General features: G+C 48.8%; 1 protein-coding gene across 1 annotated transcript; it reads right to left on the reverse strand.

Moving 5' to 3' along the window:
• Nucleotides 1-16185: 16185 nt before the first annotated feature.
• On the reverse strand, nt 16186-54655 carry LOC131501617 (leucine carboxyl methyltransferase 1-like). The gene is given in 11 exon segments (XM_058711915.1): nt 16186-16323; nt 17376-17465; nt 17467-17481; nt 21255-21375; nt 24875-24977; nt 28541-28602; nt 30640-30716; nt 35665-35786; nt 38187-38278; nt 54002-54059; nt 54298-54655. Coding segments are annotated over 11 exon segments (1236 nt in total).
• Nucleotides 54656-71738: the final 17083 nt, after the last annotated feature.

Consider the following 71738-nt stretch of genomic DNA (forward strand, 5'->3'; position numbering starts at 1 on the left):
CCCCCCCCAAAAATCATCCACACACACAAATTGGCAGAGAATTTCGCGGACTCCACAGACCTCTTCAAGCCCGTGGCCAAGAACCCCGGGCTAGCTCCTGGAGAGATGTGTAGTCACGGCTCCCACGCTAGAAACACATCTGTGGAGAAGCGCCGTTTACAGGTGTCTACCTCCCGTGTAGGTGGGTGGTGTTCCGCTGTTCTCCAGAACACACACTTGACGTCTGTGAGAGCCTTGCCCAGAAAAGCTGAGATGGGCAGCTGTCTCACCTCTCCGTGATGAGATCTGGCGATCCCATGAAATTCCTTTCCCTGAATAATCTGCTTCTTCTGATAGTCAGTCCGTTCCATAATGTTTTCAAAGCTTTTAGGTGAGGGCTTAAGAAAACGAAGACTCCTGTGGGGCAGCTGGAGTCTAGTAAAGAGTAACTGGACTTGAGTCCGTGTGGTCCCCCAGCTCTCTGTCTGACCTTGGCCGCCCGAGCCTCCCGGCTGCGCTCCCACGCTGGTGAGACGGGGCTCCTGCTACCACCTGGGAACCGGCCCTGGGAGATTTAAGAAGGCGCCATGAGGTAAGGAGGCGTCAGAAGACAGGGAGGAAACAGTACGAAACAACAGGTTAGCACTGGAAAAAGCAGGCGGGTTAGATTTTACCTCACCATTAGGGGCCAAAGTCGATTCCAAACGGATGAAGAGTTTCAAGTGAAAACCCAGAACCACAGAATGGAGGAAAAGATGGAAAGTTCTTCATGCTCTGGCATAAAAGTACAGAGAATGAACAATAAAAGATAACCACGCAAATAAAACCACCATTGTGAACTTAAGCACACAAGAATTAAACTTCTGTCTGCCTATCTCATAATTAAAATTATGGCCAATGACTAGTTGGAAACAGGAGCAGCCACCACGGAGCATTAATATCTTCAATGTGTAAAGCTGTGTTATCGATCAGTTGAAAGAAGTGCACGACAGGGGCACCCGGGTGGCTCAGTTGGTCGAGCGTCTGACTCTTGATTTCACCTCAGGTCATGATCCCAAGGTCATGGGATCAAGTCCCATGTTGGGCCCCACACTGAGCATGGAACCTGCTTGTGATTCTCTCTCTCTCTCTCTCTCTCTCTCTCTCTCTCTCTCTCTCTCTCTCTCTCTCCCCCCTCCCCCCTCTCTCTCTCTTCCTCCCTCCCTCCCTCCCTCAGTCCCTCCCTCCCTCCTGCTCTCTATCTCTTTCCCTCTGCCCCTCTCCTACACTAACCTTTCTCTCGCTCTCTCGCAAAAAAGCACACTATAGTGAGCAAATACCATGAACAGAATGCTCACAGATGAAATACAGATGACCAGTAAGTATATAAGACTCATTTCAAAATTATAACTAACCGAAGAAACCCAAAGCTCTGAGACTGCATTTTTCACTTACTAAACTGGCACAGCTCAAAATGATGATATGTTGCTGTCTTGGGAGAACTGACAAAGGCCGTCACACAGCCATACACAGGTGGGAATGTAAACTGGCATTCCTTTCCAGAAAGAAATCTGCCTTGGCGTTTTAAGAACCACTTCTAAAATTGGAACCCAAATCGTCCACCTCATCCTCCAGTCTCTTGTCTTTCTGGATTCTTTTCCTGAACAGTCCCCTTCTGTGCTTTGCTGGGTCTCTTTCCTTCTCTGACCTCAGTCAGTCACAGAGGGTGTCTTTCACATCCTTTCCAGCCGTCTGTCCAGCCGGCCTCTTTCCTTCACCTGTTGCGCAGAGCCACAGCCAGGCTCGTTCATCTGGGGCTTCTTCGCGCCTGCGTGTTGTATGTTTGTAATAGCTCTCTGTCGCCTCCCCTCCTTATCCACTGCTTTTGGGCGGCGGGGGGGTGGGGTGGGGTGCTCCTTATTCTCACTTGGATCTCCCATTCTCCCTCCGGTCTCTTCATTCTCAAGTCCTCAGTTTCCCTGCGCACCGGTGTGTCTTCCCTCCCCAGCCCTCCACGCACCTTCCACACTGTTGCCAGAAAGATCCTTCCAAAGAAAATGATTGTAACACTGCTAGCTTACGTGTGTTTGGGTGCTTACCATCTGCCAGGCCTTTTCCCAAGTGCTAGTTTTGTGTTGACTCATTTAATACCAAAATCAGTGTTGTATTATCCCCTTTTACAGGTGAGAAAACAGAGGCCCAGAGAGCTTCAGTTAAGTTGTCCCAGGTCACAGACCAGCAAGTCTATCTGCAGAGTCTACACTCTCAGCCACTTACATCATCACAACAAAAACCACATTTTGAGCTTTCTAGGAATTAGCTCGTTGCGTATATCATCTCTTTTAATCCACTCAGTTCTGGAAGTTGGAAATTCTTAATATCTCCACTTTTCTGACGAGGAAACAGGGGCACAGAGACATGAAGTAACCCGTTCATACTCACACGGCTTTTAGGTGGTGGACGGGGCTTTGACCCGCAGCAGATGTGCTCTGGGCTGTCAGTCTTAGCCACCTCACCCGCCCACAAGGGGCCAGCACCTTCTGAACTCACACTTTCATGAGTATTTTTCTGTTCTTCTGGGTTGTGGGTGGCAAAGGAGGTATACTTGTGTGGGATGTTCATGCTGCTAAGAGTGTGATGAGAAAAGACCAGCGCCTGATCAAGTGATATCCAGATGGAATGGAACGCTTTGCCCAGTAATGCTATTGAATTTCCTGTGCCAGTTGAACATGCTTCATTCTGTTTTCCCTCCTGCCTTTGTAGGCGTTGATCGTATAATTGGGGATTTTTCATAAATCCTTAGGAGCACAACTACCATAGTAATATGTTATAGCACAACAGCTTGTCTCCACCAGTAGGTTCCTGAAATTATCCAGGGTAGGAAAATTCTCTCGTGAACTTAAGACATTATCGGAGACATTTTCGTTTCAGGTGACCGGGTAAATACGTGTGTATTTCTTCTCTCTCATTACAGTCCACTGAAACGTTAGGTATTAAAAAAAAAAAAAATCTGGGAATTAGAAAAGATGGTACTAAAAGCCATTCAGAAAAAGTCCCAGATGACTGATTAAGAAGCAGCTCTGGGGCTGTTTTATTTGTTTGCTCATTGTCCAAGGCAGGACAATAGGATGTAAGAAAATCCTCAGAAAGGCTAGTACATCCATTAAAAAAAAAAAACAAAAAAAAAAACAAGCTACTGAGAAAAAGGTACAGAGTTTTTGGCAATTAAAAAATCTGTCACCAGTTCATAAAAAGTCTTAGGACACTAAGGAAAGAAACGGTCTTTGGAAAAGCAGTGAAGCAAGTTTCTGTGTTCTTTGATTTCTCAGGATATAGGACTCCCCCAAAAGTACATCGTCAGGAATAGCACTCATAAAACAGGCCATTACACAGTCAGAGGAGCGTCCCTCCTCTTCCTGCAAGCCTCCCGTCCTATTAATGTGACGAAGTCACGTTGACGTTCACACGAAAAGACTGCTGTCTTTTAGCCTTCCTGGCAGCCCTAAAGATTTTTTTTTTTTTTAATCCCAGTGGTTCTTAACCGGAAGCAGTTTTGCCGTTCTCCTCACCCCCTGATCTGGCAGTGTCTCCAGATGGTTTTGCTTGTCCCTGCTGGGGAGAGGGGGACATGTTGCCACTGGCTTTTAAGCGTGTAAGGGCCGGGGATGCTGTTAACATTCTACAGTGTTCTGGACAGCCCACAGGAAGGAATTATTTAGACCAAAATGTCAAAAGTGCCAAGGCTGGGAAATAGTGAACCGTAAATTGCCAAGCCTACTTGCAACCAGAACTTTTCCTTAATCTCCCAAGATGTCAGAGACCTAAGAAATTAAAGCTGCAAGCTGAAAGTTGGCAGTCTTCTCTTTATGCTAAACTATCCTCATACTTTACTAGAAAGTAGATAAATCTCTAACAAACACTTCTTATGCCTGATGTGCCCGCAGAGTGAAGCTTAAGGCGTGACATCAAGAATAACATTTAGCCTGGGGGAAAAAAAATATCCGTAGTTGGACGGTTTGGTACATCTTTCCGTCGTCACTGTCAGTCTGTCTGGTTCTCTTTCCCAGGGTGCCCGGGTGCAGTCTCACAGCCCTCCTTTGACCGGGACTGCAGACAGCCGTGACGAGTCAGTGCTGGCATCATCCTTCCCTAAGAGCTGTCCCCACCCAGACTGGTCCGGTATAGATGGCAGATGCCTAGATTCTTTCCTTCTCCGCCTCCCTCTCCCTCCCCTCCGCACAACCGTGCCGTGGTGAGGTCTTCAGGAGATGAGATCTCTTTAACCTTTGTCTCTTTGATAAATGTCATTATTTTAGGGTTGCCTGGCTGGCTCAGTTGGCAGAGCACACGACTCTTGATCTTGGGGTCGTGAGTTCGAGCCCCACATCGGGTGTAGAGATTACTTACAAAAACGTTACTAGTTTTGTCTTCATCTTTGAAATATTGGCATTTGGTGTGCAATTGCAGGTTGACTGGTTTGTTTCTTTTTTTCTTCCTTTAGCACTTTAAAATGCCACTCTATTGTCCCTTGGTCCTAGTGTTTCTGATGATGAGTCAGCCGTCATTCCTCGTCATTCCTGTGTCGCTCCCCTCCACGTTAAGTGCCTCTTTTTTTTTTTTTTTTTTTTTTTCTGTCTGCCTTCAAGATTTTCTCTTTCTCTTTCTCAACACTTCAACCTTGATCCTTTTAGGTGTGTTGTTCTCTGTGTTTATCCTGCTTGGAGTTCTTGGAGTTCTGAATAAGTGGATTGGTATTGTTCATTAAATTTGGATACTTCCCAGCCATTGTGTATTGAGTAGTTCTCTGCCCCACTGTTGTTGGATATTGTTCCAATTTTCTTCCTCTCTGTATTTTCATGTGGATCATTTTTAAAAATTTTTTTCATGTTTTTATTTTCGAGAGAGAGCATGAGTGGGGAAGCGGCAGAGAGAGACAGAGACAGAGACAGAGACAGAGAGACAGAGGGAAACACAGAATCCAAAGCGGGCTTCAGGCTCCGAGCTGTCAGCACAGAGCCCGATGCGGGGCTCAAAGCCACAAACTGTGAGATCATGACCTGAGCCAAAGTCAGACACTTAACTGGCTTGAGACGCCCGGGTGCCCCTCGTTTGGATAATTTCTTTCAACTTCCAAACCTCCGATGAAACCCCTCATCTACTCATTCATTCGGTCCGCCTTTTTCACTAGATGCTTTAAGGTACTTACTGTAATTAAGTTCCTGCAAAATAATTCCAACATCTCGGCCGTCTTTGGATCTAGTTCCGTTGACTGTGTGTCCTGAGAACGCCTAGTTTCTATTTTTCTCCTGTGGTGAGTTTTGACAGGATGCCAGCCACGTGTAGACACTGAGAGTGCCACACCTCTGGTGTCAGGCTGGTCGCGCAGGCACTCAGCTCTGCTGGTCTGTTGTTGCAGGAGTCTGGGCTTTGCTGCGGCTCTGGGCGCATTCAGTTCGCCACAGGCTTCCGCTTATTTGAGGGTCGGATGAAAATGTCTCCTTTGGCAGCTCTTGTTTATCTCAGTCGTCCCGCCTTACCCCCAAACTGAGTAGGACCTGTGTGCTGCCTCAGGAGAGCTAGAACTCTCCTCAGCTCTCGTGCCCTCCCTACGGTAGTGGACCAGTGCCCGATACTCATTTTGAGGTGCAGAGGCCGGCAGGGACCGCTCCTCCTCTCGGTCGTTCCCAGCGCTCTTCAGCAGGCTCTGCCTGTCTGAGCCTCGGATGGTCCCAGGGTCGGGGGTGTCGTCAGCTGTCCCTTGCCCTCCTTCAGTGGTGGGCGGCCATGACCTCCCGCTCCCCCTCAGACTCCAGCAGGCCCCACACACCCAAGCCTTAAGAGGGGTTCCGGGGCCCGGGGTTCTCCCACCCCCGTCATCGCCTTGGGTGTGTTCTTCCCGCGCTCTCTTTCCCACCTCCGTCCTCACTGCCTTCACGTACCCTTCCTCAGCACCCAAGCTTCTAAATCCAGCTCACGGAGTAGGTCTCAAGAGCCATCACCAGTTTCAGAAAACCTTCCTGCTCTCTCAGGCCTGCATCAGATGCCCTCCCATCACTTCTAACCTTTGGTAAGTTATCATCATCTCTGCGTCTAGGTTTCTCATCTCCAGAATGGGTATGGTGATAGCATCGATGGCTTAGTTATCTTGAGGATTCAGTGAATCCACACACGCAAAGCACTCGGAACACAGAGGCGAAGAGAGGGATCTCGGGAGCAAAACTGCCCAGACTCAGCGCCCTCTCGTGAAACCTGGAGCAGGTCACATCACTTTTCAGTGCCTCCGTTTCCTCCTACCTAACGTGGAGGTAACGATACTTACCCCCTGGATGTTACCGCCAATGTCAAGGGGATTAACTCTTACGAAGCACCTGGACCAGTGCCAAGCACATAGTATGAGCTCAGTAAACGTTAGTTAGCTGTGATGGTGGTGACGACAGCCCCCTCCTCTCGGAGGCCCTGTGCCTCACTCACTGCGCTGGAGCATGATCACTTACTTTCCTTGACAGCCCTTGCGCCCAGTCAGCGCAGGGGCCGTGACTCTTACTCGTCGGCGCAGGGGCCGTGACTCTTACTCGCGATGGCTCATGGAAGGGACTCCAACAGATATTTGCTCAGTGACTCACTGAGTGAAAAGGTTAGTGGCAAAGTATGCATGACACCCTCTGGGGTCGAATGCAGCGATGGGCCGTACTGTTCCACTCAGGGACCATTTCATCATTCTGAATATCCTTTGGAGGAAAAGCCTCTTTTTAAGGGTAAAAAGAAAAATTCGCGTTCTGTATTGAGTCATCAATAGCGTCCTTTCCTCCATCAAGCCACGGTGTTGGAACACTCTTTTCTTTGACCTTTAAAAAAGGGCAAGTGAAGATTTATGGTGTCGTCCACCCAGAATCTCGCCGTCATCCAGCAAAAGAGCCTCACCCCGGTTTTCCAGGTGAGCATTTTTTCCCTTCATTTTCTGCACCATGCTGATCATGGAACTTTCTGGGCTACATCTGCAATGTGTTCTCCTCCTAGACACTTAGAGGATCCACAGTTACTGCAAAGTCTCTGCCTTGCATGCCTTGAAAAATATGTAGCATTTATTGTTGTTTATAGAGATACGACCGTACATTTGCAAAGCACAGCTTCGAAGGTTTCAAATATTCTCTTTTCTGACAAATATTCTGTTTTGTTGCAATCTCTTAAAAGTTGCATGAGATGGTTGATGCAAACGTAAATAAAGTGAGGTACAGGAATGTCACGAGTTGTATTTTTAGAGCATAAGGTTAGTTTGTGGTGGAGCTGGGACCAGAATCTGGCGTGAAAACAAATGAGGAGAGAGTCCGCTTTGGTCAGGGACCTTAAAACTGCTCTTCCTGAGGGTCCAAAGGCTTCGGTTCCCATGTCATTTATTTAACGGGTGGCTGCCCCAGTTTCCACACCCGTGAGATAGGGATAAAAATTGCCCCATAAGGGTACGTGTAAGAGAATAAAATGAAATAATTATGCAAAAGTGCTTTCATAACAGAGAGGAATGTACGAATGCAAGCTTAATCTAGTATTGGAAAGCTGGTTGATTACCTGAGTTATGGTCATGAATTCTAGTTTCTATTCTGATTTATTTCCTGATCAGAGAGACCTCCACATTTTATAGGTTTTTCTTGAACTTTTTAAAGCGTTTTTCAAGCTGATGGTTTATAGTCAGTGAGTCAGTCCTACCATTTCTTTTAAAATAGCAGCATGGCATCGGCCCAGATCGGACTGGGAGGGCTTCCTGCCTGTGTTCTTGTTCACTCCCTGAATAACTGCAGAGACCCTCAAATGCTCTCCTACCTTTGGCCTGTCCTCCAGTGTCAGAATGTTCATTCTGAAACTCAAATCTGATGCCACTCCAGGACAGAGAAACCATCAATGGCTCCCTGTTGCCCCTTAGTTCCTGGTTCTTTTCAGCCAGGGCCCCCTCTCCTCTTCTTCTGTGCCCTAGTATAGGACGCTTTGCGCATTCCGTCTCCCATACTGTTGGGGTCTGCTTACGCTGCTTCCCTGTAAAGCCTTTCCTGGCCACACAATCCATTCTGCTTCTCTCTCTGCTCCCAGAAACTCGGCACAAAGTTGGTTCTTTACATTTCTGTTTTTCCTTTTAGCTCCCAAGGGTGGGGACTGCGGCTCATTTCTCTCCTTTTAGCCTTCCCAGTTCTTGACATTTAGAGAGGGCTCCACGAATACCGGCTGAATGAATGAAGATCTACACATCTCCTAGCAAGGTCATCCTAAGATGGTTTCTGTCCAGAGAGTTCTTTGGCCCTCTGGGAAGGCACACCTGAGAACCACCAGGGCTGGCGTTTTTATAGCCTCATTCCCAGCGGTGTCAGGCACAGAGGACTGAGACGTTGATCCTTTGATGAAGGGTTTTTGCTAACTCACCACATACTAGGTCTCTGAGTTTCTGTGCGTTACGTGCCTGTGATTCTCTTTGGGGGCCTCCAGCCCACGCAGTGTGACCACCCTGGTTGGTAGGCAGCCAGAGAGTAAATACTTTGAGCTCCACAGGCCGTCTGGTCTCGGTCGCAGTAACGCCACCCTGCCGTTGTGGTGTGAAAGCAGCCATAGATGATGCATAAACGTATCAGCCTGGATGTGCTCCAATCACACTTGATTTGTGCACACCGAAACTTGAATTTCCTATCATTCTTGCGCATCGTATGTATGTTCCTCTTTTGAGTTTCTTTCCCCCACCCCCTGACCATTTTAAAGTAAAAACCATTAGCTTGCCATACAAAATAGGCAGTGAGCTAGATTGGATCTGTAGGCCCCAGTTTGCTGACCCCTGGTAATATGGGTAGTTTACTTGCTGTATTTTTTTCATTAAAAAAACAACATTAGCTTTGGAAGGCACTATCATGTTTTAATTTTAGTCGCTGTGGATTTTACTGTGGAAGGCAATTCTACACACACGTCTGCTTTTCTGCCTACTGCCATTGAATTTTTTTCTTGCTACCTCTATTGAAATCTAGAAAGACCTTTTTTTCAAACCATTCTCTATTGTTGGGACAGCCGTTTGCTTTTTCATTAACGCATTCAGTGTGTATTTACGAAGCACCCACAATGGTGTGGCAGGCAGGTGGCAAGCTGGGTGCTCCGGGGAAGGGGGCAGTGATGGCCGAGATAGCCTTGGTCTCTGCCCCCGTGGATCTCTCTGGCTCACAGGGAAGAGGTCAGTCATGCACAGTGCTTGGCAGATCACAGCATGCATTGAAGGTGTGGACTTGAGCATTCATTGCCATGGTCCCGTAATACGTGCGTTATGCAGGTGGACGCGGCCCACGTGCGGTAGTCTGTATCCTGGGAAACAAGGTGGTGTTTCACATTAGTGGCGTTGGGCATTTGAGTCTACTGATGGCAGAAACTTCTCCAGAAATCAGTCCACAATTAGAGTTGGAAATTGTCACGCCAGTTGGAGATTTTCCTTTGACCCTGTGTCCTAGTGTAAGCGTCTGTGTCTTTCCGGGTAAGTTGAACTGCTTCAGGTTGGGGGCGTTTCCATTTTCTTCTGGCCCAGTAAGAGTGAGACTCCCGTTAGGCACGACTGAAAGGCTGGCCATTACCACAACCAGTCAAGGGAACAGGGGAAGACAGCAAAGCCTGCACAGCCCTGCCGCTTCTGGTTTTGGGGATTACAAGGGAAAAAGTTAATGATTTACCAAAAAGTCATAAATTTAAAAATTCTGCCATATGTAAGTAAGCCTTGTTGGAATGACTAGTGAGATTGCACAGTGGCTTGCATAGGAAAAAACAAACCCCAGAGTAAAATGGTGAGCCGGAAGTGCTTTCCTGCTTTGTATTGTTTTCCCAGTTACAGACAGGAAACATTCAAGTGTGTTTTCAAGCACAGAACATTGGACACAAAGAAGGCTCTGACGAAGCAGAAAAAAGACCCGTATACAAAAAGTTTAGGTCTGTGGAGTAAAATGTCTGATTGAAAACAATCTGATTTAGCAAGTATTATTTTTAATCGTTGGCTTGCGTTGTCTCTAGGTGCCTTGGTAAGCTTAACATATTGCTCTCCCTCTTTGCTTTATTAACGAATTTTTAAAATCTGATCAAAAATGACATCTCAGGGGCGCCGGGGTGGCTCAGTCGGTTGAGTGTCCAACTCTTGATTTCGGCTCAGGTCATGATATCGCGGTTCAGATTGTGAGATTGAGCCCTGCATCAGATTCTGTGCACTGATCTCGAGGAGCCTGCTTGGGATTCTCCCTCTCTCTCTGCCCCTCCCCTATTCACACTCTCCCTGGCTCTCTCAAAATAAATAAGTAAACTTAAAAAAAAATCACATCTCCGTAAAAACCAAGTTTCTGTGGCTGATACACTCTTTGAATGGGCACCGTGGCCAGTATTCTGAGTAATTGCTAGACTTTCCCTGGGTAAAAATTCTACTGGCACATTCTCTGGTAAAGATGAACACTCCCAAACAGTTCAGCATAGAAAGGGCTGAGCCTTGGACCAGACACAATGATGAGAAAGATCGAGTCATTTGGAGCACATATTGGGGGAGGTAGGGACCATGGTGGTTCCCTAAAATTAAGGTGGGGATAGCATAGACCAATGGGGGTATCTGTGTGAAGGAGCCACCCCAATTTGTATGTTACATTCCAGACTCATGATTCGTCACGAAAAGTAATCTTCCCAGATAGCCTGTATTCATGGTTTAGACGACTTAATATTATTAAAACCTCCATACTACCCAAAGCTGTCTACAGTTTCAGTACAGTTCCCATCAAAATTCTAATGGCATTCTTCACAGAAAAAAGAGAAATAATTGTAAAATCCACATGGAACCACAAACGACTGAAACAGCAAAAGCAATCCTGAGCTAGAAGAACAAGGCTGGAGAAGAACAAGAACACTTCCCAATTTCAAACTCCTTGATCCTTGAACAACGTGGGTTTGAATTGCATGGGTCCTCTTACATGCAGATTTTTTACAGTACTATACTGTAGATGTATTTTCTCTTCCATACAATTTGCTTAGTAACATTTTCTTTCTTGGGGTGCCTGGCTGGCTCAGTCGGTTAAGCGTCCAACTTCAACTCAGGTCATGGTCTCGCACTTCGTGAGTTCGAGCCCTGCATTGGGCTCTGTGCTAACAGCTCAGAGTCTGAAGCCTGGTTTGGATTCTGTCTCCCTCTGTCTGTCCCTCACCTGCACACACACACACACACACACACTCTCTCTCTCTCTCTCTCTCTCAAAAGTAAATATTAAAAAATTTTAAAAAGTAATTACATTTTCTAACTTTCTTTATTGTAAGAATACATTAAATAATGCACATAACATATAATACATGTTAGCCAACTATTTATGTTCTCATGACGTTTCTGGTCAACAGTAGCTACTAGTAGTTAAATTTTCAGGGAGTTAAAAGTTACGTGCCAATTTTTCACTGCACAGGGTCAACACCCCTAACTCCTATGTTGGTCAAGGGTTGGCTGTATATTACAAAGCAGTAGTCATCAAAATAGGATGGTATTGGGGCGCCTGGGTGGCGCAGTCGGTTAAGCGTCCGACTTCAGCCAGGTCACGATCTCGCGGTCCGTGAGTTCGAGCCCCGTGTCAGGCTCTGGGCTGATGGCTCAGAGCCTGGAGCCTGTTTCCGATTCTGTGTCTCCCTCTCTCTCTGCCCCTCCCCCGTTCATGCTCTGTCTCTCTCTGTCCCAAAAATAAATTGAAAAAAAATTAAAAAAAAAAAAATAGGATGGTATTGGCATAAAAAAGATACATGAATGGAACAGACTAGAAAGCCCAGAAATAAACCTGATTAAGAAGAGATATTGGATCTCTTTCTAAAATTAATTTTATCAATGTTATATGTGGCTGAGTGTCCATAAAGGCAGGAAACATAGTGTCAACTTATTTTCAAGCTGTATGTTAACATTTTCGCATAATATGTTCCATATAGATTTCAGTCTCCAGATACCTTTTTAGGTAAAGTACCTCTAAATTGAAAGCAAAGGGTCTGGTTGGTAAAATGAAAACAAGGATAAGAAATACATTGATTTGCTTTGTAATCAAATGACTTGATTACAGGGGTGTCAAATGACTCAACTTAAATCGCTGTTTGAACCAGAAGTCCCACTATGGCACCTCGATTGCCATCATTCTGGGTATTACGTACAGCAACAGTGCTGCCCCTTTGGACTGCAGAGGAGTCCTCGGAAAGTACCGTGATCCGGCAACTGAGGCTCGAGCAACTCAGGATGTTCCTCTGCCGGTTGATGGCCGCCAGGTCGGCTTTCTGGAAAGGTCTACATAGTTAATGATAATTGGAAAGCATGAGTGGGAGAAAGCTGTGAAAATACTTTGTTTCTTTTTAAAGTAAAGATGAGATGCCTGAAGGAAGGAGTACTCAGTTGTTAACTATTTGTGTGTGTAGTATTGAATCACGTTCCTGGATTTGTGACAGACTTGTTTCCATAAGGCTGTGAAGCTCAGAAATGATCATTTTAGGAACTGAAGGTTCAGCTTCTCTACAGCGGTCTTTTTTTATTTTTATTTTTTAATTTATTTTAAGTAGGCTCCATGCCCAATGCGGGGCTCAAACTCATGACCCCCAGATCTAGAGTTGCACATTCTACCAACTGAGCCAGCGAGGCGCCTCTAGAGCAGTCTTTTCTCCAAGGGTGGCCTGTGGGTCTCGGCCATGGAATTCTGGGAGGAAAGGGCCTCTTAAAGAAGCAGGATCTTGTTCCAGACCTGCTTTTGAACAGAGGTGAGGCCTGGAAACTGGCATTTTAAATCAGCACACTCCCCACCCTCAGTGATTCTATCCATGCCCAGGTCTGGGAGCCACTGGTCTTGAGGCTTTGTTCTTGTTTGGGGTTGCTATTCTTTGCAGACTTTTGTTTGCTGGTTTTTTTCTTTGGTTTTGCTCCAGGAGCCCTCTGATGTCAACATTGGTGGAATTTCTCCCCATGTTATCATTCATTTCTGCCTGTTTTATTTTTTATATTTTTATTTTAGAGAGAGCGTGCATACACAAGCTGGGAACGGGGGGAGACAGGAGCCGAGGGAGACGGAGAGAACCCCAAGCAGGCGCCACCCTCCACACGGAGCCCGACGTGGGGTTTGATCCCACGACCCTGGATCATGACCTGAGCTGAAGTCAAGAGTTGAACGCTCGACCGACCGAGCCACCCAGGCGTCCGTCCCTAGCTGTTTTGTTTTAAACTCTGGGATAGTCATTATTACATTTCACGAGTTCCTTTGCATTTCTGGATTTCTGACTCTGAGCTTTTCATTTTTTCCCACAGAGCTGAGAAAACAGAAGTCCTCGGTGAAGATCTGTTACAGGTAACAAAATAAAATCTTCTTAAAGTGCTTTGCTTAAAGAGGAAAACAAAACAAAGCCTCATCGGCGAGAACTGAAGCAGATCTGTGTACGTACGTCTGTATGTATGATCTGAGATATGATGAGACTGATCGGCATGGTCCCGAGCAGGAAAGAAAAGCAGTTGGGTTGCACGGTGATAACGAGGGGATCTGGAACTTCGGTGTCATGTTGTGAAGTTCAAATGGGGCTGTCCTGCTTTCAAGTGCCAGGTGTCGGGGTGGGGTGTGGGAGGCGCTGGCTGGCCTGGCCGGTCCACTGGCACTGCAGCCTGGTCACAGGTCCCGGGCAGGCTGCGGGCCTTCGCTCGCTGCTATGACAGTGTCCTTGATGGGACAGGCCCTGCCGGCAACAGCCTAGAGTTTCCACTTCTTGCCTCTCATGCTATCATCCTCCACTTCTGGGCTGAGTTGGCTCCTGAAGGACTTAGAGTCTCAGTGACGGTGACCAGACCTGTCAGAACCACCCTGAGGCCCTGAGGTGGCCTGTTACCAGCCTGGACATTTCTGCCCTGCAGAAGGGATATTTCCTGCAGGGACCTCGGCCGGGGCCACTGCACTTCGTCTCTCACAGGCTTCCCTAACTTTGGGGCTGGGGGTTTCTTCCAGAAGGCCTGGGACCCTTTGTACACATCCCTTCACTCGGCCTCAACCCCGTTCCGTCTCCGCCCACCCCAGAGCACGCCGGGAAAGACAGAACCCTTCTGCACTGAGGTTTCTCTTAAGCCTCCTTGCTTGTGTCCTTGCTTTTCACCTGAGCCCCTGAAGACCAGCAATCTGCTCCCGGGTGACTTTCTGTCTCTTCCCACAGAGAGGAGCCGGCATAGCTTAGAAAACTGGTGCCATGCCAGCCCATGTCAGAATATCCTTCTAAATTACGACAGCCACCTGCAGGTAGAAGATTCTAAGAGCCCGTTTTTGTTGTTGTTGTTGTTGTTGTCGTTTTTTAAGGACCAGAAGTTTTTATTACGAGTAGGAGGGTTTGTTTTTTTTAAGAATTATTAGATAATCATATTCTTTTTTTTTCATTTTTCTTTTTAATGTTTATTTTATTTTTGAGAGAGAGAGAGAGAGAGAGAGAATGTGAGCAGGGCAGGGGCAGAGAGAGAGGGAGACACAGAATCTGAAGCAGGCTCCAGGCTCTGAGCTGTCAGCACACAGCCCAATATGGGGCTTGAACTCCTGAACCGTGAATTCATGAGCTGAGCCAAAATTGGACACTTAACCGACTGAGCCACCCAGGAGCCCTGACAATCTTATTCTTAGTAATATTTCCTCATTGGCTTTTATCGTATATTTCAGCTTCACTTTCAGACTTTCAGAAATGTTGCTTGGGCTCGATAACCTTTAACTAGACTAGGTTTCACATCAGTGTTCTCTGTCCCACATCCCACGTTAGTAATAAATATGCACAACCTCCTTGAACCCTAGAAGCCCCAAGCCTTGCAGGCAGTTTGAGGACTGCAGAATTCCCACAGGTGGCAACTGTCTGCTCCTGTCCCTTTCTTAGAACATCCACGGGGGCCTCAAGAGTTTGCCAGTTTCAAGGAACTCCTTGTTTCAACATGAAGATGCTTACACCCCCCCCCCCCCCCCCCCCCGTCAGCACAGAGCCTGAAGCAGGGCTCAAACTCATGGACCGCAAGATCGTGACCTGAGCCGAAGTCAGATGCTTAACTGACAGAGCCACCCAGGCGCCCTCCTTTTTTTTTTAAGTAGGCCCCACACCCAATGTGGGGCTTGAACTCACGACCCTGAGATCAAGAGTCAGCTGCATGCTCTACCGACTGAGCCAGCCAGGTGCCCCCCCCCACCCCGCATTTAAAATGTACACCCTTCCACTCAGCAGTTCTGCCTTTAAGAGTTTACCCTATATGTACAAAGATGTACGTTCCAGAATATTGACTGCAGCCTCACAGCTGCATCACAGCTGTAACCGAGGAGAGCTGGGTTCAAGAGGTTATGGCGCACTCACACAACTGGAGGATATGCAGCTATCTGAAAGAATGCGATGGGTCTGTGTGCACCGACCTGGCACAGTCTCTAAGGCTCACCGTGGAATTCGAAAAGCAAACTGTAGAGTAAATAACGTGCAGAGTACGCTACTATCTACGTCAAGAGCAAGTGGGGGACATACGTGCTTCCACACGCGTAGCTCACTTCTGGAAGAACGGGCAAGGGCACTTGCGTCTTGAGAGAAGGTGGTAGACTCGTGGTGAGGGGAGCAGGATGGAAGGGTTGGTCTTCGTACTCTACACTGTCTTCTTCTGTTTTGTTATCATGTGTTTGTATGATTTTTTTCAAAAGAGCATTTAAATATAAGCTTTAAAATATATACACAAAGAGGCGCCTGGGTGGCTCGGTCGGTTAAGCGTCCGGCTCTTGATTTTGGCTCAGGTCACGACCTCACGGTTCATGGGTTCAAGGCCCTCACCTCGGACTCTGCACCGGCATCATAGAGCCGGCTTGGGATTCTCTCTCTCCCTCTCTCGCTGCCCCTTCCCCACTCGCGCTCTCTCTCTTAAAATAATAAGTTCAAAGAAAAAATCTGCAAGCAGACTTTTCCCCCTCAGAAGCCCTTGGGCAATGTCATCTCCCTCCTCCAAAACACAGGGATTGTGCAGAATTGCCAGCGCACAGGGTGCTCTGGGAGTGCGACAGGTGTGACTGCTCGTTTTGACCAAAATAACCCGCTTTGGCACAAACCCTATCTCCGTTAGTGGCTAATGAGTTCCTCTCAAGGTGCTATGGTTTAGCCTGTATTAGCAGATTAACATGGTTCAAAATATATCTAGTGAGTGTTGGAGGTTTGAGGTTTCTTTTGTGTTTGTGTTTACATTAAAAACAGTTATGCCTTTAATCAATCAGAATTGTTCGCCGTGAAACTAACTCTCGCCAATCCGTACCTGCTCGCTTCATCTTGAGGCAGTCTGCTGTACGCTTCCAGCACGTCGACGGCTGATGCTGTTTCCCACCCATTCGACAGGAGCTGTTCTTTCTAGAATGTGCAGCGGAGAGAAAAGGCAAGGTACGAGGCACTGTTGTACAAATCCAAGGCACTCTTGGAGCACATGAGAACTTGTCTCAGATGACTCCTTTTTCAAAAGCCCGTCCCAGCCCCCATCTTTCTTCTTTTTCTTTTCCAATTTTCTACACCGAACATGCATTGTTATCATGGGAGAGAAGTCACTAATGTATATTTAAAGAGAAATAAAGGAAGGAACTTCTCCGTGAGCAAGAGTGTTTGAATGCGTTCGAGGGGTAATGTGACATATCTCACCTATTTAATAGGGGCAGGGGTGGGTGGTGTCTCTTCAGCAAAAGAAAAAGAAAAAACCAAACAAACTAAAAAACAATAAATAAAAGATATTTAAAGTCTCTATTACAGATTCTAAGAAATGGAAGGGACGTGTCAAGTACAAAGTTTGGACCACGTTTGGATCCTGTTTCAAACACACCACCTATAGAATTTTTTTCTGTTTTTTTTTTAAACAACTGGGGAAATCCAAACACGGACTGTGGAGTAGGTGCTATGGAGGAGTTTCGGCTGCTGTGTGAGGTACAATAATGATGTTACCATTATCCCAGGGTGGGGGAAGAAAATGCTTACTGGTAGGAGATTCACATGGAAGTATTTATGGGGGTAATGCTATACTCTCTGGATGTGCCTTAAAATATTCCAATGACAACACTGACAAAAAATGGGGATAAATAAAACAATATTGAAAAATGTGAATCACCAAAGTTGGCTGATGGGACATGGGTTTTCGTCCTACTGTTCCCTCTATGTTCATGTTGTTTGAAAATATGCATACTGAAAAACTGGAATAATAGGGTATGGGAAATGGGAATGTGTATTTTCCAAACCAAGATGGCGGCCCAGGTCTTGGACTTCTTTAGCGTGACGAACCAGCGGCCCACGTGGAACCCCAGCTGCCTGTTCAGGTGGGCACTCGACAGGGCTTCTCACATTCTCTGATCTGAGAAGGGAGTGTGCCCTTCCCTGGGGGGTTAAGGGTACCAAAGGATGTCCCCGCCCTGCTCTCCGACCTGTGACTCTAACGGCTTGCAGGTCTCCACTCCCGCCAGGTCACACTGTCGCCTCCGCAGGTTTTCGATCACGGTCTGTCCGAACCGGTCGGTCGTCCATGTTCACCTGGGAAGGGAAAGAGGAGGCTGGGCAATGCCAGAAGGGCTTCTCGAATACGCAAAATCAGACAACAGTATTCTGTTTCTGAGCCGTCAAGGCTGATGTTTGCTAATACCCAGTGCAGTCAACGGAGTCGGGGGCGGGCACGGCACGCAGGGCTGACGAGAGCGTCGTCTGCTGCCGCCCCCTGCGGGGCAACCGGGCGGTGTGCGCTCGGCCTGGGAGCCGGTCAGACCACTGACCGGCTGCTCCACAGGTAGACTCCCACGTGCACGCCAGCTGCAAGAGGGTTTACTCCGCAGCATGATGTGTAACGGGACCTGTGACGGAAGGACTCACATGCCCATCCGCTGGGGTTAAAGCAGTTGTGGCATGGTCGTTTAATGAAATATCACATTGCCATGAAAACAGCAAAAGGACATCCAAGTAGATGTAGGTACAGATGTAGACACACAGACACAGATACAGATGTGGAATAATGTCAGATAACAGACACTCGAAAAGTACAGTACAGAGGGATGTGCATAACATGCTCCTGTCTGCCCTAGGGGAAAAAAAAATCTCTAGCTACATTTATATATGCGCAGAATAATTCTGGAATCTGGCAGTGTTGCTTCCCAGGTTGGAGGACTCACTAAGGTCCGGGGTAGAAGAGAGACTCACCTTTCCCTGCATACCCTTTTGTACTATTGGATTTTTTTTGAAGTTTTGCATGTAGTGTTACTTATCTAATGAGAAACCATTTAAAACCCCCTTCTTACAATGTCTATTCATTTTTGAGAGAGACAGAGCATGAACGAGGGGAGGGGCAGAGAGAGAGGGAACCCCAGAATCCGAAGCAGGCTCCAGGCTCCGAGCTGTGAGCCCAGAGCTCGACGTGGGGCTCAAACTCATGAGCCGTGAGATCATGACCTGAGCCAAAACCAGATGCTTAGCTGACTGAGCCACCCATGTGCCCCCCATTTACCACTTCAAAAAAACCATTAACGTATCTATACGCACAAATGTCACAAAACATACATAATACACCGCGGACTGTTATTACTTTGTCCCAAAACGTCAACAGTTTACTATACGAAATGATTCCCAGAGCTCCTGTGACAACGGTGGCAGGCAAGAAGGAGCATCACTCTCTGTCGGTGGACGTGTGAGGCTTACGTGGCATGAATGGTCACACTGGGTGCCTGTGAGCACGTGCTCCGTCGTCTTCCTGCCTGGGTCTGAATCCTGGCCTGAAACTTACCAGCCGTGAGGCCGTGCGGCCGTGGGCAGCAAGCTGTCCAATCCCTCTGTGCTTGGGTCCCCTCACCGGCCACACCCGCCACACCCTGGTTACGTGACAAGTAGGTTAATACAGGTCACACTCACGGAAGGTGCCTGCTATATAGCAAGCAACTTCTACAAGTTCGCTACCCTTATTCTACCAGTACTGAAATTTGCATCACTCAGGGCGCCTCGGTCGGTAAGCGACCGACTCTTGATTTTTGGCTCAGGTCACGATCTCACAGTTTGTGGGTTTGAGCCCCGCACTGGGCTCTGTGCTCACAGCATGGAACCTGCTTGGGATTCTGTCTGTCTCTCTACCCCTCCCCTGCTCGCTCGCTCTCTAAAAAATAAACAAATATTTAAAAAACAGGTTTTTTCATCATTCATGTGGTTTTTGTCATTTTAAAATACTGATTAGGAAATCATGGAAGGCATGTGAGCAGTTAGTACACCTGAGGAGGCTGATGGTTTGCATTTGTTAGGAAATTGCAGAATTCAGTGAAAACGGACACATCCCCAGGCTTGCTCCCAAGTGACTGGGTCCATGGTCAAGATTCACTTCATCCACCATTGCTATATGATGTTGAATAAGAGAACGCACGAATGAAACGAGGCGAACAGAGCAGGGTGAACACCCACAATGTGTGAAAACAAAGCAGAATTCAGGGGCACCTACGTGGCCCAGTCGGTTAAGCGGCCGACTTCGGCTCAGGTCACGATCTCACAGTTCGTGAGTTTGAGCCCCGCGTCGGGGTCTGTGCTGACGGTTCAGAGCCTGGAGCCTGTTTCAGATCCTGTGTCTCCCTCTCTCTCTATCCCTGCCCTGCTCGCGCGCTCTCTCTCTCTCTCTCTCAAAAATAAACAAACGCTAAAAAAATAAAATAAATTAAAAAAAGCAAGCAAGCAGAATTCATTTTCCCCAGTCCTGATATCCTGCAAGCAAAGACAGATTCCCAAGACTTACAGAAGCCAGATGAGGCCAGCTACCATTAGGTCCACTCACCAGGACTGAAGACTGAGTCTGAGGAATGCCCCCAGTTACACAGAGGGAAGGAACAAAACTCAACCGAGAACCACCTCTACGGGAATGTGGCCTGGAGCATGAAGGGGTGAGAAAGTCAACCAAGGTAAGGTCTAGCCGTAGATCTGTCCATAATTATGTGACACGGGGCAAAGCCTTTATTGCTCTCATCCGTAATGGAATTTAAAAATAAAATGAGATGAAAAAAATAAAATCAATAAAGTTAAAATGAAATAAGCAATAAAATTAGCGCCATGTATTCAGTCACGTGCCCCCCGCTACACATCATCTCATGAACTCCCATAATAGTCCAGAGAAGTTATCCCTTTATAAACAAAGCCCTGGCGGGGGCACCGGGATGGTTCAGTTACTTGAGCGTCCATCCAACCCTTATTTCGGCTCAAGTCACGATCTCACAGTTCATGGGATCAAGCCCCGTGTCAGGCTCCAGGCTGCCAGCACAGAGCCTGCTTGGGATTCTCTCCACCCACCCCCAACCGCCACTCCGCTCCTTCGCTGCTCATGCTCTCTCTCAAGTAGAGAACTTTAAAAACTTAATCAAAAACAAAAACAAGGACCTGGGGCTCAGAAAGATCCAAATCACAGCTAATACCTGCTCAGCAGCCGGGCAATCCTGAAAATGCTCTTGTACAAATTAACTCGCTTACTCCTCACTACACCCTATTAACGTCGGGACTGCTATTCTCATTTTCCTGATAAAGAGACAGCACGGAGAGGTTATGAAACTTGTCCAGGTCACACAGCTAGGTAATCTACCTCCAGAGCATGGACTCCCAACCACCCTACAATTCTGCCTAAGGGCACCCGGCCAATCATAAGAGCCAGGGCCAGGACTCGGACCCACGCTGAATAATTCCAAAGCTCTAAAACAGAACCCTTCCCACCACATCAGAAGAGAAAAACAGGCAACCAGCGGGCCAGACTCGGGGATCTTACAAATTAGGAATTTTACATTAAAATTCTACACTGTAGCTTCTCCTGAAAAATTGGGGGTTCTCAACTCCAGGCTCCCATGTCCACATGGGAACAACGAGGTGGCACTGAGCAGGGGTGAACTGTGGTTCACCAGAGTCCCCAGCACTCCTGTCTGCCTTACACCTGGCCAACTTCCTCCACTGCATCACCTGCCTGCCTCGGAAGGAATCAGGGTTCGCTACCCTGACACCCATATGTTAGCCAAAATTCCTTCCATCGCGGTCTATGACTCTATAATTAATACAACAGTAAAATGTGAACTTTACAAAGTTTTTGTAAAGGCCAAGAGAGAAGTTCCAAAACCCTGGCTGCGAGTTTGCAGGAAGTTAAGAAATCAGGAACGCTGGGAATTGCTAGAATCGATTAAAAAGGAGATGTGTGTGTGGCCAGAGGCGGAAGGAAAAGAGTGAGTGGAAATTTATACTGAGGTTGCTCAGAGAGGGTTAGCCACCACGCGAACGCATACAGCACGCAAAGGTCTTGAGCTTCCTTTTACCTGTTCGTAGTTTATGAACATAGCTGTCTCAAAACTGTTAGCTGCCCACTTGAGAAGGTTGGCCAACTGCTCCGGAGTCATGTAAACCAGCACGCGTTCCGTTATCAGCAGTGTTGGCAATCTTCAGAGAAGAGAAAAGGCACATAAGTATGTATTCATCAAATCGGGACTCTAACGGCAGCCACGGATAGTGCTGGCAGGGCAGGAAAACCCTGGGGTGCACACCGCAGGAAGAGGAGAAGCCCCGGATAGCACGTCAACTATCAGGGCGGTAAGAGGTGGAGAGCCCCGTCGTGACCCAAAGTTTCAGACCGTAACAACGTGAGCACTGAGCAAGGTTTTGTCTGGCTTGCTACGAATTCTCCCCCGGCATGCCCGCGCATGGTGACGAGGTGGCCCTGCAGACCCCTTGCTCCAAGGCAGTCTAGTTCCCTTCCCCTGGAATCTGGGTTAGGCCTGTAACTTGCTGTGGCCAATACAACAGTAGCAAACACGACGCAAGCGGAAGCTGAAAATCACTTGCACGTTGGCCCTTGCCCTCTTGCTTGGAAGCCTGAACCCGTGTGGCAATGAACCCAAGCTGGCTTGCTATCAGAGGGGAGGCCCTGTGCGTGAGAATGAGGCATCCACATAGGAGGGAACCCCAGGGGATCTCAGCTACAGGAGTGAACCCCAGGGGACCTCAGCTGCAGCTGGCTCCAGTGGAAGAACCACCCAGCTAAGCCCAGTCCAAGTGGTCCACTCACACAATCCTGAGCAACTTGTGAACTGCTCTGAATTGTGAGTTGTTCGAGACCGCTGAGGCTGCAGAGATTTTGGTACACATCAAAAGCTGACTGATAAAATACAGAAATACTGCTATCCCTTTAACAGAATCTAATTCTTCTTACACAAACTTTTATCATCAAGAATTAAAAGCAACACGAACAGTCTTCAGCAAATGACACATTAGTATGCGGTCTGAGTTACCAGACCCGAAGTAACGAACAAATTACGAAACAGGAAAAGCAATAAACTCCTACAGAAATCTCTAAACGCTTTACAGTTGGAAGGGAACACAGGCAGCCCTAAATCGTGTGAGCTCTGCTGATTTATTCCTGCTCCTTCTGACTCCTTTACTGGATCCTCCTCCTTCTCTGCCCCTTTACGCTGCTGTTCCTCATGGCTGGTTGCTATTTTTCTCACAAAGCAAGTAGGTTACTTTTGCCTATTTTTATTGGCAGGGAATTTCAAAAGAAGTAAATTGTCTGAACTGAAAATACCCAAGAAATGTGCTGAAAAGAACATCGTGTACGTTAGTGTCAGAATGTAACCCATGCAGTTAGACTCAGTACCTGGACTCATGATCGCTAGAGAGAAAGGCTACCCACAAATGCTGCTGGCTTTGACCCGACAGTCCCGACTATCCACTGTTACTGTTCATCAGGATTTCCTTTTTTTTCTTTTTTTGACAAGGAAATGTTGTATAACTCAAGTGACTTAAAAATATACATCCAGGGGTGCCTGGGTGGCTCAGTCGGTTAAGCATCCAACTTCAGCTCAAGTCATAATCTCACAGTCCATGGCTTCGAGCCCCACATCGGGCTCTGCTCACCGCTCAGAGCCTGGGGCCTGCTTCGGATTCGGTGTCTCCCTTTCTCTCTGCTCCTCCCCGGCTCGTGCTCACACTCTCTCTCAAAAATAAATAAACACTAAAAGAAATTAAAAATATATATCCAGGTGCGCCTGGGTACCTCGGTCAGTTGAGCATCTGACTCTTGATTTCGGCTCAGGTCATGATCCCAGGGTTATGGGATTGAGCCCTGTGTTGCGCTCCATGCTGAGCATGCAGCCTGCTTGGGATCTTATCTCTCTCTCTCGTTTCCTCTTCCCCTCTCCCTGACTTGCACATGCTCTCTTTCTCTCTCTCCAAAATAAAAATGTATGTATGTGTATACAAATACACACACACATATGTATGCATATATCTACAAATGCTCTCTGGACCCAACTGGGTCATGGTACAAAGAATGAGAGAACTAAATCCAGAGGATAGACAATGAAGTCCAAGTTGCAGATGAAGTTGAAAATCAGAAAGAAAAACATTAAAAGGAAGTTTAAAGTAAGCACTTTTTTTTTTAACCTAAGTCTAAACCCCCAGATTATATCAATAGGAACGATTAGAAAAAGTGAGTGGAAAAAAAAGTTTCAAAACCTCAATAGGTTGGTAATTAGAGAAAAACAGTTCCAAAAACGTTTTTATTTATTTAAAAAATTATTTAAATGTTTATTTATTTTTGAGAGACAGAGCACAAGCAGGGGAGGGGCAGAGAGAGGGAGATACAGCATCTGAAGCAGGCTCCAGGCCTCCAGGCTCCAAGCTGCCAGCACAGAGCCTGACGTAGGGCTCGAACCCACGAAGCATGAGATCATGAACTGAGCTGAAGTCGGATGCTTAACCAACTGAGCTACCCAGGTGCCCCTCCAAAAACCCTTTTAATGTAAAAGGTACCGATTATTACATACGGTATTACCACATGGGGAAGCCAGGTGAAGAAGGCTACGTGGGAATTTCCTGTACAATTTTTGCAACTTTTTTTACAAATTTGAATTATTTTAAAATGAAAAGTTAAACACGTTTACAATATATTTTTAAGAGGCAGGCATCGCCAATGTTAAAAACAGGATTAATACTTTTCAGAAGAGAAGTCTAAGCGAAGCAAAAACAGCCCACGGAGGAAAACACAGAGCACAAATGAACCCCAGAGAATTATGAATGTAATTCTAATACTTGTGATAGCTGCTGTTCCTTATCCATTTTGTAGATCTCCAGGAGTGAGGCAAACTTGCCTATCAAGAGCTCCCCTGATTAATTTTTTTTAAGTGTATTTACTTATTTTGAGAGAGACAGAGGGCAAGCAGGGGAGGAGCAGACAGAGAGGGAGGGAGAATCCCAAGCAGGCTGTGTCAGCACAGAGCCCAATGTGGGGCTCAATCTCATGAACCAGGAGATCACGACCTGAGCCGAAATCAGAAGTTGGATGCTTAACCAACTGAGCCACGCAGGCATCCCAAGAGCTCTCCTGATTTGTAAGTGATTATTTCCCTGGCTATGTAGCACATTTGCCCAAATGGTGTGTTTCTACGTTCGCGGCGGGTTGCTGCTGGTTACCACTGCAACTGTAATAATCTACAGATTATAGCTTCTGCGCCAATTTCCGTTCAACTGCTTTCACACGCGTACTTAATATAATCTCCAAGCTCTCCGCGCAAAGCCTGACATGGGGCTCGATCTCCCCAACCGTGAGATCATGACCTGAGCGGAAATCAAGAGTTGGACGCTTAACCAACTGAGCCACCCAGGTGCCCTGCAGTTATAGGTTTCTATACATATAATTACCTTCTCTCAAACTTTATGGTATCAGGCATCAGTATGTTATAAAAGCAACACACGTGATTCTGATGTGAAAACAGGAGAAACATTGCTTCTCAAAGACTTAGAAAACCTCCCTCATAGCAATGAAATGATAAACATCTCAGAATTAAAAACGGAACACGGGTATCATGCTGCACTTTCACCTGACCTTATTTCGTATTCACATGAAATCACAAACGCGTAAGAGGTTAAAACAAGATCTCACTGTGGATTCACGTCACATTTCTCTAGCTTCTCTTCGAGTTCAGGTGAGTCTCGGAGATCTGCTCCGATAATGGCATAGCTCTTTGAATCCAACAGGTGTCCACCTGGAAAGCCAAGAAGAGATTATCATTTCAACAGAAATTCATCCAGAGGAGATCATTTCAATGGATTTCTTTTCAAAATTCAATTATTATTTTTTCTCCATTACAGAAATACATGTCCCACTGCAAAAAGGAAAAAAAAAAAATCAGGAAGGAGGAGGGTGGAATGAACGAAAATCACATCTTCCAACTATTAATGTTTTGGTATAGAACATTCCAGTCTTTCTTCTATACATACAACATAAACCCATACATACAACATAAGCACATTTTCTGTCACACAAATACGTACACACACATCACACAGGAAAAAGAAAGGAGGGCCAATTCTTCTTTTGAAAACTGCTTCTCCTACTTAACAGTAATATCAATGACATCATCGTCTGTAATGATTTCCTAGCATTCCATCAGTGGATAAAACAACTTACTCAGCCAAGCCCTCACGATTAGGCCTGTGGTATCTCCAAATTTTCTCCATCTGAGGCACTGCGATGAGCATCTTTGTTTAGACCTCATGAAGCACCCGTCCAGTTAAGTAGGTCTCTAGGAGTAGAATTAGGAGGTCAAAGGGTAAAATATTTAAGTATTGGTACCGATCGGCTGGCCACTCTCTAAATGTCGTGCCAATTTGTGAGATACTATGTTTAAAAGAAAATAGCTTCTAAAGTATTTACAAATACAATGATAACATTTGCTTGAAAATACTCCCAGAGAGATCGGACAGCATGGTTTCTATAGTGGTTCTCGAGCTTTGGCAGTCATCAGAATCACCTGGCGGGCTTGTTAAAAGAGACTGATGGCTTCAACCCCCCGAGTTTCTGATGTAGCAGATCTTCCAGAAGTAGACATTTTGTCAAATTCTTTCAAAAGCTAGACATCTGTATTTCCAACCAATGCTCCACAGTGGTGATGTCACTAGTCCAGGACTACACTTTTAGAACCACTGGTACAGATGAAATTGGCCACAGTTAAAAGTTCAGTGATGGGTACATGGAGGTTCATTTACTTACTTATTTTGAGAGATGGCGGGGGGGGGGGAGGGAGAGCGGGGGAAGGGTGGAGAAAGGGGGAGAGAAAGAATCCCAAGCAGGCTCTGTGCTAATAACACAGAGTCCAGTGCAGGGCTCAAACTCATGAACTGTGAGATCCTGACCTGAGCCCAAATCACGACTTGGCCATTTGACTGACTGAGCCACCCAGACGTCCCCCTTGATTCACTCATTCGGACTGACTTTTCATTGTGTGCCCATTTGTATACTTTTAAGTTTCACCTCGTGCATATTTCAGCTTTAAGAAATGATCAATTTCAAGATGCGTATTTTTTCTCAGTTTCACATTTCTGAAATGAGGATGCATCGGTCAATAACGTTTCGGTTTAACTTATCAGCACCTTTTCTTTCCTGGCGGTAAATAGATAGTGTGATTCTTGCAATCACAGCCTCAAAGGTTTAATGAAATAGGGCAATTTTTCAATGAAAATGTGTCAGTGTTATCATCGCCTATCACTTTTCTCAAATTTTCATTCACATTTGTATTTTCATTAATTTTTATTTCAACTGTCCCTCTCCCAGAATGATGGCAAGATCAAAAACTATCAAGGACAGGACTAGAAAATTTGCCCACACAAGACACAAACCCAGAGTTAAAAACCAAGTGAAAGGCTAAGAAAGAAATCTGCCAATCAACAGTTGACGAGGGATTTATATCAAAGAACATTGCTTTATGTTGTAAAGGATTCCTATAAATTGAAAAGGAAATGAAACAATGCAACTGGAAAATATATGAGCAGAGGAAAGTTACAAGAAATCCCACAGGCCAACAGAAGGAAGGAAGGGTACTCCGTTTCACTAGCACGTTCAAAGTTATAAAAAATTTAAAACAAAGTTACAGAAAAATCTTTAATTCATAGATTTGGCAGACTGGCAGGAATTTTTTAAAATGGTAGTAGCCAGTGTTAGCGAGGGTGTAGGGAAAGGGAACCCGCATCTACTCTGGTGAAAATACAAATTAGTCGAAAGGGTCTTGAAGCACGGCTTGGCAGTAGCTATTAGAATTCATAAGGTACAATTTTTTGAACTGGCAATTCCTGCGAATATGCACATATAACTAGGCTTTCTACAAAACTGTTTAATAGGAAACCATAAAGAAGGCGGCAATCTAAAGGACCATCAGTAGCGAATACGTTAAGTAAAATGGAATTTCCATGCAGAGGAGTACTACGAAGTCACCAGAAATAACGAGGTAGATCTAATCTGGCAACATGAAGACAGCCGTGATTCCCTAGGATGCACAAAGAACAAGTTTCAAAACAGTACGTGTAAATTATTCGCTTTGCTAAAATTATACATATAACTGTATTTATTTATTTATAGAAGTATAGATTCACTCTTTCAACAAATACATGTTGGTCTACATCATATATATTTATTTATTCAATATATGCATAGATTCCTTCACCAAAAATTTACTGAACCTTTTGCGGGCCGGGCACGGGATTCTATTTACATGTGTATTTTCTTACGCGTGATATTTACCTGCCTCTAGGTACACTGTCCATCCACAGGAGAAAACACCCTGCACAGTGGTTATCGTGGTGGGGGGAGAGATTACGCAGGGTCTTTACTTTCTACTTCACATGCTTCTACACTGATGGGTCGAAGGCAATGCAAAGTGCTAACTAACCCTTTCATTACAGCTAATCCTTCTGACGCAAATATTAACCAAATATACAGAAAAGTATGACGGCTACGATGTAGAGAAAGCAGATGTGCCAGCCAATGGCAAAGCCTGAGGAGGTTGTACTTAAAATTTGTACGAGGGAAACAAAGGATGGAGGAGATATTAGTTTCTGTGGGAGTCTGTTCACTAGGAGCGTGACGAGGGCACTGTGCTGGTGTAGAGGCCTGTCTAGTTGCCTGACGTTTCCTGTGTTATCTGTGCCCACCATCTAAGGCCATCCTCTCTGAGCATGTTTTCTGACCTGAATTATTAATAAGCCCCTTGAACTTCTCTGTCAGACACACACTGAACACAATGGAACATTCTGGAAGAGTGTTTGTGACCTTAGTTTTAAAGGCTTAGAAGGGAGGAAAGAGTTGTTGGAAACACTCATACTGAAAACTTACGGGGAAAAACTGAGCCCCGGGGCCAAGGACCTAACGTAACAGGTGAAGCGGGTCAGGTACGAGACAACAGTGGTGGGGACGTGCATTCCCTCTCAACGAAGCAGCCATGTAGGAGTCAGGGTCTGAGGCTGCCGGACTGGATTTTTCCAAGGAAAGATTTTCGGGAAAAAGCTCCTATATTTGAAATGTTTGCAACTCACTGAAATGTTTTTCAAAAGATTTCAGATTGGGACCTATGGACATCTAAGAGGGGCCATACAAACAATTGTTTCAAGTTCCTTCACAGTAGATGTGATGCAGAAGTATACACTCTATGACGTCATGTGCACACACGCACAGACTCAGACGCGCACGCTCACACACACACACACACACACACCATCTTTAAAAAGAAAGGGGAAGAAAAGCAGAGAGGTAGCCCATACTGTATTACTTAGTTGCCAATTTGCAGTGTGTCCTCTGAATGTCATTCTATAATGGGTTGTAATAAGAAAGGCTTGTATCTATGGGAAGATGGGAAAGAGAGAGAAATGAGTCAAGTAGCTTAGTTACTGAAAAAACGCAAACACCCACTACCGAAATGGCCAGTAGGTACCGCTACTGCTCAAAGCAAGGGCGACTCCAGAGGGCCTGCTGCTTAATCACGTCTGACCCTAGGCACACACATGAAAAATTCAGTGGATCAGCTCTCAGAGTAGGTCAGTGAGCGTTACTCTCCGAATCTGACGTCAAGTCACAAACTGATCATGAAACACTCAAGACGTAGAAACCGCCAAAGATAGGCTAGCGATATGTTTCCAAATGTTCCAGTGTTTTCCAAGCTGTCTCTCGTTTCCTGCTTCTGCTCACTCAATTAAAAATTTTAACCATTGTTAATCACAGACAACTAAACAAACCGATTCCTACTCAGACCTGACGTCCAGTAACATTTAGGTGATGACTCTGCTCTCCTCCAGAATGTGCAAAAAATTAGACATCCGAGAGCTGATTTCAGTATCGCAACCACCATACACACATCTTTCACCCCAGAAACCTCCTCTAGGCTTAAGTGAGAGCCCACCTGCTCTTATTTGACTCGGTGTCCTAACAAGCTAGGTCGTATTCTGTGGCTGCACAGCGTCAGATGCCATAGCGCATCTCAAATGCACGCTACATGGGGCGCCTGGGTGGTCCGTCGGTTGAGCATCCAACTTCGTTCGGCTCAGGTCATGATCTCGCACACAGCTCGTGAGTTTGAGCCCTGCGTTGAGCTCTGTGCTGACGGCTCAGAGCCTGGAGCTTGCTTCGGATTCTGTGTCTCCCTGTCTCTGTGCCCCTCCCCAGCTTGCACTCTGTCTCCCTCTCTCAAAAATAAATAATTATTAAAAAAAATTATTTTTAGATAAAATGCACCTTCCGTGTAATATAATCTTGTATTTGGAAAAGGGCAAAACTTGTTTCCATAGGATAAGTTAGAAAAAAAAAAACTTAAACTATTTCTAGCTTGTGGGAATTACACATCTTTAAAGGACAAGGTGAAAGTTTTAATGGTTACTAAAAATTTTTTTAAATGTAAGACTTAAGATTTTGTTTAAATGACTAGTTTAAAAAGAAGGGGAAGAAGTATATGTTAAAAACCACTGAGAAAATCTGACCTTGGGCTTGAGGTCAGGGTTTAAATTTCAGCTCTACCCCTTTGTCAACAGGTAACCTTATGGAAATTAGCTTAACTTCTTTGAGCTTTGGTTTCCTCAACTGCTAATAAAAGCATGTCATTCCTGAGTCGGCTCTGAGGACTCAACGAGATCATCTGAGTGAAGCATTTCACATGGTGCTACAAAAGCTCTCAGCAAAGATTCACAAACTCGCCATCTGTAACTGCAGAATTCTTAAAACATGGACTCAGGGTGGCCCCCATACTATCTCATATATAGTAAATGGCCAATTTGGCCTCCCATTATTCATTCAAACGCTATTTACTACACATCTGCTCTGAGCCAGGCCCCTTTCTATGCTCTGGAGATACAGAAGTAGCCGGAGCACACATGAAAATTCAGATTATTGGAGCGCCTGGTTGGCTCAGTCGGTTAAGTGTCCAACTTTGGCTCAGGTCATGATCTCACGGTTCATGAGTTCAAGGCCCACATCAGACTCTGTGCTGACAGCTCGGAGCCTGGGCCCTGCTTTGGACTCTGTCTCTCTCTCTCTCTCTCTCTCTCTGTGCCTCTCCCCCACTCATACTCTGTCTCCCTCTCTCTCTCTCAAAAATAAATAAAACATTAAAACACTTTTTTAAATTTCAGATTAAAATTAAACCACTATAGGTCATTTCTATTACGTGTTCAGAGAAATTACGTTAACGGACAGAAGAGTTGCAAGGGAGGGGACATTTCATTTTGAAGACAGTTTGGAATGGGGATCTTGGGGCCAGAAGGAAGGCGGGAAGGGGGTAAAAGGGAAGAGTCCCCTAAAATGAGGTCTCTGGCGTTCAGACCGGCCGCCTCCTGAACGCTGCCCCTGAATCCTGCCGGGCTCTCTCCTGTGGTCAAAGCCATACTCACTTGATGCTGTGCAGCTTTCTCGTGACTCTCATGGGAAAGTCCACTTCAAAATATTTACTTGGGAGAAGATCTTCATCCTGAGGAAAAACACGCAGTAAGCTCTAGAATTATGTATTCACTCCTACATTTACTGACCACCTTCACGTACCGAGCGAGTACTAGGCCCCGAAGAGCATCAGGGCACTTAAGGGTTTGACATCCAGGAACGATATGGGCAGAGATGTATTTTCCAGATTACTGTGGTCTCCACGTGGGGAATGGATGGAGGACGGGCGTCAGGGGTTCACAGCTGTCCAGGGAAGAAGTCACGGGGAGCCTGAACTGGGGGAGCAGTGCCTGGGATGGAGGTGGGGGTATGTGGAGGCGCTGGGGGAGTAGGACCTGACAGGATTTTCCAAAAAGCAGATCGAGATGAATCAGAGAGGGTCAGGACACCAATGCTGACCAGCATTTGAGGGATAAAATGGAATAAAACAGCAAAAATCCCGAAGCATCGCACACAGTGGGGGTGAGTACTGTTTTGTGACACGTTTACTTTTTTCTGTGAGGGGAGGATACAGCGGGTGGTAAAGGGCAGGTGCTCTGGAGCAGGGGACGGGGGTTCGAATCCCAGCTCCACCGCCTGTCTGCCGCGAGGCCCCAAAGTCACTCCACTCCCTGGGCCAAGTTTCCCTCCTCTGCGAAGCAGAGACAGGGACAGCACCTCACGGGGTTGTGAGGAGTAATGAGGAAATGAGTACACACAAGGGACACTCAGAACGGGGCCTGCCTTAGTAAGTGCCACGTGTGTGCCTTTATCATTGACTGTCATGGGGACGGGGCGCCGAGGTGGCTCCGTCGGTTAAGTGTCTGACATTGGCTCAGGTCATGATCTCACGGCTCGTGAGTTTGAGCCCCACGTGGGGGCCAGGGCCCGCTTTGGATCTTCTGTCCCCTTCTCTCTCTGCCCTTCCCCCACCGGTTCTCTCTCTCAAGTTAAATAAATAAACTTAAAAACCTTATTGACATGGGTACTTAGAATTAGGTCTTGGCCTGGGGTGTACATTTATCTTTACTGAGGGCTGCAGTAAAAGAGCGTGGCAGACGCGCGCGCGCGCGCACACACACACACACACACACACACGACCCTGCTCCCCCTTCTGCATCCCCGGCCTGGTCTCCCCTTGGCCCCCTGGCCATCCTAGCACATTCTCTGTCACGTCCAATCAATCCCTCAGCCCCGGTGCGTATTCACGAACGCATTCTCTCCTCCTCAGCTCGCCAACTGCACACACTGTAAGGACACCGCTGTCTGGACTCTCAGCGACACCCTGCGCGTTGCCTGCAGCAGCTCCCGATGCCCCTGAGGCTTGGGGAAAGAAACAAGGCGCTCCACAACCTGGTGACCTGCCCGGCGCCCCCCCAAAGCGCTCTTCTAACGCCTCCGTATCCACCTGTACTTACATTCCACAAGTACAGAGCCGCTTCCTTAAAGTGGAAAAAAAGACCAAGAAAAAGACACTTGTTGGTGCCCAGAACCCGGTGGTGGGCCTCACAGGTGTGGGCCGGGATTAAGGAAGAGCTGGGGTGAGGATGACACCCCTCTTTCTGACTTGAGCAACTGCGCAGAACACCATTTACGTGCACAGTAACGAGCGATGGACAGCAGGGACCGAGAGGGAGCCGGCCCCCCACGACAGCATGACGGGCGGGGGGGCAGCAATCACAAGCAAGCATTTTCCAGTAGGAGGTGACCCTAAGGGCAAGTGTCAGAACTGGGAGAGCCAGCTACCCCTCAGCCCTTGGAAAATCTCAGGGGATCTGGTCTGGGGGACAAAGGGGGAGGGAGGAAGGGGGAGACAGGAAGACAGAGACAAAGACAGTCTCCTGACCCATCAGAAGAGACACGCTCACCGATCTCACCCGTTCTCTCTCGGTGCTGCCGCGCTCCCCTGCCCGTGTGTAGGGCAGGGCCGGGTAAAAAGCTGTCCGAAGATATTTGGAGGAAACGTTTAGAGCATACCAGAAGATGACTTTTGCTAGGAAATTCCAGAACACCCTCTAAGGATTTTGCTCACACGATATGAAGTTAAGGACACGCTAAAATTCCAGAAGGCCTGGGGAACAAAAGCAAATGCAGGACAGCATACGATCCTATGGCTCGTCTAGGACTTCTGACTTTCTAAAGAGCTTTCCCACTCATCAGCTACTTGCCCTCTTAAGAATGCCGATTAAGGGGTCACCATGGAGGGAAAGCTTCCAAAAGGCACACCTGGAGCTTTTAAGGAACAGACATCTTCTTTCTTGCCTTTGGGAAAGGGGCAACAAATGGCTGTGGGACATGACGCTTCAACTTTTATTCTGGGATTCCCTGAGCCCTTCCGACACTCCACTCCACTCGCCAGTAGCTCCACGTCACGGGAGGCACGGAAGGCAACCGGGACCGTGCATAGCTACCGCAGGGCAGCCGGGGACAACCGTGAGGAAGAGTATCCCGTAGGCTCAAAGGAGATCCAACGTGGCCGACCGCTGCACAGGCTGCCATATTGAGACTGACCCCCTGCGTCCTTGATCCTCTGGCCGTGTGGAAATAGGATTCAAGAGACACCAAGAAGCTGAGGTCCCTTAAAGGGTTTCACTCACCCTTTATTCTTTGTCTGGGGTTGTACTGGCTTTCCTGCACCCTACTCTCACCCGCTGCTTGAAGGTGGGAGCCTTCAACTGTCCCTTCGACTGGTCTTGGGGCCTGACGTCATACAGAACGAGCTCACACACCAGCGGCAGCAGAAAGCCTGTGACCCACAGCCAAGCCTCTGCTGGTGCAGCCAGGGGACCCTCCCAGGTGGAAGGTGCACCAGACAACAAGACTAGCCGACGAGACCTCCCCTCCTCTTTTACAGAAGCACATAGAGCTCAAAAACAGGGCTCAGCGAACTTGCTGTAAACAGCCAGTACTCTAGCCTTTGCAGGCCAGACGGTCTCTGCTGTGACTTCTCCACTCTGCTGCCGTAGGGCTAAAGCAGCCATAGGGAAGATGGAAGGAACTGGGAGTTGGCTGTGTTGCAGTAAAACTTTATTTACCGACATAGGTGGCAGCCTAAATATGGCCCGTTCAGCTCCTGCTCCAGAGAGCAAACAAGCATCATTTTTCTAAAAAGAAACTTAGGTTTTTGAAAACCCTTTAGACCGATGTCATTATCAAAACGAAAAAACTCCACCAAATTTCTCAGACCCTGCACTATTCTCCTTCCTCACTGCTGACAGATAACCTTTTCCTCGGAAGGGGCACATGAGCTTCAGTGTACCTTGCTCAGAAATAAAAATCTCAGATTTAGTAATGATTAACCCACCTACACGGCGGGGGGAGAGACCAAACCACGGGACCACGTTGAAAAGGGTGTCAAGCCCAAAGGAGGAGTTTCTCCCGTGGCTTCTGTTCACACTGCACACATTCTGCCACTGCATTCTCTTCCAGTTCCTTCCACCACACCGTGGTCTCTGAGGCCCAGAGGCACCGCCGACCTATAGCAAAGAGCCCCCCACCCCCACCCCCCGAGCAGCCGCAGGGCTCTCTGGAGAGAACAAGGAGGGAATCTGGACGTGGACGAACTGCAGTCCGTTGTTTGTTCCATGCTCCAGCGCCACTGGCTGTCCGACCTGGGGACGCCACAAGCTCTCGGAGCCCGCCTTGCCCTGTCTGGGTAACCCACCCCCCACCTGCAGAGCTCTCATGTTCATTCCTGAGGTCATGGATGTGCACGCCCTTCAGAAACGTTAGCTATCTTATCCTGAATGAAGAATGCAGAGGCAACCGGTTAATACTAAGGCTGTGCTGAGGCCACTGATTTCTCGCCTCAGTGAGAGAGAGGCTGGGGGCACCGATGACCAAAGACCTCATCGGGTGAGCTGATGAGGGACAAAATACACACTCAGGTCGCATTAGGCCCACACGCTCTAGTTTATCTTGGTGTACTTCTGCAAGAATCTGGGGAAATGCACGTACCCATGACTGCCACATGACCGACCTGACAGAAGAACCAGAGAGATCTGTACAAACCTACAAAAAAGAAAATGCAATCAGTGAGATCGTTGTAGAGAAAAGGTTTGGTGCTACAAGTCCAGCCCGGAATCAAAGGCCAGGCCCGTGGTCCTGATTCTGCCACTAACTGGACCCATTTCCTCTTCTGTGAGTGAGTGTAATTATACCTGCTCTTGAACCCTAACGAAGGAGGTGAGGGACCAACTCAGAGAATGGAGGGGCACCTGGATGGCTCAGGCAGCTGGGCTCGCACTCTTGATTTCGGCTTGGGTCACGGTCTCATGCTCCGTGGGATAGGCCCCGCATCTAAGCCCCACTTAGGATTCTGTCTCTCTCTCTCTCTCTCTCTCAAAATGAATAACTAAACTTAAAAGGGCTTTGTGTCATGTTACCATCACCCAGCCTTGCAAATCTCCAAGCTATACTGAAGACACCGTCACGACGACAGTAAAGTCTTTTGTTGTCGTCAAAACGGCAAATGCATGGGCCCCTGGTCTCAGCTACTCCACTGGCAGGGCTCTCGCACACACGCAGAGAATGTATACAAGCATTTGGATCAAAAGCCCTGTTTGTGACAGCAGGAGCTAAGAAGCAAGGCACATATCTAGGGCCCTGGTGACATCACGTACGTGGCTGACAGTGGTTGCACAGCAGGTGCAAACGGATGGGGACAGGGACGCGAGACAGGCAGTCACCGCATTCCTTTTGAATATATTTCTAACATTTAAAAAAATGTTTATTTACTTATTTTGCGAGAGAGATGGGGGAAGGGCAGAGAGAGAGGGAGAGTGAGAGAGTGACAGAATCCCAAGCAGCCTCTGTGCCGTCAGCACAGAGCCCAATGCGGGTCTGAACCCACAAACAGAGATCATGACCCGAACCGCAATCAAGGGTCGGGTGCTCAACCGACAGAGTCGCCAAGGCGCCCCTGACATTTCTGAACCCGCTGGGAACCTTCACAAAATTAAACAATTGGGGAAACAAGGGGGCGGTATTTTTTAATTTACCTTTAGTCTCCAGAAGGTGGTATCCATCCCAGCCCCAAGATTTAGAATCTCACAGGGACATTCTGTCTTCCCTAGAAATGCCTTTATAAGCTGACGGACGCCATGGACGCGAGCAAAATATCCTGAGAGAGAGACAGAGACAAGCCATGACTCAGTGATGATGGAAATAAGCCTTGCAAAGTTCACACCAGGAGGACAAAACACAACCCTTCTGCCCTTCTTCAGGGGTAGCGGTTTAGGTTATCCATAGACCTTATGGGAGAAGTAAGGACTTTAAAATTCTCTTCCTTTTTTTTTTTTTTTTAAAGCCATTTGAACCAACAAAAGCACAATCTATCTAATGGTTGGATCAACTACCTTAAGGAAAACGCAACGCCCCCCAATTCTACATATGAAAGAAAAATATTTTACATCAAAACATGGGATCTAAATGTCCCTCTTAGAAATGTGTCTTTTCGTGGCTAAGTGAGAGCTACTCAGAATTCGGCTGAAACTCAAAATTGGGAGACCCGCTGGAAAGTATTCTGGGGTCAGGAAATGGGGCAGACAAATGTCAAAGCAAAGACAGCCATGTTTCTTAGCGTGCTCCCTTCATCTCCATCCTGTGCGGGGTAGAGCCTGGATGTTTGTAAAACACCACAGGCGGGGTTGGGCGGGGGGCGGTGCACAGGCAAACGGTGCCTAATAAACTGACTTGTTAAGCTCTGGCGTGGGAAGCTGGAACAGAGGAGACAAGAAATAAAAGAGGGTCAAAGGAAGATAAAATTGATCTGGGTTCTAAAGCCCTTCTGCTTACAGTATTACTATTTTAAGAACAAAATTTGAGTGGCATTTATAGACACTCACTGCAATTTGACATAGGGATTTCATGTCTATGGATTCTACTAGTAAATAATTTGAGCTTGTCTTTTTACATGTCTCTTTTGGGTCGCCTGGGTGGCCCAGTCGGTTGGGCGTCTGACTTCGGATCAGGTCATGATCTCAGAGTCTGTGAGTTCGAGCCCCCCGTCGGGCTCTGTGCTGACAGCTCAGAGCCTGAAGCCTGTTTCAGATTCTGTCTCCCTCTCTCTCTGACCCTCCCCTGTTCATGCTGTGTCTCTCTCTCTGTCTCAAATATAAATAAACGTTACATGTCTCTTCCATTTTACTTTTCTAGTAAATCCTTTTTACCGTGGGTTACAGAGTATCATCCACAATGGACTGGACATTGGAAAAATTTTAAAAATGCTTCCCACACGCTGTTTGGGAAGCACTCTCCTACTGTGGGGCCCTAGTCTAGCGATGCCAACCCAGGGAGAGGAAGAAGGAAGGCCGGAGGGCTGACCTGCTGCCCAGGGCCCCCAGCACCCAGGGCACCATGGTGGGGCCCTGCCTCTGCAGCGTCTGTTAGGAAAGTGTCCTCAAGAGCGCGGGAGGGAGGCTTAAGGCCTCTTAGCCAGGCCTCGTCCAATCTTACTGATGCTTGGTTTCACCCTCAGCTCAAAGTAAGTACCATGTCCTTATTCTCAGGAAGCACCACTTTAAAATTTCTTTGCATTTCTTATTGAAACTACCCATAGGATCCATCTTTAGGGCCAAGATGCCCTGCACCCACAGCAACTATCGTCATTTGGCCAATTTCTCAATCTGGCTGAGACTAAGTCACCCTCCTGTCTCAAATCCTTTCACTGCCTTGATAGAAATGACTTGTACAGCCTGACTTTAACAAGGCCAAAAAAAGTCATTCCTTCCATGAACAGACAGTTCACAGTAAAAGATATATAAATGGCTCTTAAACATATAAAATGATCTTGGGGCACCTGGGTGGCTCAGTTGGCTAAGCAAGTGTCCGACTCCTGATTTCAGCTCAGGTCATGATCTCACGGTTCAAGGGTTTGAGCCCCACATCGGGCTCTGTGCTGACAGCATGGAGCCTGCTTGGGATTCTCTCTCTCATTCTCTCATTCTCTCTCCCTCTCTCCCTCTGCCCCTCCCTGCTTGCAAGCAAGTGAACTCTCTCAAAATAAACATTTAAAAAATATATAAAAAAAATAATCCTAATGATCTTCAACTTCACCCAAAAATAAGAGGAATCTAAAATAAAATTACTGTAAGATACCGTTTTTCATGGATCAGATTCACACAGATGAAAAGTTTCATAATACACTGTGTTGGTGAGGATGTTGGGAAATAAGCACTTTCATATACTACCAGAGAGAAGGAACACTGCAACTCTCATGTTAAGAATGAATCCCTATGTTACACTGCTGGCTTTGAAATGGAGAAGGGGTCATCTTCCATGGAATGTAGGTGGTTTCCAGAAGGTAGACAAGAAAAGGAAATAGACTCTCCCCTATGGTCTCCAAAAGAAACGGCCCTGATGACACTTTGATGTTAGCCTAGTAAGACCCATGTTTGACTTCTGACCTTCAGAACTGTAAGATAATAAATTTGTATTGTTTAAAAAAAAAAACGAATGAATCCCTAAAACCCCAGGCCTCTCAGCTGATGAGGGAATAGTGAGGAGGGAGGGGGTCACTTGCCTCTGTTAATTTCGGGGGCCTTCCTCTCCTTAGACAGTCTTACAAAATGCTGGGTATAAGGGTCATGCGAGTAGCCAATGTTTACTGCAAACCTGGAAGGGATAAAAAGGAGGCAGGTGAGTAGACGTCAGTAGATTCAGGCTCTCAGGAACCAGGTCAAGGAGGAAAACCATCTACTTCACAAGGCCAACACACTCCCATTTAGCACTCCGTTACAAATGTAAACAGACTCAGCCATCCGCCGAGTGCTCACTTACACTCCTCTCACCCTTCCCACGGCGGCCATGTGTCACCTCTCTTTATTCTGACTGCTAATTCCTTTCCCAGGACCTGGAGAGCATATAACCTCACCTCATACCTCACCCAGAAGACGTGCAACCGTTTATTCACTCGGCAAACTCACTGGCCAGAACTATTCAGACAACCCTACTCAACCAGAAGTTCTGGGTCCACAGGAAAGATCTAGAATTGTTTTGTAAAACTCGATATGACTTCCTAAGTATTTCCCCCAGCTCTGTCATTTCACGTCCCTTAGGGAGTAAAAGGAAAAACCAGGAACAAATAAACAGAACAGCTACAACCTAGAAAATGCCGTTGTAGCTTACCCTCTCTGGCATGCACTACAACCTGGAAAATGCTACAGTAACCTAACCTCTCCCCAGGCCACACGACAGGGAATCAAAGTTCTAGTGTTCTAAGCCAGGGATCTGAAACCCCAATGACCACTTAAGGTCTGCTGGCAACCATGAGTGGAACCAGCCTTCGGACAAGGACATGTAATGGAAGAAACCTGGATCCTTAAGGCCGAGCCACTGTGGGCCTGCACCCCGCTCTACCTCTCAACAGACATTTTGAGAGTTTCTAAATGTCTTTATCGCTTAAACCAAACGGAGTCAGGCTTCTGTTACCTGCTACACCCTGAAGCATCCTAAGTGATATCCTGAGTATATGAGCTCATTTCCGTGTGATGAACAAGCTGAGGGGGAAGGGATGAGTGACTGTTACCCAGCTAGAGTCTGAGCTCCCAGAGGCAGATATGAGATCTTCTCCTTACGTCCACTGACAAGGCTTACCGCTGCCTTGACTGTGGTCGCTGCTAATCCTGTACAAACCTATCCCCCCCAGTCTCTCTCATGTCCACGTTCACACATCCGCACGCGCGCGCACACACACACACACACACACACACACACAAGGAAGCACATACTTTTGGCTTCTCGAGGCAGCAAGTCAGCACGGAAATGCACAAAGTACTCATTAAGGGACACGATTTGCTACGGGCCCAGACTGTCCAAGTTTTACAAGGGTGAACAGGCTCAGCTGTCTAAAACGGTGCTTTTCAAACGATGAATCATGACCCATCCGTATAATAAAATCAGTGTAGTAGTTTGCAAGTCTCCATCTGTGAAAATGCAGTCGAATAGAGTGAAATAGACAATATCAGTATGCATTCCACACTGTAAGAGTTAAGATGGTTTTGTGAAGCTTTAGTTGAAGTGGGTGTTTGGGGTAAAATGCAATGAAAGGTCTGTTCTCCGAACACACAAAATAGACTCTTAAACACAGAGAACAAGGTGGTGGTTGCCAGAGGGGGCGGGGGGATGGACAAAATAGGCAAAGAGGGCTTAAGAGGTACAAACTTCCAGTCATATGAGTAACGCACAAAGATGAAAAGTGGAATATAGGGAATCCAGTCAATAATACTGTTAAAACAGTACGGTGACAGATGTGACGACACCTAACGGTGGTGAGTCCTGAGTAATATGTAGATTTGTCAAATCACTATGTTGCACGCCTGAAATTAATGTAACATTGTATCTCAACTATACTTCGATAAGTAAAAAAAGAGAGAAGGTGGTGTTCTCCCTGTTGGCGGATTTGAGGAGCACCGGCCTCAAAGGAATCACCTAGTGCCATCTAGTGGTAAAGGCCGTGTCTGCAGTCCAAGAACCACAGACTAGTGATGCGAACATCAAACATGGACGTAAGGGTTGGAGGGGGCCTTGGAACTGACCTGGTCAGCCCTGACATCCGATGCCAGAATCCTTCAACAACACCAAGCCACTGCCTGACTACGCACCACAAAGAAGGCAGTCACTCCAATGCCCAGCAGCCCTACCTGCTGAAAAGCTGATCGAGTTGCCCCCCTCCACAAGCTCTGCGTTGGACTTACTACCGCCCTCCTCTGGATGACAAGGAGCAGTTTCCCCTCCTCTCAACCGTATCCTCCGTCAAGTTAATACTATTGATTCCATCAAGCCATCTTTGGTGAGTGTCTGCTAAGTGCCAACCATTGGGGATACAGTAGTGAACCAGCCACAAAGATAAGGAAGGGCTTGTGACAGATGAAGGACAACAGCATGGAGGACGGATGGACCTACGTTAGAGAATGTGAGAGGGAAAGCCTCTCTGAAAAGGGAATGGGCTGAGTTGGGTGCTTACAGAACTGGAGAAAGCTGTGCAAAAGGCGTTCTAGACAGGAGGAAGAGCAGACAGAAATGCTCTGGACAGGAACCGCCTTGGAATGTTCCAGGAACAGAAAGTCGGTAGGGAGGCTGGGGAACAGCGGAGAATCAAGGAGAAACTAGAGAGGCGGGTGGTGGGAGCCAGGGAGAGACCTCTGCAGCCACGTGCAGCGGCCCCAAACCACGGCGAGGTGCACAAACGTAACAGGTGGGGACAGAACACAAACGTATCCGGTCACGAGTCCTTACGACTCCCACTTTCTAATGTTTCCAACATGCGTCTCCTTCTGGTCTCCAGATCTAGAAGACTGCCAGTGGTTTCTGGGAGGAAAAGGATGTCACTGATCTGCCCTTCAGAGTGGCTAACATGAGAAGATTTACAGAGCACTGCTAAGAAGAGTACGGGTCAAAGAACTAGCGAGCACTGCTGATGGGGAGTTCCAAAGGGAGATGGGCAACCTGTTTCAGAGCTTAGAATTCTGTCACCCCTGGGAGCCCAGCTGAACATGGTGGGTCCACACAAGGAAACACTAACCGGTCATCTCAGATATGAACTAGAAGGATCAGACATGCCAAGACGTTCGAGACACCGTGAAGGGAAAAATGTTAGGCCAAAAACCGATGTAGCCAATGTGCCCGTGAACACGTGTATGTGCGTATGTGCGTATCTACAGACAAGTACTAGGGAACTGGCGATTTCTGGGGTGTGTGTGTGTGTGTGTGTGTGTTTTAATTTATCTCTATGTTTTAAACTTTTTCTCCATGAACTATATGCCATATTTCATCTAAGACATTATCAATTATAAGACTGAAAAAAGAAAGGAGAAACACTGCCAGTTAGTTAGCTTAATGTTTTTCTTATTGCTCACAATTTAAATTTTGTGCTTGTTGGAAAAAGCCCGTTTACTTGTTTGTTTAATTAGTTTTCAAGTAGGCTCTGTGTGCAACGTGGGCCTGAACTCACAACCACATCCAGAGTTGCATGCTCTGTTGACTGAGCCGCCAGACGCTCCTGCAAAAGCCCTTTTGTGCTTATTTAAACGGATTGAAAGGAAATGGATGAATGCAGTAAGAGGGTTAAGTCTTCCCTTCTGGGGTATCTGTGAGTTTCCACACAATATTGACCTTCGGGCCGCCAAGGGCATTGGCAAGGCTGCATCCCCAAGAGATCACCATCATCCTCTCCAAGATTTCCTTCCACGCTGCCGACCCTCCAGGTGCAGGTTTTGTTACTGAGCCTTTCTTGATCTCATCAGGAGGTATCCATGGATGGTTCTCCAACAGCATCAGGATTTGTGCTCCTTCTGCAAATGGCCCTTAAAAGGCACGTGGGCAGAAGCACCCAAGAGCTGACGGTGTAGTCATCCGGCCCTGCCGCAAGCAACAATGACCACATCCACTTGCACAGGTAATGACAACTCTAACACGACTTGGCAGTGACTGCAGGACACATCGAGAATAAATCACAGCTGATGGCAAAGACGTAAGAACGTGTGTCACAGCATGGATCAAATACAGTATTGCCTTCACCACATGAGCAACAGTGAGCTTAGATATCATAAGCAAAGTAAAAGGCAAATATTAAGCGATGAAAAGTACCTGTGACATCACATAGTAACATCCTGAAAACATAAAGAACTTACGAATCAGTAAGGAAAAAAATCCTAATATCCCAGAAGAAAGGCCAAAAATGGGCAGATCACCAAAGAGCCAAGTGATCACTGAATATACAAAATAAAGAAACCAAAAAATGCAAAATGAAAGCAGAAACAGCAAGCAGTAAATCTGCTATCAAATCAGCAACAAAACCGTTTAATAGAACCTGGCTTTGGTGAGGATGAGAAAGAGGGCACCTGAGCCGCCAGAACTGTAAACTGTCACTGCCATGCCACGAGGCACTTCGGCTGCTGGTACTCAAAGCTGAAGAGTAATATTTACGCGATGCCCAAACAATCCCACTTCTAGGATTTTACCCTAAGGAAATAGTCAAGAATGAACACAAAAAGGTTTCGGTAAGAACACTGAACCTGGGGTTACGGTGTCAGGTGAACAAAGCAAGCTACAAAATTCTATGTACAGAATGTTCCCAATTCTGTTAGATGAATGCGTACATTCACGTACACGTCAATATACATACATGTACAGTACACATATCAAGACTTCCCAGAGTAGGCACCAAAAGGTGAACAGTGGTCGCCTCTACACTGATGCTGTGCACCTAGCGCTGCTGTCTGTCTGTCCCCACCACAGTCCTCTGTTGCCCAAACCCAGAAAATATCCCCTCTCTTTGTGTATCCTGACTTTGTTTAAAACCCAAAGAATCAAAAATCTCTGATTTGGGAAGACCTATTTCGCAGTCTTCGGTCAATCCCTATTGCTTTTGAAATTTTCATGACATTCACATACCACCTGTTCAATGTAACATTTCTCTAAATCAACTCGCTTTTTTTTAGTACTCGGGTCTGACGTGCTACCTGGGATTTTCTTCTAACACACGCTAGAATAAATACCTAACTATTAAAATTTCAAACAAACATCTGTGTGCCACCTAAAGTCATTTCACATTCCTTCCGTGGGAAACCCTGATCTGGGCCGACCGCCTACTCACTCGAGAGCATTTACTGACTCTGCCCTATAGGCATGAGTACCACCTGCAACAGGAAAGGGGTGACATGCTCACCGCCAGGGACTTCTTCACCTGAAGGAAAGGGCAGGGGCCCTCCGCGCTCTCCCAGCCAGTGAGGATCGAGGCCAGGTTCATTTTACTTCTATCAACACTCCTGAGAGCTGACTACAATGCCAGGCATCATTCCAAATGCTTGACCGATAGGAACGGAACGACTACAACCCTCATAATGACCCCCCGTGGAAGGCACTGCTTTACACACTGAGGTGAAGGTCGGTCCCTCAAGCTGCAGAACCCTGTAGAAAATTTCATTCTAGGGGTGCCTGGGTGGCTCAGTCGGTTAAGTGGCCGACTTCGGCTCAGGTCATGATCTCACGGTCTGTGAGTTCGAGCCCCACGTCGGGCTCTGTGCTGACAGCTCAGAGCCTGGAGCCTGTTTCAGATTCTGTGCCTCCTTCTCTCTCTGACCCTCCCCTGTTCATGCTCCGTCTCTGTCTCAAAAATAAATAAACATTAAAACAATTAAAAAAAAAAAAAGAAAATTTCATTCTATTGCTTTTCGACCTATTTACCCACCTGGATTTGGATCCCTCCCCCGACACTTCAGTTGCTTAAATGATATCTGTGTCTGTGTGTATACGTGTGTGTTTACGTGGTCGTGTGTGTGTATATATGTACACACACACATATATATGTACATTAAACATATATATGTAACGTATGCACGCATACACATACATACAACGTACTTAAATGCAATTGCAAAAATCAATCCGATACTCTTAGCATCAATTTTTAAGTTTGAAATTTGAACTACATACTGCATACTAGCCTAAGATACTGCTCTACCTCTTATTGTTAATTTTATTGTTCTTTTTTTTAGTCTCATTTTTTTTTGTTTCTATTTCTTGGTAGTTTTATTCTTGGTTATACATGGAAGGCAGGAAGCAAAGTCTTAAGGGCAACAGACTTTGTACCTAAACAGACTTTCAGTTTGTTTCCTTTCTCGTGAGCTCTGTTGCTTTCTTAAGTAGATCCGCAAGGCCTTAAGTGTTGAATCACCTAAAACAAAACAAAACAAAACAAAACTGAGCCTCAATGAACTCACATGCTATCGTTTCTTCCCAACAGAGGCTACTGGTATTGCCTTTTGGCTTCAGCTAACACCCAATTACTTTACAAGGGTTAATATGTCCTAAAATCTACTGCCTCCACTGTAAGTACTCATTGACTAGTGGGCAAGGCATTTATGAAAAAGGAACCAACATTCACAAGAGGGTGAGTTAAGCAGGAGAAGTCAATCAGAAAGTTCCCATGGTACAATGTCTCCTATCTGACTTAAGCAAACAAAAAACCCAGTTAATACAGAATATAGTAACAGGATGTCATGGGCCTGAATAATGCTAAAGTTCTTTTGGAAAAAATAAAACACTTAAGCACATGTAGTCTGAATATTTTCTCCCAGTCTGTCTTGCCTGTTCATTTTCTCAGTGCATCCATTTTTCCTTTGTAATTAGTGCTTTTTTTTTGTTGTTGTTCTGTATCCAAAACATTTGCCTACCTCAAGGTTGTCCACATATGCTCTCATGGTTTCATCTAAAAGATTTATGGTTCTAGCTGTTATATTTCGGTTTATGATCCATCCCAAATTCATGTGTACAGAACGAGGTAGGGGCTAAGGTCCATTTTGTTTCCACTTGAATTTCCACTTTACCCAGAACTATTCGTTAAAAAGACGTCCCTTTCGCCCACTGAATTGGCTTGACAATCTAGGTGACGATCAACCAACAGTCCTTGTGTTTGGTCTATTTCTTGGACTCTTTATTCTGTGTCACTGATCTATCTCTATGCCAAAGACTTTGATTGCTGTGGCTTTACTGCAAGTCTTCAAATGAAGCAGTATTAAGCAGTTTAAGTGCTTCAACTCTGCTCTTCGTTTGAAGACTTTTTTGCTATTCAAGACCCTTCACGTTTCCGTATACATTTTCGAAACGATCTGTTAATTTCTTCTAAAAAAAAAAAGATGGCTAGGATTTTGACGGTGATTGCACTGATTCCACGGATCAAGTCAGGGAGAACAGGAATCTCGACACATCAAATCTTCCAATGCATGAACAAAGCGTATCTCCCATTTATTTCAGTCTTCTTGAATTCCTCTCAACAGTGTTTTACGGTTTTCTGTGTAAAGGTGTTTTGCGTCTTTCATTATATTTATTCCTCCCCACTTTAGGTTTTTGGATGCTATTGTCAATGTTTTCAATTTGAATGTTCCTACCCATGTATGTATACGTACAATGTATCTATCTGACAAAGAATTGCTATCCAGAATATATAATAAACTCCAATGAGTCAAAACCAAAAACCATTAACAACAAAAATGGGCAAAAGACTTGAACAGACAGTTCACGAAAGATGTAGGAATGTCCAATAAGCACACCAAAAGATGCCTAAGATCGCTAGTCACCAGGGAAATGCAATTTAAAACCATACTGAGATGCTCTTTCACCCTCACTGACAATACAGGATGTTAACAAGGATGTTGAACAACTGGAGTTTCAATATATTGCTGGTGGGAAGTGGAAAGCGATAAACGACTTTGGAAATTAGTCTAGCAGTTAAATATATACCCACCCTGTGACTAAGCAATTCTATTCCTAGACATTTATTTGAGAGAAATTGAAGACCTGTATGAGAATGTCCCTTGTAGCCTATTCACAATGACCAACAACTTCGATACAACTCAAATGTCCTATCATTGGAGAACACACGAACAAATCATGGTGTATTCATACATGTATAGGAACAGACTACACTGACAAAGACTCTTTCCTTGACCAAACTCTAGCCAGGTTCCTCGAGCCCTCTTCTCGACTAGGCTTCAACCTTGACTTACTGTATAGAGACTCGAACGAACACTAATGTAGACTTTAACAGCTCAAGGCTCCACCCCTAGGATGATTCCGGTACCCCTTAGTGCCTGCCCGAGAAAACTCAAGGCTGCCAAAAGCATCCATTGTTTCTTCTAGCCAACACTCAAAGATCAGGTCCCTGTCTCCCAGTGAGCAAACCCAGGTGGTTTCACATGAACCAATACCTTTCCTGGCTTTTGTAATTTTTTACTTCTGATTTCATTCACCACCAACTTTCCTCCCTCATTCTCTCTTTAAAATCTCCTCTGTACAAACTGAAGTTGAGTTTCATTCACTCTGGACTCTTTTCCTTATTGGAATAGTTAATTACTGATTAAACTCTGTCCTCACCACATGAACTAGTATCTAGCTTTATCTTTAAAAAAAATTTTTTTTAATGTTTATTTATTTTGAGAGACTGTGTGTGTGCGTGGATGCACACTCAGAGGAGGAGCAGGGGGTGGGGAAGAAAGAGACAGAGAGAGAGAGAGAGAGAGAGAGAGAGAGAGAGAGAATCCTAAGCAGGCTCTACACTGTCAATGCAGAGCCAGACATGGGGCTCAATCCCACAAACCGCGAGATCATGCCCTGAGCCGGAATCAAGAGACAGATGGTCAAGTGACCAAGCCACCCAGGCGCCCCTGGCATTATCTTTGATAACGCAAACAACATGGGTGAATCTCAAGGAACACAGTTGAGTGAAAGAAAACAAAAGAACACATACTGTATGACTCCATTTCCATGACATTCGAAAACAGGCAGATCTAATCTACCACAGATTTCGAAACCAGAAAATGACTGGTGAGGGTAAGGAGACTAATTAGAAACATATAACAAGGGAAGTTTCTAGAGTTTCAGATATATTTTATATCTTGTTTGGACGGTGGTACACAGATGTACCGTTGACTCTTGAACAACACAGGGGTTGGGGTGTCAACCTCCTGGGCAATCAAAACTTTGAATATAACTTTCGATTCCTCAAAAACTTAACTACAAATTGACTACTGTTGACCAGAAGTCTTAACAGTTGATTAACATGTATTCCGTACGTTAGATTTATTATATATTGTATTCTTTCAATAAAGTAGGCTAAAGAAAATATGAAGAGGGGCACCTGAGTGGCTCAGTTGGTTAAGGGTCTGACTTTAGCTCAGGGCACGATCTCATAGTTCATGGATTCGAGCCCTGCACCGGGCATTCTGTGGTCAGTGCGGAACCCACTTTGGACCTCTTTCTCCCTGTCTCTGCCTCTCCCTTGCTCGTGCATGCTCTCTCTCTCTCTCTCTCAAAAATCAATAAGCACTAAAAAAAAGAGAAAATATTAAGAAAATCATAAAGAAAATACGTTTAGAGTACTGTACTGCATTTATCGAAGAAGCCACATATAAGTGCAGTTCAAACCCATGTTGTTCAAGAGTCAACCATATACACTTGTTAAGGCTCATCAAACTGAACACTAAAGACCTGAGCATTCTATTTTATAAATCATCACCCTCTCACCCCTGCTCTCCCACCTCCATTTTCTTCCTTCCCCTCTCCCTCTGTCTCTTAAGAACACCTGGGGAAATTCTGAAGAACAAGAAAGATGAGCGATATAGCTGACCCTCCCAGTTGCCCATTCAATATCCACTTACCCCTTCCTCCTTACCCCCATTTTGTTTGAGGTATCAATCTGCCCCGTGAGAAATTCTCCCCTCCCACACTTTCTTGCAGCTAGGGGTGAGGTCACCTGCCCAATTCTGGCCAATGAGAAGTATGTAGAAGTCTACAGGGTGGGACTCCCTGAAAAACTATTGCTTTCACAGACTCAAACACATGCTTTGGTTAGTATCGCTTTCTTTTCTTTCTTCCTGGAGTGCAGCTGCTCAAATGAACTAAGGAGATTGTGCTAGTCCCTGATACGACCCTGTTTTACCCCAAGCTAGAGGAGCTCTTGGCAAGTCACGACTAACACTTCGCAAGTCAAAATGTTTACGCATCGAAATGAAAAAACCAATTCCGACTGGAAGTCAAGAATGATCTACGCATTGCTGCGCTAAAGTATACATAAGAATTTAGTATGTAAGTGATATTTCAAATCAATGGAGGATACAGACCATCAACGGACAGTGTAGGAACAAAAACTGCTAACTTATAACATACAAAATTATAAAGATAGATGAATGCTCTAAGCAATAGAAGCCAAAACCGTAAAAGTGCTAAAAGAAAAGGCAGTGATTGAAAACGGTCTCATAAAACGTTACCCAAAAGCCCCAAGCCATAAAGTTAGACTGTCAGAGTTGGCACCATAAAGATTCAGAATTTCTGCATCATGAAATGTATGGTACAAGCTAAACTTAAAGACAAGCAACAGTTTGAGAGAAAATAATGGAACACATACGTAGGCAAAGGACTACTACCATACATATGACAAGTTCTTACGGACCAATAAAAACATAAATGAAACAAAAAACCAAAAACCCAGTTAGGAAAATGATAAGGAGAAAGGCGTCATGTAAAAAAATATCAGAGATAGTGAAGAACTAAAAATGCTCAGTCTTAGGACGCCAGGGTGGCTCGGGCGGTTGAACGTCTGGCTTCGGCTCAGGTCATGATCTCACAGTTTGTGAGTTCGAGCCCCGCGTCAGGCTCTGTGCTAATAGCACAGGGCCTGCTTCGGATCCTCTCTCTCCCTCTCTCTGCCCCTTTCCCATTTGCGCTCTCTCTCTCTCTCTCTCTCTCTCTCTCAAAAATAAACATAATTTTGTTAAATAAAAATAGTCTTACTAGTGAGTAAAATAAAAAAGTTTTTTATTTTTTTTTTTTAAATTTTTTTTTTTCAACGTTTTTTATTTATTTTTGGGACAGAGAGAGACAGAGCATGAACGGGGGAGGGGCAGAGAGAGAGAGAGGGAGACACAGAATCGGAAACAGGCTCCAGGCTCCGAGCCGTCAGCCCAGAGCCTGACGCGGGGCTCGAACTCACGGACCGCGAGATCGTGACCTGGCTGAAGTCGGACGCTTAACCGACTGCGCCACCCAGGCGCCCCTAAAAAAGTTTTTTAAATAAAATAAAAATTTTTAAGAGGTATTATCCACCTGCCAGCTGACAAACAATTTAAGAGACTGAGAATATTCTGTGTTCAGCATCTCTTTTACCATGAGAACAGAAACGGACACAACCTCTTTCGAGGACCACTTTGCAAAGGCTTCTCCCCTGAAATCCATCTCACTGGAAAACTGAAACGCACATGCAAAGATGTTTATCGCAACCCCATTTTAATAGCAAAATCATAGCTACCCAAATAATGAACAGAAGAACAGTCACATAAACTAAAACCACATTGTGGAATACTGTTCAGCCATTACGACAACAACAAAAAAAGGAGACAAAAAATTGTATGTACGGTATATTCAAATTAGACTAATGAGTTGGGGAAGAGTATTCACTTTGGCCCTTTAACAAATTAACCATTAAGGGGCACCTGGCTGGCTCAAAGAGTATGTGATTCTTGATCTCAGGGTTGTGAGTTTGAGCTCCACGTTGGGTGTAGAGACTACCTAAAAAAAAATCTTGGGGGTGGAGGGGGGAATCTGGGTGGCTCAGTCAGTTAGGCATCTGACTCTTGATATCAGCTCAGGTCATGATCTCACATTTTGTGAGATCAAGCTCCACATCAGGCTCTGCACTGACAGAGTGGAGCCTGCTTGGGATTCTTTCTTTCCCTCTCTCTCTCTCTCTCTCCCTCTCTGCCACCCTCCTCAACCCCGCGTGCACACACTCGCTCGCTCGCTCGCGTGCGCTCTCTCTCAAAATAAATAAGCATTAAAAAATAACAAAAAATAAATAAATAAAATCTTAGGGGCACATGAGTGGCTCCGTTGGTTAAGCGCTTGGCTCTTGATTTTGGCTCAGGTCACGATCTCATGGTTTGTGGGACCGAGCCCCACACTGGGCTCCACGTAGATGGCATGGAGCCTCTCTCATCCTCTCTCTGCTCCTCCACCTTCCCCCTCAAAAATAAATAAACAAAACATCAATAATAAGAATGTTTAAAAAATTGAAAAAATCTTAAAAACTTAATCATTAAAAACAATTAGTATTCTAGATTTGAAACCATTGTTTTTCATAGATGTTTTCCAAAATTTAATTTGTTGCTTTTTTGAAAAAATGAGGAGGGTTGCAGAAAATCCACGATTTACGGGACCTTCGTGATGGGCAAGTTGGGCAGCTAATTTATCCTCGCCAGAATATTCTAATTCTAAAGTGACACATCTTCTCTGAGGATGGAAAGCAGCAGCCCCCACCTTCAAATATTCAGATCAATCTCTCAAGCACTGCTCTCTGGGCACGGCTGCAAAGATGCAATCCGTGTGCTGGAAAGGCCTAAGCCCTTGGGAAAATGCCGCCTCTCCAGGGAGGTGATCCTGTGACCCACCTGCACCTCAAGGGGGACATTTTTGGATTCGGTGGAAATCAGATTGACTTCTGTAATTTTTACAACAGGATTTCAGTCTTACAGCCCCTGGCCTGGCTTCTAAAACAGACAGACCACTCAAATCCAGTGAAACAGAACAGCAGAATGTGGAGACCTCATCAGGAAGCGCAACCCTGAGCATCGGCATTCAGTTCCCCGTCACTTGGCCGCCTGAGAAATGGGTCTAGCAGGCACGTGGCTAAGGCAGACACGGTCATTCCCCACACCTTTCTTCTCGCGGGGGGAGACAAACGTTCAACACTACGCCTGCCTACGCCGCAGCTGCACTGACCACCGCCAAGGACACGCACAGAGAACACGGAAGGGGCTGGGCCTGGTCTGCAGGTGTCAGGGGCCTCCTGGCGGGAGCCACATCTGACATGAGCCAGAGGGCTTGGCTTCTTCTTTCACTCACTGGCCTCACCCACATCCAATCTGTCAACACATCCCATCACCTCCTCCTTCAAAACGTACCCAGAATCTGGTCGATTCTCAGCCCTTCCAGTGCAACCATCCTGACCCAAGACATCAGCGCCTCTGTCTTGGAATATTCCATCAGCCTGTTAACTGATCTCCCCGCTTCCGTCCTTGCTCCCTACAGGCTGCTCTCAACAGAGAAGCCAGAGTGATCCCATTAAAACCCAAGTCAGGTCACCTCGTTCTTCGGTTCAAAATTCTCCATTGGACACCACCACAAGTCCCTAAGACCCCTTCAGCCCACCTCCTTCTCCCTCAGGCTGGCCTGGTCCTTCCTGGAACAAGTCAGGCCTGCTCCCTCCATGGGGCTTCCTACCCTCTGTGCTCTCTGCCTGGGACACCGTTTCCAGAGACATCCACAGGGCTCCCTCCCTCACCTCCTACAAGCCTGTCCCCACCATTGTCCTTCTCAGGGGGCCATCTCAGGGGAAACTCTAAGCTCTACTCAGAGATACCAGCCTAGAGGGGCATCTAAAGGACAGAAGAAAAAAAAAAAAACCCTCAGGTCCTAAGGAAAAACACCCTGAGAACATAGCAGAAATAACTGACCAAGCAAGGTGGAAAGCAGAGATCAGGGTCGAGAGGGGCCGCGCTGCTCACGCATAAGGTGGTGCGGCACCAGGGCGGAAACGCAGGGTGCCGCCGCGGCGATGGTGACAGACATGGATGAGAAGAGGTGATCGCTACAGACGAGGCATTCCAGAAAATGAGTGCCCTGTGCATAGACTGGGTCCTCCACACGCTCAGTGAAGCCGACTGGGCTGATGGCAAAAAGGTCGAGACAGACAGGAGGACTGTGGGCCAGGCACCCAAGACGTCCACGAATCAGGTGAATAACCAGGAGAAAACAGTAATGAGGAGGATGAGAGGATGCTCTGCCTGGGGACCATGGATCTCAAGGAAACGGGGGGTTGGGGGGGGGGGTCAGAGAACAAGGACACAAATCTTGCACCCCCGATCCTGAAATCTCATACCCCGGGGTATGAGAAAACAGAGGCACCATCTGAGAGGACTTCAAAAAAGGATATCCCTGGGGAAGGACCAGGGTCAAAGCAAAGAGAGGGAACAGATGGCTAAGGAGAGGCTGAGGAAGGAGACGAGGCTGGCGATTAAGGAGTGGGAATTTCCCAGGACACAGGCAGGGTCTGGGGAGAGGGGGTCAGGGGTAAACAACAGAGGGAACTGCCTTGGGAGGGCAGCACAGGACGGAGAAGACAAGGAGAGGGGAGATGGGTAGTGGCGAGAGTTAGCGATCACAGTAAGTGCTGGAAAAATACCTGCGGAATCCCACGGAATTTTTAAGCATAAGCCCAGAATGTCCGCTCAGAAGAGTTCTCGCTGTAGGACCGCAGGACTGAGAGCACAGGCCCATGCTGATGGTCACGGCACTGACGATGACGACTGGGACAGTGCTGATAATAACCACCAGTCTTCGACACCTGCCGTGTGCCAGGCACTGTGGGGAGCGCGCCACATTTAATCCTGCCGACAGCCGTCTGACACCGTTCACGTCACTACTATCCCCGGGAGGGCTCTGAAAGGAAGGAGGGAACAACCTGCAAGAGAAGTAACAGAACCGCACGAGTCCTGGGAAGCTAACTGGCTCCTGTGTTAAATTAGGGCTTTTATGGCCGTAACCTAAGGCGGGGGGAACCAGCCTGATCCACAGGTATGACCTATTCAGTAACTTCAACCAAACAGTGTTCGGAATGGAGGGAAATCAAAACCAGTAGTAACAATTTATTGAAGGCTTCACGCTCTGCCAGATCCTGTGCTAACTGCCTCGTGTCTGTGATCTCATTGAATCCTTACATCCCGAAGGTGGGTTACCATTGTTATCCCCCCACTTCAAAACTCAGATGACAGACAGCCCATAGTTCATGCAAGGAATCCCTATTTAATAACGTGATCTTTTGACAAGATTGAAGGGTTTAACACATTACGGTGAAGATATCACAGAACTTGAAGGAGAGAGACCTACAACGTGTGTTAAAACACTAACTTACGGATTCTCACAATCTTTTTGCATGCTTTTTTCAGATGAGGGAAAGGCCAGTGCAAAAGAAGCTTCAATGAAATGCGCCCAGATGGCAAACACGCCCAGTCTTTACAGCCCAGGACCTATCCCAGCAGATTCTGATTCCGTGAGTCTAGAGTAGGACGTGAGCATCTGTGGTTTCTTCCTTCCTTCCTTTCTTTTTTTTTTTTTTAACATTTATTTATTTTTTGAGAGAAAGAGACACAGCATGAGCAGGAGAGGGGCAGAAAGAGAGAGAGACGCAGCATCAGCAGCAGAGCCCGATCAAAAAACTTGATGCAGAATGGTTTAGTGGCAGAGCTAGGATCAGCTTGACAGAGCCCGGCCCCAAGGTCCATGTTTTAAATCACTATGCTTAGTGTGCAAGAACCTACAAAAAGTGCGAGCCTTAACCCAAAACCTTGGCATTCCCCACCTCCATTCCCTAGTGGCCCCAGCTTCAAGGGCATTCTATCCATTCCTTTAACAGTTCGCACTCCCCTGCTCTGCCCCAACACCCTCCTATATCCCCGTTTTGCATTCAGCCTTGTGATCTCAGCTTCAACATTATTGCCTCAATGACAAACTCGAATGGCATGCCGTATTTCTCAGCACTCAACACAAAACCGTCATTATGTATTTCACAGGGAATTATTTGCTTCCTGTCTTTTCTGAGGAGATGGTGCTGCCCTCAGACGCCACGTCAGTCCTTTCATCATGTGTTCCCCAAAACTGAATACCCACCAACCATTCAAAAAAGAAGGCTTTGGCACAACGGATACGCTCAATAATTTCTGTGGAACGAATGAATAAAGTACACTCGAGCCTGGTGCTTCCAGGTGTGTGATACATGTCTGTGCTCACGATACTGCCCTCACTACACTCCCAAGTATGTAGACCCCTGTGGCATACTTGCTCAGGCCTGGGAGGAGGAGGAGGAGGAGAAGGAGGAGGAGGAGGAGGCGGAGGAGGAGGCGGAGGAGGAGGCGGAGGAGGAGGCGGAGGAGGAGGCGGAGGAGGAGGCAGAGGAGGCGGCGGAGGAAGAAGAGGAGGAAACGCCGCCCCCTCAGCCGGAAGCGACGTACCTCCGCCAGGCCGTCCCCGCGTCGGCGAGGGCGATGTTGTGGCCCGGGAGGGGGAGGAGGAGGAGCCACCGCTGCCGCCGCCGCCGCCGCCGCCGCCAACGCTGTCTCCGCCGGCAAGCGATGTGTCGGCGCCAGGCCGTCCCCCGACCTCCCCGGCCGGAGCCCCGCGGGCCGCCGCTGCCGCCGCCATGAAGAAGCAGTTGGACCGCGGTCCCCCCGGCGGGTGGCGCCACTGGAAGTGACCCGGCGGAGAGGGCGGGGCACCGGCCCCGGAGCAGCCGCCATCGCCGCCGCTGCTGCCGCCTCGGCCCGGAAGCGATGTAGTCCCGTCAGGCCGTCCCCCGAGCTGCACAGCCCGAGACCCGCGGGCCGCAGCTGGCGCCGCCGCCGTGAAGAGGCAGTTAAACCGCAGGAAACAGCTGGTCAACCACATCGTAGGCAGGTGAGTGAGCCGTGCCGGGCCGGCCGGGAGCGCGCGGGCCGGGGACCGGGGGTCGGGGTCGTGGCCCGGGCCGGGGCGGGCCCGCTGCCCCGCGGGGCCCCGCGCTCCGGCCCGGCCGCCCGCCCGCTCCGCGCAGGGTCCCCTGCGGGCCAGGGACGAGGGCTGCGTCACGCAGCGGCCAGGCGGCCAACTCGGGGCCGCCGCCCGAGCGCCCGGGAACAGCGGGGCGGCCCGGCCTCCCGGGACGCCCCACGCGCGGGTCCCCGCCGCCCATTGTCCCGGCCCCGCTGAGCATCGTCCTCTGGGGTCTGGACCCAAGCTTTCCCGGGGCCTCCCCCCCCTCTCCCGGGGCTTTGCCTTGGGCGAAAACTCGGCTAACTGGTGTGCCCGAGGCCGGGCGGGCGCGGTGCTCTGGAGGGCAGCATTCTCAGCCTTTCCGGGTCGCCCGGCCGCTGCCGACCGACCGTCCACCTCCAAGTGGCTGATGGCAGTCAATAAGCAAGGGGCGATCAGAGCCCATCGGAGCCGCTTAGTGAGACTCAGGACTCCCTTGGAGGCACTTTGGAGGGTGTGTCGTCTCCCAACCGTGGCCCCTGTGGACCGGACTGCTCAAGTTCTTGACCTGTAGACATTTGGAACCGGGAGGAAAGAATTGTGGAAACGCCTTGGGCAAATAGAAAAACAAAAAGAGGGGGGGCTTTCAAAACAGCTTTTCTCACTTTGGATTGGGGAGCAAATCCTTCTCCAGGTTTGTCTGGTATCGCTTTAATGCTTGACAGGAAACGATCGATTATGAAATGACAGAAGAGACCGGAGTTTGTAGTGGTTTTGAGAGCCTCAGGAGGTTGATTATTGTGTGCTGTGTTCTCTGGGGTAAATCTTTCAAGGTCTTTCAGGGCAGTGAGCTGTCCTGTCCCCGCTGACTGTTTATTCCGAGAAGGGGTATGAAAGCGTGACATTTTCATCGATTTTTCTTCGTCTTTGTTTTCAAGAGTTGAGTAAAAGGGGGCGTTTGGTTTGGCCACAGCACGTGGGGACGCTTCTTTTCTGTGTGTGTCTGAAAATACTTTTACTTCCCCTTGAGCTTTCTATATTTGCTTTTTACAGTTTCGTTCCCCGCCCCCCCCCCACCACCTAACTTTTTGCTTAGTTCAATTTCGTTGCTACCCCCACCCTATTATCTTCGTGTGCACTTACCCTGTTTCCAGAGTGGATCCCTGTCCCTACAGCCTAGCAGTGCCTACTTTTCTGTCATTTGTAGGAAAATGATAGAAATAACGAGTGCCAAGGGGAAGGCAGACGGAATAGTCGTGGGGCCCAAAGCTTCAAGCAGGCAAATGTGAATGAGTTACAAGATAACTTCTTAGGAGTTTTCTCCCCCCCCCCCCCCCCAGCATTCTCAGTAACATGCATTGTGAAATCAGTATTTAGTGACTCTCAAGACACATGTGTCACATTGTCGTTCTGGCCAGTTTGTACATCTCATGAGGAAAGGGGTGTTTGCTCTGTTTGCACAAAGTTCTGAGACTTTTCAAGCTATCAAGCCACTCAGGGTCTCTTTGGCTCCGGCTTCCTCTGTGGCAGCTTCTCTCTTCACGCTGCCGAATTACAGCCATGTGTGCCTCCTTTCGGTTGCCAGAGGCCGCCGAACCTTCTTCCCTGTTAGCCTCTACCTGGAAGTCTCCAAAGCTCCTTTCACCTCACCTGCCCTAGACCTGCCTCCTACTCATTCTTTCGGTGTCCAGGCAAAGGTCACTGCCTCTAAAAGACCTTCTGTGATGCTCCAACGTGGATTGGGAGTCCCTGTCCTGGCCACTTACGTACGTCCGCATAACACCTGTTTTTCTATAATGCAAGGCCTGTTTACTTGTTGGTATTCTCCATTAGACTGAACGCCTTGAGAGTCCTTGCCGTCTTTCTGTTTCATTGGCCAGCTCTGCTGTGGCTCCTGTCATAGGGTCGATTCTCCAGAAACATTTGTCAGTCTAGCACACATCTAGATCGTACCAGATCGCTCCGGTGGTGTGAGCCCAAGAATGGGAAAATGAAAGCTGGATAGAGTAAATGGTGATTCGTGCTAGCAGTGTAATTCTGGCCCTGACCTTTGACTCTGTTTGAAAATCTTTCTTGCTAGATGCCAGTGGAAGCAGCAGCTGTTACAGAGCTATTAGGGGTGTGGCCATTTCTGCTCCCAAAGCCAAAACTGTTTCCTGGGGAAGCTTTGGCTTTACTGCTGCTGACTCCCTCGATAAGTTTGTATTTTTTCCACGTCAAGAATGACGAAGGACTAGGGAGGAAAAAGGGAGGCGAGAGAGAGCCTAGAATTGTAATTGTGTGTTATTGGCGTAGGCATCGGGATTGGGATTTGGGGGGTATTGGGGTCCAGAGGAAAGCTAGAAAGCAGAGAAGTTACCTCCCCCCCCCGCCGCAGCCAAGAGTGATATTCTGTGTGTGAGTGGCTCGCCCATTGTGTCTGTTACGGATGCATAGAGTTCTGAATGGTGTCTTGCGAGGAAATATTCTCTTCCGAACAATGAGGACCTCGTGAGTCACCCCACCGTGAGGTTCTGTGGGATGGACATGTGGGAGAATTCTTAATGGGTAGAAGAAGTGAGTTCTCCTGATGCAGTTTGTGGACAATGGGTGCATGAGTCTGTTTCGGAAGATGGTTTGTGTATCACAGGCGCGAGGACGATGCAGTGGTCTCTTGAGTGGGGTATCCCAAAGAAGAGAATTACGATGGTTGATTCATGCGTTCAAGAGACCCTTATCGAGCCCAAATTATGTGCCGTTGTGGAAAGTAGAAAAGAATCCAAGTGAATACAAACGCAGCTTCTGCCCTGAAGGGGCTCCACAGACTTGTGGAAGAGATAGGCAAGCAAAAATGATTATACACCGTGAGGTAAGTCCTTACAGAGGGATGGCGAACACACTAAGGGAAACTCTACTCTTACTGGAAGGAGAGAGGTAACACAACACAACAAAACAAAAAAAAGAAACGGGAGAAAATTTGACCAGAGCCTTTCCCCTCCATCTTTCAACACTCTTTCAAACTTCTGCTGTATTGAGTAGGTCCCTTTTTTTTTTTTTTTTTTAAATATTTATTTTTGAGAGAAAGGGTAGACAGAACATGAGCGGGGGAGAGGCAGAGAGAGAGGGAAACACAGAATCCGAAGCAGGCTCCAGGCTTCGATATGTCAGCACAGAGCCTGACGCGGGCCTCAAACCCACGAACCGAGAGATCCTGACCTGAGCCGAAGTCAGACACCTAACCCAGTGAGCCACCCAGGTGCCCCGTAGGTCTCTTTTGATGTCAGTAAACCCACCTCGAGGGGCGCCTGGGTGGCTCAGTTGGCTGAATATCCTGCTCTTGATTTCAGCTCAGGTCATGATCTCACAGTTCCTGGGATGAAGCCCCGCCCACGTCAAGCTCTGTGCCAGTGGTGCGGAGCCTGCTTGGGATTTTCTCTCTCTGCCCCTTCCCCGCTCTCTGTCTCGATGACGAAAAAAGAAAAAAACACACGAAACCAAACCGACTGGAATTGTTATGAGCCAAGCTGCGAATTTGATTGGCTCCTATGTGAGGAAAAGAGTCCAAAAGCAATATAGTTGCAGCCAGGGCTGGATCCAGGGGTTCCACTCTTTAGGGAAGCTGTGTCACAAGGAGGAATCGCCCCCCACCCCACCCCTCCACCCCCCCGGCTTCCAACATCTTCAGTTCAAGTCCCAGAGGGACAAAGAATACCTTTCACTGTGGCCAGAGCCCCAGGATTGACTGTGAAGGTATCTGATGGGGTCAGTGGCCTTTCCCTGGGCATGGAAATGGAGTCAGCCCCACCCCAGCCACAGGGGCCTAGAATGGGAGAGTGCCGAGCCCCCTCCCCCCCGCAAGGTAACCCAGCAGGAGGCAGGAAGTGTGGTCTTTTCTAGTCCTGCTAAAAGGAAAGAAAGAGCTTCTTGGAAATCCGGGACGCAGAGAATCCAGTAGCTGCGGATGGCCGTTGGCGTGGAGGGTGTGGAGGAAGGGGTGCACCGAGGTGAGGAACCTGAGCGTTTGGTCGTGAGGTGGATGATTCCGGGAGGACAGGAATCTGGGGGCCTCATAGCAGAGTCGAGTACGCGGGTGAGGCTCTGGAAGGGAGTGTCTCTTTGGATGTGGGATTCTGCCGAGATCGAAGCTCTCCCTGGAGGCCTGAATGTTCTCCTAGATAGTAGCCTTTAGGTAAGTCAGGGTTGCACACTCCAAGCCTCAGGGGGCCGGGCTAATAAGAATGAATAAAGAAAATAAGAGCGACCTAGACCAGGTGAGGGCCGTGGGGGACCCGACGGTGCCTGTCTTACCAAAGGGCCGCGTGAGAATCTGGGCCCGCCGTCGGGCCCGACCTTTGGAGTTGTTGAGAAAGGCCCAACTCCTTCTGGATTTTCATGAAGATTAGGTGGCATTTAATGCCAATTGAAAACAACCACCAGGACCCTGAGCGGGACTAAACAAAATACATCTGTGGCCACAGTTGGTCTGTGGGTCACCAGCGGGCAGTTGCTTGTGTAAAAGGTTGGGGAGGTGGAGATTCCTGTGGTGACTTTTTTCTCCTTTTCCTCCTGCACCCCACCCTCCGATGACTACCTTCCGAGTTCTTGGGTTTGTCGACGAGCTCGTCCTTTCCTTTACAGAAACGTTTCAGAGATCCGAGAGTAGCAATCATCACTACTTGTCTCCTGGTTTGGTTTACCAAGCGCTGTACCGAACCACCTGGCCTGGTCTCACCTGCTGGCGCTTGTTATCATTTCTGGTTTAGAGAGAAGAAAAATGACCTGCCGTTGTCTGCCCGGCCAGCGAGTGGCCGAGGCAGGACTTGGGGCCAGGGTGTGACTCCGGACCCCGTGTGTTTCCGACTGTAGACATTGGGCCGGCTGCCCGCCAGGGAAGGGTTCGTGTGGATGAAATGTCTTTGGTGCTTGCTGACTTGCTGGGCTAGATGCTTTTGAGTCAAGTCTCTCACTGCCTTCTCCACAGCAACTCCCAGAGGTGATGTGCTTTATTCCTGGTTTCATGATGAGGAAGCGAGGCCTCAGAGAGGTCATCGGGCTAGTTAAGAAGAGCGCTGCCGTTCATCAGAAACCGGGGTTCTGCTTCCAAAGCAGATAGGAGTCCTTCCTTCACGCAGGCAACTCTTTGTTTCAGAGACCCCGTGTTAGAATTCTGTGTGACGACGCTTCCACAGAATCCTGGAAGCTAGGGGTTGGATGTTGCTCTCGTCCGGGGGCTCCTGCCAGGGATGGCCCCCGGGGGGACATTTGGCAATGGCCGGAGACAAACGTTTTTGTGTTTTGTCGTGACTTGGCTCGGGCGTGGGGGTGCTCCTGGCATCTGGCGACACAGGCCGGGGATGCTGCTGACCAGCCTACACCGCCCAGGACAGCCTCGCCGCACAGAATTCTCTGGTCCCAAATGTCAAGAGTGGTGAGGTTGGTTGGGAAAGCCTGGTGGAGTCCTTTGAGATTCTGGACACGTGAATCGTGACAACCAAAGGTCCGTGACGTTTGCCTGCAGGGTGAAGGTGCGTTCCGTTTGGTCTGTTTCTTACGTGTGGAAGCATTTCTGACCATCATTGGCCCGTACTGAACACTCGGGAGTTTTCACGTGGAAACCTGGGCTTCCTGCTGCTTCTCCAATGTTGCAAGACCTAGCGAAGCCTGGCATCGCGCCCTCGCGCAAGGACACGTCGTCGTAGCTGTAGCTGCAGCCGCGTAGGTGCTGTCCCGTCCGGGTGGGGCATCGACCGTCCAGTGTGCCCGGGTCCCTACCTGGCTTGTCCTGCTGTGGTACGTTCCTTGCGGACCCCTCCCTGCTCACGGATCTCTCAAGGACCTTCTCCAGGAGCAGCGGAGTCTCTGCCTCGCGAGGTAGCCCGTTGCGTTAGGGGCAACGCGAGTCAAAGGCATCTCTGCCCGTGAGTCCCAGGGGAGTCCTCCGGTGCCACGACGCCTGCGTCTCTCTTCCGCGAGACGGCCCTTTCTGTATTCGGCGTCGCAAACCGCACACCGTGTCCTCGCTCTCTCAGCGGTAACATTCTCCACCCCTCACCTATTCTACACCCTGACTTCCTCCGCCTTTTCCAGGGGAGGTGGCTGTGCTTGGTTCGCTTCGGTCTGGGTGGATCCCGTCCAGCCTCTGCATAGAGCAGAGGAGGAAAGGAATGTGTTCTCCCCGCGACTTCTGAATCCGAGCTTCCGTGGCCTGGTCATCCACTTTACCTCCTGTGAAATCAAACAGGGTTGTTTATAGGTGCGTGAAGAAAGCCCACGGTTCACTGAACCAGAATGAACCCTAAACAGATGTGGTCACGTGTGGCCTTATGGCGTTGGTTTTACACGTGAAGGCAGCATGGTATTCTAAGAGGAAATGATGTCTGTGGTCGTGGTTCCCAGTGTGTCCACGGCAGCCCCCTGCCCCTGAGATTGGACACGGGTGTATGGGATAGGGTCCCAGAGTCAGTACGCACACCACGCAGTCTTGTCGGACTGGCGATGTCTGGCCTTTATCATTCTGTTTCTGTGTCTCAAATGTAGGCAGATGCCCTCGTAATCAATCCAAGTATAGATCCACGTACGAATATCATTACGCTCCTACCTGCCGTGTGTGTCTATTTGCTTAAACGTGGATGTGAAAAGTACAGCAGGCCCACGGTCCTTTTTCCAAAACCCTAGGGGCCAGATGCGTTTTGGAATTCAGACGTTTTCAGGTTTTATTTCATTTTTTTTTAATTTCTTTTTTTTTTTTCTTTTTCTTTTGTTTTACGTTTATTGGTTTTGGAGACAGAGAGAGACTGAGCATGAACGGGGGAGGGTCAGAGAGAGGGAGACACACAACCCGAAACAGGCTCCAGGCTCTGAGCCGTCAGCACAGGGCCCGTCGCCGGGCTCGAACTCAAGGACCGCGAGCGAGATCGTGACCCGAGCCGAAGTGGGACGCTCAACCGACCGAGCCAGCCAGGTGCCCCATAAGTAGCCACTGTTTTCAGTTATATTTCTATCCGTATAAACCCTGCTACCCTTAAAACACCTGGGATCCCAACAAATTTAAAGACGGTAAATATTTTGCTCTTTCTTCTAGATTTGGCTGATAGGTTCTGTTCAGCGCCGATTTCAATGTCCTCTCAGCCACCTTTCCCTTGACCTTGAAGGGGACATGTTTTACCTTGTTATGCACAGGGCACCCAAACCCTTCTGCTATCACATGTCATCTTTGCAGGCAGGCAGGATCTTCACTTACCGGGAGCACAGGTATGACCTCGCATGTCTGACATCCTACCGTGAGGACATTTGTCGGACACGTTTGTTGAGGACATACGAGTCTCAAATCTTTGCGTATGTTGGGGGTTCTGGAGGCAACATATTCCTTGTTGATAAATTTTACGTCAGCCCATTTATGCTGTGACTTGTAAATCAGACCACATGGAGTGGGCCTCCACCCAAACAAAGCGGTTGGAGAATACTCTCCTCCCATGTAGACAAATATATGTATATGTCTTCCTTTGGCCACAGCCTCCAAACCCACCCGTGTCTACCCTGGTCAGAAGTAACCACTGTTTTGGGGTGCCTTGGTGGCTCGGTCAGTGTAAGCGTCTGACTTTGGCTCAGGTTGTGGTCTCGTGCCTTGCGATCTTGTGGCTCGTGACCTCTCAGCTCTTGAGTTCAAGCCCCCCCTCTGTCAGCGCAGAACCTGCTTCAGGTCCTCTTTCTCCCTCTCTCTCATTCACTCTCTCTCTCTCTCTGCCCCTCCCCCATTTTCGCTCTCAAACAAGAACAATAAACATCAAAAAATTGTTGCAAACAAGAGAAGTAGCCAGTTTTTTTTTAATTAAAAAAAATTTTTTTTTTAACGTGTATTCATTTTTGAGAGACAGAGACAGAGCATGGGCGGGGAAGGGGCAGAGAGAGAGAGGGAGACACAGGATCTGAAGCAGGCTCCAGGCTTCCAGCTGTCTGCACGGAACCGGACGCGGGGCTCAAACTCACAAACTGCCAGATCATGACCTGAGCCGAAGTTGGACGCTCAACCGACGGAGCCACCCAGGCGCCCCTAAATGTTTTTTCATGTTTATTCATTTTTGAAAGACAGAGAGCACAAGCAGGGGTGGGGCGGAGAGAGAGGGGGACACAGAATCCGAAGCAGGCTCCAAGCTCCGAGCCGGCAGCACAGAGCCCAGCGCGCAGCTACAAGTCAGGAACCGCGAGATCACGAACCGCCGCCCCCTCCCACCGGTGCGCGGCCTAGCCGGGGCCGGGAGTCGGGAGCCGCGGTGGCGCCGGGGCGCGGGGCTCCGCGAGCTCGGCGGAGCGGGCGGGGAGGGGGGCGGAGGGGTCTCGGGCGGCGGGGAGCCAGGCCGCGCGCCGCGCCCGAGCCAGGCGCTCCTCTACCAGCCCGGCCCCGCGCGGCCCCCCCCCCCCGGCGGGCTGAGCCGCTGGAAGTGACGCGCGGTGAGGGCGGGGCTCCGGCCCGGGAGCAGCCGCCGCCGCCGCCGCAGACACCGCCGCCTCAGACACCGCTCAGCCGCCGAAGCAGCCGCCGCCGCACCCGCCGCTCAGCCGCCGCAGTACCACCCGAAGCCGGCGCGGCCGCCGCCGCCGCTCAGCCGCCGCAGCCGCCGCAGTAGTAGCCGCAGCCGCCGCAGTAGCAGCCGCAGCCGGGGCGGCCGCCGCCGCCGCCGCTCAGCCGCCGCAGCCGCTGCAGTAGCAGCCGCAGCCGGCGCAGCAGCCGCAGCGGCCACAGCCGCCGCAGTAGCAGCCGCAGCCGGCGTGGCCGCCGCCGCCGCCACTGCCGCTCAGCCGCCGCAGCGGCCGCAGTAGCAGCCGCAGCCGGCGTAGCCGCCGCAGCCGCCGCAGTAGCAGCCGCAGCCGGCGTGGCCGCCGCCGCCGCTGCCGCTCAGCCGCCGCAGCCGCCGCAGTAGCAGCCGCAGCCGGCACAGCAGCCGCAGCCGCCGCAGTAGCAGCCGCAGCCGGCACAGCCGCCGCCGCAGAAGCAGCCGCAGGCGCAGCAGCAAGCCGCCGCCGCCGCCGCCGCCTCAGACACCGCTCAGCCGCCGAAGCAGCCGCCGCCGCAGTAGTAGCCGCAGCCGCCGCAGTAGCAGCCGCAGCCGGCGCGGCCGCCGCCGCCGCCGCCGCTCAGCCGCCGCAGCCGCCGCAGCCGCCGCAGTAGCAGCCGCAGCCGGCGTGGCCGCCGCCGCCGCCGCTGCCGCTCAGCCGCCGCAGCCGCTGCCGCTCAGCCGCCGCCGCCGCTGCACCTCAGCCGCCGCAGCCGCCGCAGTAGCAGCCGCAGCCGGCGCAGCAGCCGCAGCCGCCGCAGCCGCCGCAGTAGCAGCCGCAGCCGGCGTGGCCGCCGCCGCCGCCGCTGCCGCTCAGCCGCCGCAGCCGCCGCAGTAGCAGCCGCAGCCGGCACAGCAGCCGCAGCCGCCGCAGTAGTAGCCGCAGCTGGCACAGCCGCCGCAGCAGCAGCAGCCGCAGGCGCAGCAGTAAGCCGCCGCCGCCGCCGCCGCCGCCGCCGCCGCCGCCGCCGCTGCCGCCTCGGCCCGGAAGCGAAGTAGCCGCGCAAGGCCCGAGCCCCGCGGGCCGCCGCTGCCGCTGCCCTTGAACCGCGTGAAGCAGCTCGCCAAGCAGACCGTGGGCAGGTGAGTGAGCCGTGCCGGGCCGGCCGGGAGCGCGCGGGCCGGGGACCGGGGGTCGGGGTCGTGGCTGGGACCGAGGCGGGCCCGCTGCCCCGCGGGGCCCCGCGCTCAGGCCCGGCCGCCCGCCGGGTCCGCTGCGGGCCAGGGACGAGGGCTGCGCCACGCAGCGGCCTGTCGCCCAGCTCATGGCCGCCGCCCGAGCCCCCGGGAACAGCGGGGCGGGCCGGCCTCCCGGGACGCCCCCCCGCGCGGGTCCCCGCCGCCCATTGTCCCGGCCCCGCTGAGCATCGTCCTCTGGGGTCTGGACCCAAGCTTTCCCCGGGCCTCCCCCCGTCTCCCGGGGCTTTGCCTTGGGCGAAAACTCGGCTAACCGGTGTGCCCGAGGCCGGGCGGGCGCGGTGCTCTGGGGGGCGGCATTCTCAGCCTTTCCGGGTCGCCCGGCCGCTGCCCACCGACCGTCCACCTCCAAGTGCCTGAGGGCAGTCAATAAGTAAGGGGCGATCAGAGCCCATCGGAGCCGCTTAGTGAGACTCAGGACTCCCTTGGAGGCACTTTGGAGGGTGTGCCGTCTCCCAACCGTGGCCCCTGTGGACCGGACTGCTCAAGTTCTTGACCTGTAGACATTTGGAACCGGGAGGAAAGAATTGTGGAAACGCCTTGGGCAAATAGAAAAACAAAAAGAGGGGGGGCTTTCAAAACAGCTTTTCTCACTTTGGATTGGGGAGCAAATCCTTCTCCAGGTTTGTCTGGTATCGCTTTAATGCTTGACAGGAAACGATCGATTATGAAATGACAGAAGAGACCGGACTTTGTAGTGGTTTTGAGAGCCTCTGGAGGTTGATCATCGTGTGCTGTGTTCTCTGGGGTAAATCTTTCAAGGTCTTTCAGGGCAGTGAGCTGTCCTGTCCCCGCTGACTGTTTATTCTGAGAAGGGGTATGAAAGTGTGACTTTTACATCGCTTTTTCTTCGTCTTTGTTTTCAAGAGTTGAGTAAAAGGGGGCGTTTGGTTTGGCCACAGCACGTGGGGACGCTTCTTTTCTGTGTGTGTCTGAAAATACTTTTACTTCCCCTGGAGCTTTCTGTATTTGCCTTTTACACTTTCGTTCCCCCCCCCCCCCCCCAAGGTTTTGCTTAGTTTTGTTCAATTTCGTTGCTACCCCCACCCTATTATCTCCGTGTGCACTTATCCTGTTCCCAGAGTGGATCCCTGTCCCTAGAGCCTAGCAGTGCCTACTTTTCTGTCATTTGTAGGAAAATGATAGAAATAATGAGTGCCAAGAGGAAGGCAGACGGAATAGTCGTGTGGCCCAAAGCTTCAACCAGGCATCTGTGAATGAGTTACAAGATAACTCCTTAGGAGTTTTCTCCGTCCCCCCCCACCCCCACCCCCTTAGCATTCTCAGTGACATGCATTGTGAAATCAGTATTTAGTGACTCTGAAGAGACATGTGTCACATTGTCGTACTGGTCAGTTTGTACATCTCATGAGGAAAGGGGTGTTTGCTCTGTTTGCACAAAGTTCTGAGACTTTTCAAGCTATCGAGCCACTCAGGGTCTCTTTGGCTCCGGCTTCCTCTGTGGCAGCTTCTCTCTTCACGCTGCCGAATTACAGCCATGTGTGCCTCCTTTCGGTTGCCAGAGGCCGCCGAACCTTCTTCCCTGTTAGCCTCTACCTGGAAGTCTCCAAAGCTCCTTTCACCTCACCTGCCCTAGACCTGCCTCCTACTCATTCTTTAGGTGTCCAGGCAAAGGTCACTGCCTCTAAAAGACCTTCTGTGATGCTCCAACGTGGATTGGGAGTCCCTCTCCTGGCCACTTACGTACGTCCGCATAACACCTGTTTTTCTATAATGCAAGGCCTGTTTACTTGTTGGTATTCTCCATTAGACTGAACGCCTTGAGAGTCCTTGCCGTCTTTCTGTTTCATTGGCCAGCTCTGCTGTGGCTCCTGTCATAGGGTCGATTCTCCAGAAACATTTGTCAGTCTAGCACACATCTAGATCGTACCAGATCGCTCCGGTGGTGTGAGCCCAAGAATGGGAAAATGAAAGCTGGATAGAGTAAATGGTGATTCGTGCTAGCAGTGTAATTCTGGCCCTGACCTTTGACTCTGTTTGAAAATCTTTCTTGCCAGAAGCCAGTGGAAGCAGCAGCTGTTATAGAGCTGTTAGGGGTGTGGCCATTTCTGCTCCCAAAGCCAAAACTGTTTCCTGGGGAAGCTTTGGCTTTACTCCTGTTGATTCCCTGGATAAGTTTGTATTTTTTCTATGTCAAGAATTACGAAGGAGTCGGGAGGAAAAATGGAGGCAAGAGAGAGCCTAGAATTGTAATTGTGTGTTATTGGCGTAGGCATCAGGATTGGGATTTGGGGGATATTTGGGTCAAGAGGAAAGCTAGAAAGCAGAGAAGTTACCTCCCCCCCTTCCCCCCGCCCCCCGCCGCAGCCAGGAGTGATATTCTGTGTGTGAGTAGCTCGTCCGTTGTGTCTATTACGGATGCATAGAGTTCTGAGTGGTGTCCTGCGAGGAAGTATTCTCTTCCCGACAATGAGGACCTCGTGAGTCACCCCACAATGAGGTTCTGTGGGATGGACATGTGGGAGAATTCGTAATGGCTAGAAGAAGTGAGTTCTCATGATGCAGTTTGTGGACAATGGGTGCATGAGTCTGTTTCGGGGGATGGTTTGTGTATCACAGGCGCAAGGATGATGCAGTGGTCTCTTGAGTGGGGCACCCAAAGAAGAGAATTAGGATGCTTGATTCATCCGTTCAAGAGACCCTTCTTGAGCCCAAATTATGTGCCATTGTGGAAAGTAGAAAAGAATCCCAAGTGAATACAAACGCGGCTTCTGCCCTGAAGGGGCTCCACAGACTTGTGGAAGAGATAGGCAAGTTTCTTTTTTTCTTTTTAATTTTTCAAACTTCTTTTTTTTTCATATTTTCTTTTGTTTTTTTTCATTTTTATCTTTTTCAAATCTCTTTCAAAATTTTCTCTTTTTCAAACTTTTTCTTCTTTTTTCAAAAAAAAACAGGAAATTGACGACCTTTCCTTATTTTCCAAACACTTCTTTCAAACTTCTGTTGTATTGAGTGGGTCCCTTTTTTTTTTTTATTAAAAAAATTTTTTTTTCTACATAATTTATTTTTGAGAGAAAGGGTAGACAGAACATGAACGGGGTAGAGGCAGAGAGAGAGGGAAACACAGAATCCGAAGCAGGCTCCTGGCTCCGAGCTGTCAGCACAGAGCCTGACGCGGGCCTCAAACCCACGAACCGAGAGATCGTGACCGGAGCCGAAGTCTGACACTTGACCCAGTGAGCCACCCAGGTGCCCTGTAGGTAGGTCTCTTTTGATTGTCAGTGAACCCAACTCGAGGGGCGCCTGGGTGGCTCACTTGGCTGAGTATCCGGCTCTTGATTTCAGCTCAGGTCATGATCTCACAGTTCCTGGGATCAAGCTCTGTGCCAGTGGTGCGGAGCCTGCTTGGGATCTTCTCTGTCTCTGCCCCTTCCCCGCTCTCTGTCTCGATGACGAAAAAAGAAAAAAACACACGAAACCAAACCGACTGGAATTGTTATGAGCCAAGCTGCGAATTTGATTGGCTCCTATGTGAGGAAAAGAGTCCAAAAGCAATATAGTTGCAGCCAGGGCTGGATGCAGGGGTTCCACTCTTTAGGGAAGCTGTGTCACAAGGAGGAATCGCCCCCCACCCCACCCCTCCACCCCCCGGCTTCCAACATCTTCAGTTCAAGTCCCAGAGGGACAAAGAATACCTTTCACTGTGGCCAGAGCCCCAGGATTGACTGTGAAGGTATCTGATGGGGTCAGTGGCCTTTCCCTGGGCATGGAAATGGAGTCAGCCCCACCCCAGCCACAGGGGCCTAGAATGGGAGAGTGCCGAGCCCCCTCCCCCCCGCAAGGTAACCCAGCAGGAGGCAGGAAGTGTGGTCTTTTCTAGTCCTGCTAAAAGGAAAGAAAGAGCTTCTTGGAAATCCGGGACGCAGAGAATCCAGTAGCTGCGGATGGCCGTTGGCGTGGAGGGTGTGGAGGAAGGGGTGCACCGAGGTGAGGAACCTGAGCGTTTGGTCGTGAGGTCGATGAGTCCGGGAGGACAGGAATCTGGGGGCCTCATAGCAGAGTCGAGTACGCGGGTGAGGCTCTGGAAGGGAGTGTCTCTTTGGATGTGGGATTCTGCCGAGATCGAAGCTCTCCCTGGAGGCCTGAATGTTCTCCTAGATAGTAGCCTTTAGGTAAGTCAGGGTTGCACACTCCAAGCCTCAGGGGGCCGGGCTAATAAGAATGAATAAAGAAAATAAGAGCGACCTAGACCAGGTGAGGGCCGTGGGGGACCCGACGGTGCCTGTCTTACCAAAGGGCCGCGTGAGAATCTGGGCCCGCCGTCGGGCCCGACCTTTGGAGTTGTTGAGAAAGGCCCAACTCCTTCTGGATTTTCATGAAGATTAGGTGGCATTTAATGCCAATTGAAAACAACCACCAGGACCCTGAGCGGGACTAAACAAAATACATCTGTGGCCACAGTTGGTCTGTGGGTCACCAGCGGGCAGTTGCTTGTGTAAAAGGTTGGGGAGGTGGAGATTCCTGTGGTGACTTTTTTCTCCTTTTCCTCCTGCACCCCACCCTCCGATGACTACCTTCCGAGTTCTTGGGTTTGTCGACGAGCTCGTCCTTTCCTTTACAGAAACGTTTCAGAGATCCGAGAGTAGCAATCATCACTACTTGTCTCCTGGTTTGGTTTACCAAGCGCTGTACCGAACCACCTGGCCTGGTCTCACCTGCTGGCGCTTGTTATCATTTCTGGTTTAGAGAGAAGAAAAATGACCTGCCGTTGTCTGCCCGGCCAGCGAGTGGCCGAGGCAGGACTTGGGGCCAGGGTGTGACTCCGGACCCCGTGTGTTTCCGACTGTAGACATTGGGCCGGCTGCCCGCCAGGGAAGGGTTCGTGTGGATGAAATGTCTTTGGTGCTTGCTGACTTGCTGGGCTAGATGCTTTTGAGTCAAGTCTCTCACTGCCTTCTCCACAGCAACTCCCAGAGGTGATGTGCTTTATTCCTGGTTTCATGATGAGGAAGCGAGGCCTCAGAGAGGTCATCGGGCTAGTTAAGAAGAGCGCTGCCGTTCATCAGAAACCGGGGTTCTGCTTCCAAAGCAGATAGGAGTCCTTCCTTCACGCAGGCAACTCTTTGTTTCAGAGACCCCGTGTTAGAATTCTGTGTGACGACGCTTCCACAGAATCCTGGAAGCTAGGGGTTGGATGTTGCTCTCGTCCGGGGGCTCCTGCCAGGGATGGCCCCCGGGGGGACATTTGGCAATGGCCGGAGACAAACGTTTTTGTGTTTTGTCGTGACTTGGCTCGGGCGTGGGGGTGCTCCTGGCATCTGGCGACACAGGCCGGGGATGCTGCTGACCAGCCTACACCGCCCAGGACAGCCTCGCCGCACAGAATTATCTGGTCCCAAATGTCAAGAGTGGTGAGGTTGGTTGGGAAAGCCTGGTGGAGTCCTTTGAGATTCTGGACACGTGAATCGTGACAACCAAAGGTCCGTGACGTTTGCCTGCAGGGTGAAGGTGCGTTCCGTTTGGTCTGTTTCTTACGTGTGGAAGCATTTCTGACCATCATTGGCCCGTACTGAACACTCGGGAGTTTTCACGTGGAAACCTGGGCTTCCTGCTGCTTCTCCAATGTTGCAAGACCTAGCGAAGCCTGGCATCGCGCCCTCGCGCAAGGACACGTCGTCGTAGCTGTAGCTGCAGCCGCGTAGGTGCTGTCCCGTCCGGGTGGGGCATCGACCGTCCAGTGTGCCCGGGTCCCTACCTGGCTTGTCCTGCTGTGGTACGTTCCTTGCGGACCCCTCCCTGCTCACGGATCTCTCAAGGACCTTCTCCAGGAGCAGCGGAGTCTCTGCCTCGCGAGGTAGCCCGTTGCGTTAGGGGCAACGCGAGTCAAAGGCATCTCTGCCCGTGAGTCCCAGGGGAGTCCTCCGGTGCCACGACGCCTGCGTCTCTCTTCCGCGAGACGGCCCTTTCTGTATTCGGCGTCGCAAACCGCACACCGTGTCCTCGCTCTCTCAGCGGTAACATTCTCCACCCCTCACCTATTCTACACCCTGACTTCCTCCGCCTTTTCCAGGGGAGGTGGCTGTGCTTGGTTCGCTTCGGTCTGGGTGGATCCCGTCCAGCCTCTGCATAGAGCAGAGGAGGAAAGGAATGTGTTCTCCCCGCGACTTCTGAATCCGAGCTTCCGTGGCCTGGTCATCCACTTTACCTCCTGTGAAATCAAACAGGGTTGTTTATAGGTGCGTGAAGAAAGCCCACGGTTCACTGAACCAGAATGAACCCTAAACAGATGTGGTCACGTGTGGCCTTATGGCGTTGGTTTTACACGTGAAGGCAGCATGGTATTCTAAGAGGAAATGATGTCTGTGGTCGTGGTTCCCAGTGTGTCCACGGCAGCCCCCTGCCCCTGAGATTGGACACGGGTGTATGGGATAGGGTCCCAGAGTCAGTACGCACACCACGCAGTCTTGTCGGACTGGCGATGTCTGGCCTTTATCATTCTGTTTCTGTGTCTCAAATGTAGGCAGATGCCCTCGTAATCAATCCAAGTATAGATCCACGTACGAATATCATTACGCTCCTACCTGCCGTGTGTGTCTATTTGCTTAAACGTGGATGTGAAAAGTACAGCAGGCCCACGGTCCTTTTTCCAAAACCCTAGGGGCCAGATGCGTTTTGGAATTCAGACGTTTTCAGGTTTTATTTCATTTTTTTTTAATTTCTTTTTTTTTTTTCTTTTTCTTTTGTTTTACGTTTATTGGTTTTGGAGACAGAGAGAGACTGAGCATGAACGGGGGAGGGTCAGAGAGAGGGAGACACACAACCCGAAACAGGCTCCAGGCTCTGAGCCGTCAGCACAGGGCCCGTCGCCGGGCTCGAACTCAAGGACCGCGAGCGAGATCGTGACCCGAGCCGAAGTGGGACGCTCAACCGACCGAGCCAGCCAGGTGCCCCATAAGTAGCCACTGTTTTCAGTTATATTTCTATCCGTATAAACCCTGCTACCCTTAAAACACCTGGGATCCCAACAAATTTAAAGACGGTAAATATTTTGCTCTTTCTTCTAGATTTGGCTGATAGGTTCTGTTCAGCGCCGATTTCAATGTCCTCTCAGCCACCTTTCCCTTGACCTTGAAGGGGACATGTTTTACCTTGTTATGCACAGGGCACCCAAACCCTTCTGCTATCACATGTCATCTTTGCAGGCAGGCAGGATCTTCACTTACCGGGAGCACAGGTATGACCTCGCATGTCTGACATCCTACCGTGAGGACATTTGTCGGACACGTTTGTTGAGGACATACGAGTCTCAAATCTTTGCGTATGTTGGGGGT

The sequence above is a fragment of the Neofelis nebulosa genome, chromosome 18, assembly GCF_028018385.1.
Source record: "Neofelis nebulosa isolate mNeoNeb1 chromosome 18, mNeoNeb1.pri, whole genome shotgun sequence".
NCBI lineage: Eukaryota > Metazoa > Chordata > Mammalia > Carnivora > Felidae > Neofelis > Neofelis nebulosa.